The following is a 71,475-nucleotide window of genomic DNA, read 5'->3' as shown; positions in this document are numbered from 1 at the left end:
CTCTTTACAACCGGGCTTGCACAAGGGATGCCTCTCTGGTTTGCCCTTCACTGGCTCCAAGTTCTGCGCAGTGGCCTGCACCTGTACGCCAGCTACCCCGGATCTCTTTGAGTCCAGGAATTCAGAGCCTGTCTGGGTAACATAGCAACAACCCCACTCCCCTACCCCTAACTCCGGACATTTTCCTGGCTTCCGGCAATCTGGTTTCTCCTCTCGGGTTAAATGATTAGTGGGTCTGAGGACTGATGTCAACTGGGTCCACTTTGGGGTGTGGAGAAGGATGGATGACTCAATCTCGTGTCACAGCTAAATAATTTACTCAAGGCTCTCTTGGGGCAGTTTCCTTCCCCTGCACCCTGCCTTTGACTTCCTGCTTTGTGAAATCCAGGGAAGAGAAAGGCAGGGTTTTAATGTAAGTTAATGTTTACAGTGGTGGAGACGCCATGCTTCTCCAACACCCAACCTTGCGCTGTCCGCTCCCCTCCTCACTTACTCTGTTAAACCTCTCTCCTGTGGCAAGACTTTTAAAACGGGAGCCAGGACTTGGACAGCCGGGTGCTTTCTGAAAACCTGGAGGCTAGCGCAAGGACGGTTTTGCCACGTTCTTCCGAAACCACATTCTTTCCTGGTTCCCAGCGGAGCCGAAAGTGGCAAAGGTCGAGATTGCACACAGTAGCTGTCACAGGAGCAGCGCCCCTTTCCGGCTCCCCTCACCCCGACCGGTAGATGGCTGGAGAACACAGATAAGCAGAGGCAGGCTCAGTGGGGGAGAGGCTGCTGCAGGTGGAAGGGACTAGCAAGCAAACCAGCAAAAAGGAGAGACAGATTCCCCGAGGTTCCACACTCAGAAAAGATTTGTAAAGAGTGGGGTGGGGTAGGGTGGGGGGAGGGGGTGGGGAGTCACTGTAAAAAGAACACTGGGGACTTCAAGGACACTTCTAACAGGTGTGCGAAGATTCAAGGCTGCTAGATTTTTCCATACCGGAGCATGGCTGGCTGGTCTCACGTTTCTATTAATGCATACTAAGGACTCCCTCAGACATTTCCTTCCAACACATTTAAACGGTGCAAGGATAAAAAATGGGGAAAAAAAATGTGACTCAGTTCTTTCTTTATTGTGTACATTCCAGCCCGGTTGGGTTATTGATGTTGCTCTGGTTTAAGCAATTCCAACCAAGGTTTATGTGTGTGGGAACTGGAGAGACGGCTCAGCAGTTAAGAGCACTGGCTGCTCTTGCAGACGACCTGGGTTCAGTTCCCAGCACCCACGTGGCAGCTCACAACCGTCTGTAACTCCAGTCCTGGGGATCTGGGGATCTGACTCGCTCACTCATGTGTGGTACACAAACAAACATAGGAAAAAAAAAACACAACCAAAAAAACCAAAAAATACCCAACACACAATAAAAAAATACATAAAAATTTTAAATAAAAAGAATTGTATGTGTGTACTTACACATACATGAAATAACCTCTTTTGTAGTATTTAAAAACATATAAATGGAAACTAAGCCACATTTTACTTCGTAACTTTTTTAAAAAAATCACTTAATGCAATGCCATGGTTATTTCTCAAGTCATTATGCACATGCCCAAAGATATTTTTAAGATTTATTTTATGTGTATGAGTGTTTGCCTGCATGTGTGTATATACACCGTATGTGTGCCTGGTACTCACAGAGGTCAGAAAATGATGTCAGAGCCTCGACAGCTTGAGTTAGATATGGTTGTGATCCACTGTGTGGGTGCTGGGAACCAAACTCTGGCCCTCCAGAAGAGCAGGTGCTCTTACTAGCTTCCCAACAGAGATTTTGGATGTCTACTCCATTATAAAAATTTATGCATTGTGGTTTTTAAATTTGTATTTATATGTATGTGTCTGTGTCTGGATGAGTGTATGTTGGTGCCCTTGGAGGCCAGAAGAGGTCATGGGATCAGCTGGAGCTATAGTTACGGTGGTTGTGAGCCACCTGAGTGGGTGCTGGGAACTGAACTCTGGCCCCCTAGAGAAGCAGCAACTCCCACCCACAGTGTATGTGTATCAACACCAGAATTTTATTTTCTTTTATTCAGTCATTCTTTTGAATGCTTACTATGTGCTGAGTGCTGGGAAACACAAGGCAGCATGACAGATGAAAATTTGTACTTGGGGGGCAGGGGGCACTTAATTCCATCAGAAGACATGTAACCATTTAAGCTTAGGAGTCAATGAGCATTTGGGTTACTGTGTTTTACAATTACAAATGACACAAAGGTAAGCATCTTTCTTTATAAATACATCCTTTTGTACTTTTCTCTTTGTTTTTTGAGACAGGGTCTCACTGTGCAGCCTTAGCTGGTCTGAACTCACTCTGTACCAGGCTGGCCTCAAACTCACAAAGATTCACCTGCCTCTGCCTCTTGAGTTCTGGAACTAACAGCCTGTGCCATCACACCCAGCTGGAGAGATGGCTTAGCAGTTAAGAGTATTGTGCAATCACGAGGACGGGGTGGGGGTGGGGTGGGGGTGGGGTGGGGGGCTGGATCCCTGCATTTAGGTAATGAGGCTGTGGTTGTCCTAGGCAGGCCAGCAATCTGTTCCCATCCGGCTGGAGACAAGGTGGCTGGAGCCCGTCAGTTTCCAGCCAAGTGGAGGAAAACTCAAGCCCCAGGTTCAGGGAGAATCTGGCCTCAAAAGAATAAGTGGGGCCTGACGTCATCTTCTGGATTCCTTGTGAGTGCAGGCATGTGCACCTCTAAACACAGACACAAATAACACTCAAAATAGTAAGCAGACCCACACAGGAGAGATACCAACAGACCGGACATGAAACTTTTGTTTCTGTGTCACCGTGGAAGGCGGCAGCATGACCTCTCAGGAAATATCCATTTCTTTTCTTAAATCTCTTTATTTTATGTGCACTGGTGTTTCGTCTGCATTATGCTTGTGTAGGGGTGTCGGACCCCCTGGAACTGGAATTACAGACAGCTGTGAGCCACCATGTGGGTGCTGGGACTTGAACCCAGGTCCTCTAGTAAGAGCAGCCAGGGCTCTTAATCATTGAGCCATCTCTCCAGCCCCCAAATATCTATTTCTTAATTCTTAGAACCTGTGAAAATTGCCTTGGAGCAAACAAACCATCAAAACTTGTCAGGTGTGGTGGCTCATGCCTTCAATCCTAGGCAGAGGCAGGTGGATTTCTGTAAGTTCAATGCCAGTCTGGTTTACATGTAAGTTCCAGGTCATCCAGGGCTAAGCAGTGAGACCCTATCTTAAAAGACAAACAAAAAACAAAAACAAAAAACAACAAAAACCCCCAAACCCTAAACTAACTGCAAACAAAAACCCTTCCACCAAGGGCCTCCCCAGTAAAAGTGCTTGCCACCAAGCCTGACAAGCTGAGCTTGATCCCCAGGATGGTGGAAAGAGGGGACAGACTCCTGCAAGTTTCCTGTGACATCCATAGACACGCAAGGACACACGAGCACCCATGCACAGACACACACACACACAAATAAATAATAAATGTAATCTAAAAAAAGTTTTTAAACCCTTCAGCTGAAATAAAAACACACACAGGTATAAGTGAATTAATTATCCTGGGCTAAAGGTTGAGCTCAGAGATAATAGTGCTTGCCTGGCATGCTTGAGTTCCTGGATGTGACCTCCTGTAACAACACACACACACACACACACACACACACACACACACACACACACACACAGAGTTAAGTATTTTGAGATGAATAGTTCTTTCTGGGTGACTCATGCCATTCCAATAAGTCAATGAAAGCGTTAGTATAAAGAAGAGGCAAGGAACACCTCCACCCCTGATCTGTGAGACACACACACACACACACACACACACACACACACACACACACACACGAGAGAAAGAAAAGTGAAGGAGCAGGGTAGATCTTGTTGCTATGAGCCACCATGGACATATGAATTCATTAAAGCCTGGAACACACAGAGAAGTGATTTATGACTCTGAGAGTAAACACCCCCAACTTCATGTCCCACAACTGTGTCCCTGTGTTCACCGATTCTTCAGGATAGGACTTCAGACAGAGTACCACAGGGATGGCCAGCCCCACTCCACTGTGCCTGGAGCCTGGAGATAGACCTGAAAGATCAGACTGTAGCCCTCTGGAGGTTTTCCTAAAACTTCCTAATTTTGAGTTCGAGGCCAGCCTGGTCTATATAGCGAGTTCCAGGACAACACAGAAAAACCCTATCTCAGAAAACCAAATCAAAACAAAGCAAAACCAAAAACACCTGACTGATATTTTTAGAGACTAAAATGAGTCAAATGCTGAGCTCATTTGGGTTTATTTATATGTAGTTTTGTTTCTGTTTTTCAAGACAGGGTTTCACTATGTAGTCCTGGCTGTCCTGGAACTCACTACGTAGACCAGACTGTCCTGGAACTCACAGAGATCTGCCTGTGTCTGCCTCCTGCCTCTCAAGTGCTGGAATCAAAGCTCTACTTATATTTTATGTGCATGGGTGTCTGTGTATCACATGTATGCAGTGCCTAAGGAGGCCAGAAGAGGACGTCAGATTCTCTGGAACTGGAGTTAACAGACTGCTGTGAGCCACCATGTGGGTTCTGGGAATTGATCCCAGGTCCTCTGGAAGAGCAGCCCGTGTGTTTAAGCACTGAGCCACCTCTCTACCCCGAATCCAGGCTTCTTACACAGAGGTTTAGAGCTTGTTCCCAGAAAGCAGGGTGTGAGGTGGATGGAGTATCAGGGCCTCGGTTTAGAAACCGGTCATTTCCACACTTCTAGTTGATTGACGCAGGGACAAGTCTGCAGTGAATGAACAAACTGGATACTGCCAAGCTCTCCGCACCTTGGGTAGGGCTCCTCTCTCTCTCTCTCTCTCTCTCTCTCTCTCTCTCTCTCTCTCTCTCTCTGTCCCTGCTCCTTCCCTTCTCTCTCCCTCCCTCTCCTTCCTCCCAACTGCCTCTCAAATAGGCCCTTGCTACATAGCCCAGGCCAGCCTCGAACCCATGATCCTCCTGACTGGGGCTCCTGTGTGTGCCACCATGCTGAATATAGTTCTTTTTTTTTTAATCTAAAAATTTATCAAATAAAGAGATAAACTTTTTTTTTTTTGGTCATTTCTCCCTGGAATAAACCCAACACACAAGGCTATACATACAGAATTATGGTTAGAATATTTATTCTTGTTGTAACACGGGGAAAGTGCTGGGGCATGGCTTAGTGATGGGTGCTTACCTAGCATGTGTGAGGCTCTTAAATCCATCCTTAAGCATTTCTCATTACAAAACAAACAAATAAAAACAGTGGGGCTAGCAAGATGGCAGGGTGGGTAAAGGGGCTTGCAGCTAAGCTGAGTGGCTGAGTTCAACCCTGGAACCCGACATGGTAGATGGAGAAAACCAGTTCCTGTGAAGTTGTCCTCTGACCTCCACACAGGGCACACGTACCTCCCTCAAATGAATAAAGAAAGAAATGTGGTAAAAAATAAATAAACAAATAAAATCAAGGGGCTGGGGAGATGGCTCAGCAGTTAAGAGCAGTGGTTGCTCTTCTAGAGGACCCCGGTTCAAGTCCCAGCAACCACATGGTGGCTCACAACCATCCATAATTCGATCTGGTGCCCTCTTCTGGCCTGCAGGTATACATGCAAGTTCATACCAACAAATAAATAAATAAAATACATATTGAGGAAGATGAGAATACACAGCACTCATCGGTTTGTTAATTCCAAACTCCTCCAAGCACACACTGCCCACCACCATTTATTCTCAGTCCTGCCTGCAGGAGCACCTGTCTGAACCAGTTCCCATCTTGTAGATTTTTAAAGTTTGGAAATCTAAGCTTCTCTGCACTATCTTTATTTATTTATATATACACATATTTGGGCTGGGCACAGTGGGGCTGAGACTCGAACCCATGACTTCTGTAAGTCTAGGCGACCACTCTATGAACCGAGCTACATGCCTAGCTCTGGTTCATGCCCTTACTTTTTAAAAAGATTTTTGTTTTTGTTTTTTGTTTGTTTGCTTTTGTTTTTTCGAAACAGGGTTTCTCTGTGTGACAGCCCTGCCTGTCTTGGACTCCAGCTCACAGAGATCCACCTGCCTCTGCCTCCCAAGTGCTGAGATTAAAGGTGTTCTCCACTACTCTCCATTGAGATTTTTAAATTTTATTTAACGTCTAAGAGTGTTTTTCCTGCATAGAAGTGTGTGCACCATGTGTGTGCCTGGTGCCGGTGGAGATCAGATGAGGCGTCGTGGGATTACCTGGAACAAGTTACAGACAGTTGTGAGACACAATGTAGGTGCTGGGAACTGAACCCAGTCCTCTGCAAGAGCAGCCAGTGCTCTAACCACTGAGCCATCTCTCCAGCTCCAGCTCATATGCTTTTACTTATTTATTGTTATTTATTTATGTATTTATTTAATTGGTTTTTTTTTTTTTTGGAGACAGGGCTTCTCTGTGTAGCCTCGGCTGTCCTGGAACTCACTCTGTAGAGCAGGCTGGCCTCGAACTCACAAAAATCTGCCTGCCTCTGCCACCAGAGTATCTTCGGGCGAGTTCATAGACTTTTATGGAATGAAAATAAATGACCGGAAAGCCCCAGCCAGGGACCGCAGCATGTGAACAGCAATCTTGCCAAGGTCGACTTGCTTGGAAGTACCTCGGCTGGGTGATATCGGTCAGAAAGAGAAGTGATGCTGTCTTTTTTTTCTCCTCTTCCTGCACCCCAGGATGTCCCCCTCCATCCCCCCACTCATGCTGACCCTGAACTGTGAGGTCTCAGGGCATTCTAAGTGAGGCTGCCTTCCCAAGTCCTACTGTCCGGAGCTCAGGCCATCCATTACTTCTGGATGCGGGAGTTCCTCTGGGGGGGCCAGTGATTAATGAGGTGAAGGGAGTCTCAGACTTCCTGGGGCAGACCTAGTGCTAGTTTGATTTAGTCATTATACTTCCTGTGAGAAAAGTGACAATCTAGTCAATATTCTTTGAAATAATGCCGACTTTTCTCAACAGAAGGCAGGAAGGAAAGAAAATTGTAATTCTACTCAGTTAACCACTGACAGCATTTTCAAAGTTTATTTTTAACTGAAACCACCACCACCACCACCACAAGTGACTTATCAGAAATACAGCGTGGGGGCTGGAGGGACGCTCAGAGGTTGAGAACCCTGGCTGCCCCACAGCGGCCACAGTTGAATCCACAGACTCGGAATTTGTTTGAAAAGTACTCTCCCTCCCCCTTGCACTTCCAGACTCTGACTTTTTTTTCTTTTCAAAGAGGACAGAAGCTGTTCTCCAGTACAGGACTGTGCCACCTAGGACACTGACAAAAACCAGACTCTAAAGAGGTAATGCAAATGTTACACTCAGAGCTGGTCTTTCTTTAAAAACAAAGCAAATGAACAAAAGATCTCATTATGGAGCCCTGGCTGTTCTGGCCTGGAATGAGCTGTGTAGAGCAGACTGAGCTTGAACTCATAGACATCCTCCTGCCTCTGCCTTTAGAGTGTTGAGATTAAAAGTACGTATCCCATATCCAGCACCATACAAGTTTCTTGTTTGTTTGTTTTTTGTTTTTCGAGACAGGGTTTCTCTGTGTAGCTTTGGAGCCTGTCCTGGAACTCGCTCTGCAGACCAGCCTGGCCTCGAACTCACAGAGATTCACCTGCCTCTGCCTCCCAAGTGCTGGGATTAAAGGTGTGTGCTGCTACTGTCCGGCACCATACAAGTTTTAAGAACAGCTCTGGTCTGACATGGTGGTGCATGCCTTGAATCTCAGTATTGTAGTGGCAGAGGCAGGCGTATGTCTGAGTTCAAGACCAGCCTGGGATATATAATAAAACTCCGTAGCACTTACACGGCAGTCCAAATAACTCTCACTATATGAAGTGTACTCTGATATTTCTTATTCTATCTTGTTTATTTTTAAGTGTGAGCGTGTGCGTGTACATGAGTGTGTGTGTGTGTGTGTGTGTGTGTGTGTGTGTGTTGCTAGAGATGCAATTCATAGCCTTGGGCATCCTAGGTAAGACCTGTACTGCTCATTGAGCTCCATCTCTGGCTTCTATTTTATTTAAGTAAAAATGTCTTGTAACAAGCCACTAAATTAACTTCATCAACTACTAACTAGTTACGGGTAATTGAAAAATACCAACTCAGAGGAGAGGAGGAACATGGTTAACATGGTCACACAACTACAGGTAACATTTATAAATCCCAGAAAGCATTTTTCAAGTGCATTATATCTTTTTTAAGTTTTTCAAAATCATTTTTGTGTGTATAGGTGTTTTAGCCCCATGTACCCTTGCGCACCGTGTGTGCAGTGCCCGGGGAGGCCAGAAGAGGGCGGCAGATCCCTGGCACTGGAGTTACCGATGGTTGTGAGCCACCATGTGGGTGCTGAGAACCAAACCCCAGTCCTGAGGAGCAGCTGTTGCTCTTACCGGCTGAGCCATCTCTTCAGCCCCCACAGGGGTCATTCCCTCTGACATTCTCAGCAGTTCTGTGGCGTATTCATCTGTCCCAGATGGCTGCTGGGACAAAGACTCAAAGATCTGAGTCTCTGAGTTCCGAAGGGAGGTGGGCTGTAAACACAGAAGCGGAAGTAGATTTTTCCGGCTGAAACATCTCAGCCTTCCTCCGTGTCCTGTGTTAGAATGGATATAGTGCTGAGTTCAGCCCGAACACTAATTTTAGTTCTGAGCTTTCTGATAGCTAAGGCAAACAGTGGGCTCCAGAGTCTCACTGTTTGACAAAAGCAAGCACACACATTTGAATAAACTTCCTTCTGGCACTGAATTCCAGGACATGGGCTCCCTGTACAGGGCTAGTTACAATAAGGAATATTGTTTTCACCAATTGCCTTTTTCATAAAACACCAAATTGTCAGAACAAGTTTCATTTTTTAAAGATTTATTTATTTATTTATTTTTCAAGACAGAGTTTCTTTCTGTAGCCCTGGCTGTTCTGGAAGATACTCTGTAGACCAGGCTGGCCTTGAACGAAGATCTGCCTGCCTGTTTCCTGAGTGGTAGGACTAAAGGTGTGCGCTGCAGGTCTCTAGGGATGCCAGAAGAGGGCATCAGATCCCCTGGAACTAGTTATAGGTGGTTGTAACCACCCAGCCTGGGTGCTGGGAATACAACTCAGGTCCTTCAGGACAAGTTTTTAAAAATTACACATATGTGTTTATGTATTTGTTCATTAGCTTATTTATTTATGTATTATGTACTTATGTATTTGCTCAATTATTTACTTTTTAAAGTTTTAAAAATTACATACATGTATTTATGTATTTGTTCATTTATTTAAGTTTTTAAAAATTACATATATGGCCAGGTGTTGGTAGTGCACGCCTTTAATCCCAGCACTCAGGAGGCAGAGGTGGGTGGATCTCTGTGAGTTCGAGGCCAGCCTGGTCTACAGAGGGAGATCCAGGACAGCCAGGGCTACACAGAGAAACTCTGTCTCAAAAAACAAACAAAAAATTACATATATGTATTTATGTACTCGTTCATCTATCTATCTCTATCTATCATCTATTTTTCTATCTATCTATCTATCTATCTATCTATCTATCTATCTATCTATCTAATGCATATACTACAGTTCTCAGGTGCCTTTATCTCCTGTGTCATTTAGCTGGCCCAGAATTGGTATTTATAATCCCTTACCATCAATATTCTTTTTTTTTATTTCTTTCTTCTTTTGGGGTGTTCCCATGTATGCTGGGCAATCACTCTATTGCTGAGCCATATCCACAGCCCTCACCCTACCCTGAGGTAGGAAAATGCAGGCAAGCTCACTATTAGCTTATACTACACAGAGAGTGTAGCTAGAGTTTTCCTGCCTGGCCCACAGTCAGGACAAATCTCTCTCACCTGCCAGTCCCACAGCCACTCAGACCCGACCAAGTAAACACAGAGACTTATATTGGTTACAAACTGTATGGCTGTGGCAGGCTTCTTGCTAACTGTTCTTATAGCTTAAATTAATCCATTTCTATAAATCTATACCTTGCCACGTGGCTCGTGGCTTACCGGCATCTTCACATGCTGTTTCTCATCATGGCAGCTGGCAGTGTCTCTGACTCAGCCTTCCACTTCCCAGCTTTATTCTTCTCCTTGTCCCGCCTACACTTCCTGCCTAGCCACTGGCCAATCAGTGATTTATTTATTGACCAATCAGAGCAACACATTTGACATACAGACCATCCCACAGCAAGAGAGCCCTTATTTAAAAAACAAATGAACAACAACAACAACAAAATCACAACAGTAAATAAAATAAAAACAAAGCCCCCAAGGCTTAAGTCAAGATGAGGGTGTTCTTTCTGGAGAATACGCTGCTACATTTGCTCAGCTGGTTAGCAGAACCCAAGCCTTTGTGGTTGGATAACTGCTCCCATTCCCCCATTCTCATTGCTGACTGGCTGTTATAATCTCTTTAAAGTCCCTAGCCTCCTTATCATCTTTTGTTTGTTTGTTTGTTTTTGTTTGTTTGTTTTTTTGTTTTTTGAGACAGGGTTTCTCTGTGTAGCTTCGGTGCCTGTCCTAGATCTCGCTCTGTAGACCAGGCTGGTCTCGAACTCACAGAGATCCACCTGGCTCTGCCTCTGGAGTGCTGGGATTAAAGGTGTGCGCCACCGCTGCCTGGTGCCTCAATGTTCTTCTAAAGCTCCTTTGCTCTGTAAGGGCACACATTCACAGATCTGAGGGTTTTCGTCTTTTACAGATTGCAATTCTGCCTACCTCATCCTTGTTTCTGGCATGAAAAGTAGTTATGGTGGCTGAGTGCATCATGGGACTGGACAGACAGCACAGGGTTAGTAGAATGGACAGCCAAGGCAGCCCGAGTTCCAGGCCACTGGAAGCAACATCCCAGCTCTATGTGACTTACCTTCAGATTTCCATGTAGGACAGAAATGAATTGCGTAGTTGTGAGTCACTGCTATTTGTGGTCTCTACTAATCACACCGAAATCTAATTGATATAGTTACAGCCAAGGAAATGATTTATTTATAAGTGAAGTTTGGGAACAATCTCTTAGTCTTGGAGTCCTAAGAATTCTTTTTTTTTTTTTTGGTTTTTCGAGATAGGGTTTCTCTGTGTAGCTTTGCGCCTTTCCTGGAACTCGCTCTGTAGACCAGGCTGGCCTTGAACTCATAGAGATCCTCCTGCCTCTGCCTCCCAAGTGCTGGGATTAAGGGCATGCGCCACCACTGCCTGGCCCTAAGAATTCTTATGAAAATCCCACTTCATCAAAACACGTCTGTCCCCAGTCACCAGACTATCCTAGAACACCTTTAATCCCAGCACTGGGGAGGCAGAGGCAGGCGGATCTCTGTGAGTTCGAGAACAGCCTGGTCTACAAAGTGAGTGCCAGGAAAGACGCAAAGCTACACAGAGAAACCGTGTCTTGAACCCCCCCCCCAAAAAAAAAGAATATGCACGCATGTCCAGTGTGTGAAGCCAGTGCTGTGGGGGTGTGGCTTCAATGCTCTGCCATTTGTAGGCATTTCTTCGCTTGTGTCTGGTCGGTACCAATGTCACAATTTGCAATCCACACACTCTGGCCTGGGTCCTGACTCAGGTGTCCATCAGAGGGGAATATAAGGCCCTTAAAAAGTCTACATGGTGGGGCTGGAGAGATGGCTCAGTGGTTAAGAGCACCGACTGTTCTTCCAGAGGACCTGAGTTCAATTCCCAGCAACCACATGGTGGCTTACAACCATCCGTAGTGAGATCTGGGGCCCTCTTCTGGCCTGCAGGGACACATGTAGGCAGAATACTGTATACATAATAAATAAATCTTAAAAAAAAAAAGTCTACATGGCACTGCTAATGTTGCTTCCCCTGGGGCCTGCTGGACAAAGCTCAGCGGCTACCCAGTAGGAGACACGAGGCCTTAGCTTTTGAAGGGATCGTACGCTCTGAAAAGCTCGACTCTGGTGGAATGTACTCTCCACATAAACTATCTCACAACATTCACAGAAGATGAGAAGAGCCCTGATTCCAGGGGCCGTAGACGGGGTCAAAGGGATTAAGTTATTTGCCCTACTTCAGAAAGGCAATAAATAACGGACACAGCTCAGGAAGCCAAGCCCTGTCCAGGGTTCTGAGGGAAAACTTTACATTTTTACAAGCCACCTGTGGTTTTTCCCTTTCCCTTCCACTGAATCTGAGGACAGGTGGTAGCTTGAAAGATACCCATGCCTCTGTTTGCTAGTGCCCTTATGGAGGGGCCCACTCACAATAGGGGCATCATCGGCTTCACTGACCTCCCCTTTTAGAAACTTACTCTTGCAGCATTAAGTTCAAATGAAGTATGCACCATTTATTATAATGAATCCAATAAATACAGGATTTTCATATTTTCAATTTTTGGTGATACCTTTTGTGTAGTTTTTTTCAGAAGTAGAAACTGTTCCATTGTTGTATGGTAGTGGTGCACCCTTTAATCCCAAAACTTGGGAGGCAGAGGCAGGTGCATCTCTGTGAGTTGGAGACCAGCCTGGTCTACACAGTGAGTTCCAGGACATCTAGGGGTACACTGTTTTAAAAAAACCAAAAAGAAAATGAAAGAAAGAAACCATTCCATGTGATATAGAAAGCATTCCCAGATGTATTTAGCTGTGTGAACCTCCTGAGTGATTTGGAACATGGGCAAATAGTAGATAAAATGTTTTCAAATATCATAGCCTTATATATCTGGTCTGGTGGAGAATTAAGGAAAAAAAAGAATTCATTCAGATAAAAATTTCATCCCTATGAGTTCATTCATAGGGATAGAAAAAAATATCGCCATACACTTGAAGAGTTTAGTGTGTCACAGTGCAGACAAGAACCTTGAACAAATGTGTATGAAATGGACTTAATTGCAGTTCTGGGCATTGAACCCAGGGGCAGGCACAAGCCAGGCAAGTACTGTAGCCCCAGCCCCAAAGAGTATACGTTTTCATTGCCTCTGTGTTTAGGGAAAGACTCTAGACAGCTCAGCTCCTCGAAGTCGAATTGTAGAATACAGCTTAAGGTTGGAATTATCTGTGCTTTCAAAAGTAATGGTGTCTCATCTACAGCCCAAAACATAGATGTATGTTTACACATGGAACCCAGGGCTGTGTGCATGCTAGGCAAGAGCTCTGTTGTTGAGCTACACACGCCCAGCAGAGAAAATAATTTAGTGGAAAAGTCGGAACAAGGTTTTATCATGCTCCTTCCAGCTACTGATGAGCAAATGAAATGGCGTTGACATCTGATATCCCAAGGAAGCCCAAAGACCTGCTCTGGCTGGCCAGTCACCCGGGAACAGTGGCTTCAGCCACTCTTTGGAGAGTTCAGTCTTCCTTCCCTGCTGTGTCTGGCTGCTCTCTTCCACTTTGCAGTCTATCCACAGAGATACATTTCCAGAAGGCTCCAGCTATTGCCAGTCATTGCCAGGACACTTCTCTGTTTCCTGGTATCCTATCTCAGTTTCCCATTAGCTTGCCAGAGGTGGACTTGAGTATAGCTTGATTTAGAATCACCTGAGAACTCTGCTCTTGACCAACCCCCTCAGTCACCGTTTTTTCCAGAGTGCTTGTATGTAAAGCTGGGAAAGTCGGGGTTGGTCTTTGCTGTGAACTCAGATTTTCTTGAAAAGATTGAAAAGTGACTCTGGTGACACAGGGTTGAAACTTAGGTAGAAGATGACAGGATACTATAGACAGCTTCTCCTCCCTTCAATATTGTCCAAAATATAAAGAACGGAGAGAATTTCCATCGGAGCAAGGCACCGTGTGTAAAGAATATGTAAGGGCTGGGGCTGTGTTCAGGGGTGGAGAATTTGCCTGGTGTGAGTACAGCCCTTTTTTATCTCTAGAACACAGAAAGAAGAAGAAGGAAAGGAAGGAAGGGAGGGAGGGAGGGAGGGAAGGAGGAAGCGCCAGGCATGGTGGGGGGTTGGGGGGCAGGCAGGTATCTGTAGTTAGTTCAAGGCCAACATGGTCTACATATGGAGTTTCAGTCCAGCTAGGACCATATAGCAAGATCTTGTCTATAAATAAACAAATAAGAAGAAAGGAAGGAAGGAAGGAAGGCAGGAAGGAAGGAAGGAAGGAAGGAAGGAAGGAAGGAAGGAAGGAAGGAAGAGAAAAGGACAAGGTATATAGAAAAGCAGCCCTGGTGTTTAGTGCCATCTGATCATTGTCACTATGGCAAGCTACCTGACACATAGTAAACACATGAACATAAACACATCGCCTGCGCCATGCAGGTATATCCAGACACACAAAGTTGGACTCCCCCTTAGACATCAATCACACAAACACGGATGTACAAAGAGGCACAGACTCACAGAGAGAGCTTGATAGAGGTGTGGATGGTAGAGGTAGAACAGGCCAGGGCTGGATAGCCGACTCTGTGCTTAAGGACGTACTCTGCTCTTCCAGAGGACCTGGGTTTGATTCTCAGCACCCACATGGTGGCTCACAACCATCTGTGACTCCAGTTCCAGGGGATCGGTCACCCTCTTCTGGCTTCTACAGGCGCCAGGCACACACATGGTACACACACATACATGCAGGCAAAACACCCATACACAGAAAGTAAACTAATATTAATATTTTTAAAAGAAATGTGGTAGGTAGACTTCACTAACTTGAAAGAGCAACACTTAGATTTCATTCAGACTTAGGCACCAGGACCAGGTTAGTTGGAGGAGAGGATGTGGACAGATGGCATTACCAGTTCAAGAGCCCATGGCTAATTTGGGAAGTTGAAGCTACCCTTGTTCTTCAAAAAGAGATATGTGGGGAGCCTGATTAACTCCTATTCACCCTGGGAAATTCACAGACCAGCAAGAGTCTCCTGGACTTCTCGGAATATTAGGGCAAAAACAGTAGGGACTCCAGCTTAGGAGTCTGATGAGTGCTGGCACCTTCAGGTGGGAGCTTCCCAGCGAGCGCAGGTACATGCCTTACAGACACTGTGTTCGAGTACCACCTAACTGAGCTCTCGTTACTGTGCAGTACAAATCTGGCTGAGATGAGCTAACGGAGCAGGTGGGAGCAAAGCCACCAGAAGGGCTGTATGGGAAGAAATGCAGAGGCTGTTGGATTCCTGTGTGTTGTACTATTTTGTCACAATGCCACCTCCATTCTGGTCCTGGACTGGGAACTCACAGGGCTTGGGAAAACCCACAGAAGTCCCTTAGCTCAGGTTCTCTCTGGTTGAAGAGTCTGGTCGCCATTTCCAGAGGCTTCCAGGTGAGGGTGTGCTTTGAGAAAGCAGGTCAGGGCTCCACCACGTTGACCACAGCCGGTATGGTTCCCGACTGATCCACCATCAGTGATCCAGGAATGCCTCTCACTTTACTTGATGAATTCAAGAGGAATGACGGGGCATGGGGATTCTGCCCAGGGCATGGGGGGGGAAGGGGGGCGGTGTGGAGGTGCAGGCCGGCAGCTCAGCACTCACACACACACACACCCCTAACACTTTCCAAAGTCATGCACAGTGGTGTCTGTTCCTTACCGACTGGAGCACACAGGAGGAGGTGAGCAGTCCGGCCTCAGTTCCCCTCACTCTCGCCCTCACTCCGGCCCTCAGGTTATTCTCACATCCGGAAGACCTCATCACTGGAAAACCCAGGCTTCTTCATGGGTTTGAGCTTGGAGCTCCCCGCGGCTCCTGTAGCCCACCCCCACATCCCCAGGGGCCACAATGTGTGTCCCTTCCTGCCCCCACCCCCAAGTCAGCTTTGGGTGGCTGCTCAATTCCTGGTACTTAGGCGCAGCCCTGTGCCAGCGACCTGTAGACTCTGCTCTCCCTTCTGCGGCGAAGTCTCATCCTTCTGCCAAAGGTAGATATACCAACGAAGCCCTCCTCATGCTGGCTGCTGCCTACACACAGCCCAGTGTCCTCTCCCTGAAGAGCTCTGTTCTCTCTCACTTTCTTGGGGATTATCCCAGGAAGGGAGGTCTCTACTGGAAGCTAAGGGACAGCACCCGCCTCCTACACCACACGTACTGAAGAACGTGCGCCCGACCCGCTTCAAAGCCCTTCAGAAGCCGCCATCTCCTTTCATCTTCATGATGGGCTCCAAATACTTGAGGGAAGAGAATTAAGCGACTCTGACGAGGCCATGGGTAGGTAAGGGGATGAGAGATCCAAAGTCAGCGGAACCAGACTGTTTTATGCCTGCCAGACCGTGGCCATCCTGCTCACGGGCGGAAAGGGTGATCTCTCATCTGACGGATTTAGAGACCGCTGGCCTCCATCAGTCAGCCTTGCAACTCCCGGCTCCCCAAACTCCCAGCTCCTGCCAACCCGCGCCTTTCTCCCCGGGGCAGATCCGCAGAACCCAGTGTGGAAGCTGCAGCAGGGTCAATGCCCAGAGTGAGGCTGAGCTCCAAGACTCTCAGAGCAAACTGGTTTACTCTGGAACCCAAACAACTGAATGCAAAAGGACCGGTCTCAACCTCCACCAACCTTACAGAAGCATCCTGGGAAGAAGCACCTGGAGGAGGTTGCTGGGGCAGCAAGGGAGTTTTGGAAAACTAGGAGTGCTCCCCTAAGATCAGTGGGTCTGTGAAAACCACATCAACAGTTGTGGGGGGTTGCCAAAGGGGAGGACCTGTGGGACTGGAGAGGCTAGTGGCCAGGGCTCTAGTTACTCGGGAAAATAGCGACCATCAGTCACAAAACAGTAGCTAATAATTGTGGATGGACAACTCTTTCCTACATATTAAACTAAACCCACTTATATTCTTTAATTTAAACCCTACAGCAATCCTATAAGACAGCACAAAAATTTGCCACTGAGTTAAAGTGTGAGAAGACCTAAAATCATTTTTTTCTTTTCTTGCTTCTTTTCCTTCCTTCTTTCTTTCTTCTTTCTTTTTTTTTTTTTTTTTTTTTTTTTTTTTTTTTTTTTTTAAGAAAAGGTTTCTTTGTGTAGCCCTGGCTGTCCTGGCCTGTAACTCACAGAGATCCACCTGTCTTTGCTTCCCCAGTGCTGGAATTAAAGGCGTGCACCCCACCACCAGGCTTAAATCATTTTTTTCTACATCTCCAATGTAGATTTGTCACACCCCAGACCCACACTGTGTGTAGCATCCACCTGGAGAGGGCACGTTGACACTGAAGGGAAAAATCCACCTTTCTGATTTGGGAGAGTTTTTCTACCAGATTGTGACTCTCTAAGAAAAAGAGCAAATTCTTAAACTAAACAAGTAAAAAATAAAACTGCCTAATGTCTCTCTGTGTGTGAAAGAAATAAAAGTAGCAGCTCTGGAATCTCAGGCTTAGACTGTGGGAATGCTCTAGAGGTGCTTGGCTCAGGGCAAGGCTACAGGGAATATTTTGGAGTTGCCTGCAGAACAGAGAGGGGTAGGAGTTTGGAGATAACTAAATTAACCAGCTTTGCTAGAAGAGGCACTCCTGGCCCTGGGTCTCTGACAGTGGAGACTCACTCACTCACTCAAACAAACAAAACAAAATACTTTAGAAAAGCTGTGGGTTTTTGAGACAGGGTTTCTCTGAGTAGCCCTGGCTGTCCTGGAACTCGCTCTGCAGACCAGGCTGGCCTTGAACTCAGAGAGATCCGCCTGCCTCTGCTTTCCGAGTGCTGGGATTAAGAGCACCACTGTTGCCCCTGCCTCAGCGGTCACCACCACCACTCAGCTCCGGAAGCTGGATAATTCTTAATCGGAAAAATGGTAGTTAAAAATTTTTAAATGAGACAGAAATACCATCCTCTAGGGAGGTTTGAAATAAAGCCAGGCGACTCTGTCTTCATTACCTCTCATGCTGTTCATATTTATTAAGCACGTTCCACAAACAACCCAAACATAAGGTTCAGACCTTGGAGGGAGCAGCTGACTGACTTGGAAACTGCAGACCCGTCGGCAGAGAGCGGGCGAACTTTAAAGCTTTAAATGAAAACAACCAATTCCCCGCCCCTCAAACCTTCAAAATACGACGTGGAAATCACGTCAGGGCTTTGTGGATAGTTTCCTAAGGTGTACCTGGGCACCCGGCTTCCTTCCAGGAAGATTTAAATAGAAACCTCTTTAAATAGAAACCTCAAAGGTCCTTGTCCCTCAGGACCCTGGAGGTCCCAGTAGGGGCACAAGGACCCTAGCTTCCACTTCCCCTCAGGACCAGCCGCGAAGAACTTCTCATCTTCAAAGGAAAGGGTACAGGTGGAAGGGTGGATGCTAGTGAAATACCTGGCTGAAGAGGGGGAAAGAGTCTGGAGGAGAGGAAGGGGGCAGCCAGAAAAAACTCACACTTTGCTGCATCTTTGAAACCGCAAGCAGCTCATTTTCATTATTCCTAACCTTAAAATGGCCGGCCCGGTAAGGGCTGTTGTTTCTGGGCAAAGGCACCCAGCGCAGCTCGCCCGGGGACATCTGGCGAATGTTCAAGTTTGTACCCTTTTCTTCTTCATCCGTCAGTTTGGAGCCCGGTCCTCTAAATGGGTCCCAGGATAGAGTCTTGGAGGCAGGGAGGGGACCGTGCCCAGCAGAGGCAGACCTGGCCATTGGCAACCTCAAAAGTTTTCCGAAGCAAGGTCTCTTTTTCCCAGAAGTCTGCCAGCATCTCTCCGGCTGTACCCAACTGGCATGCGCCCTCAAGAATGCACTTGCCTGGCGTCCAGGCTAAGCCTCACCATTGCCCCCCTCTCCGGCTGCCCACGCGCATGCACGCACGTCCATACTCCGGGTCCTGGACCCGCTCACCCTCGGCCTGCCCTGCTCACCGGGGTTCCTGCGGCCGCAGAGGCGCGATGCTGGAGGGCTGTGGTGACGCGCTAAGGCCCGGAGGCAGGCGGCCCTCCCTGGCCGCAGCGGGGACGCCCGGGGGCACAGCACCCCCCGGAGGTGGCGGCGGCGGCAAGGCCAGCAGCTCCTCTCCCGAGGTCACCGCGCTATCTTGCTCCGGCTCTCCGCCCCCACCGCCCCCGCTCGCGGTCCCGCTCCCTCGCTTCTTATCCTCCTCCTTCTTCCACTTCATGCGACGGTTCTGGAACCAGATTTTGATGTGTCTCTCAGTCAAGTTCAGCATCACGGCCAGCTCCACCCGGCGAGGCCGGGAGATGTATTTGTTAAATAAGAATTCCTTCTCCAGCTCCAGCAGCTGCGCCCGCGTGTAGGCTGTACGGGTCCGCTTGTTCTCCTCCGGCTCCACTGCGTACGCACCGCCTGTGGGCGACACAGTCGGTCAGTGCGGTCCCCCGGGCCCCACGCAGCCCAAATATTTCATCCCTAGCCCAGGAACGGCCCTGATCGGGAGCGGTCAGTCCAACCGCAGCCCCTTGCTCCAGAGCCCACTGTGGCTGCACCACAATCTACCCCAGTCCACCCAGCCCTTTCTCCTAGGCCACAACCGCTCTCCGCCTCTCACTTCCGATACCACGCTTGGGTCTGCCAACCAGTGGTTTCAAAAGTGGTTCATTTCGTGGATGATAAAATGGCTAAAATGCACATAGACACTTTGATTGGTTCCGTTCTACTAAGGCAATAATATGCCTTAAACACAGGATTTTAAACAAACTTTCTGACATTGACCCAGTGCAGTCTGACTGTGTGAAATGGGGTTTAGATTACTATCCCGTCTTTATAGGGGTCTATATAACCGATTAACATTTCTAGACTCAGCTTTCACCACACACAATGCTAATTTTCCACTTTATTCACTGTTTCGTTAAAACAATGCTAAACTCAGCACACTAAATTATTTTAACAAGATCGGCGTCATGGCGCAGCCTTTAATTCCAGCATACAGGAGGCAGAGGCAGGGGCAGGCGAATGCAGGCCAGCCTGGTCTCCCTAGCTAGTTCCAGGCCAGCAACAGCAACGTAATGAGATCCTGTCTCAAAAACACTTTTTTAAATGAATTTATAACTCACGAAGGGATGCAGATCGCAGTTTGAAAGATCGCGCTGCTCATTAAGTTGTGGGCACATTTTGTTACATCTTTGAATATGTGTCATTATTTATTTAAATATTCATTATTTTCATGTGTAGGATACGCAGGTGGGAACGCTGTAGCACACACCGGAGGCAGGAGGACAACTTTTGGGAGCTGGTTCTTTTTTTTTTTTTTTTTTTAATCTACGGTTCCATGGATTGAACTAAGGTCTTCAGGCTGGCAAAGGGAACATTTCTTTACACACTGAGCCATCTCCCTGGGCCCGTGTATTGTTTTTTAAAATATGGCTGTATTGTAATTAGCCCCAACTTGAGAGATAATTGTTACTCTAATTTTAGTGCCCTGCCTCTGAGAAGAAGAAATACTGTTTTGGGGAAGGTCACCCTTAGCAGGAGACAGTTCATTCCCCACTGTGCGTTGTACCACCGATATTGGCAGAGGCCGGGTCCAAGCTGAACTGAGAGCGATTCCGGAGAAGGAATGGATCACCAAAGGGCTGTCAGACCCAGCTCCAACCCTCGTCTAAAGCAAGCAACAAGACCAAGTCGCCAGGAAATCAGCGATACAAACTGAGCGTTCCCAGGTCTGGGTCCTTCCTGGCCACCCAAATGCCTGGACTGTGGACACTGGTTAGGGTTCTCCACCAAAGCTCAACGAAGAAGCTGAATCCAACTTGACTCAGGACAGAGGCGAGGGGCGGGAGCGCGTTGAAGGCAATGAATTAATTTCCTGGATGGAATCTGCTCCCGGGTTTTCCCCAGGCCAAGAGGAGGCACCGGAAGCTGAGGTGAGACCCCTAGGACCACTCTTTGGAAAGCAGTTCTTCTCCCCAGGAACGCCTGAAAACCCCTCAGGCCTTTCCCGGAAGAGGAGAGAGCAGAGACTTACTCTTAATGAAACATTTAAAAAGGCCAACCACGGTTTCATAAACGTAACTCACAGGTTCTTCCGGCCGCTGCCCTCAGCTGCCCGCTTTGCCAAGTCCTAGTGGAAAGCTATGGGGATCTGTGTCCAGCTAACGGAAGCTAAAGTTGGAATCTGCTGGTGAGAAAATGCTCACAGCTCCCCAGGGTGACCTTTTCTGGGACTCAGAGCAGAACGGGCCAGTGATGAAGTTCTGTTAGGTCCAATTATTTTCAGGTAGCTGTCGCCATTAGTACATAGTATTTCTACTATGAACCCTTTGGTCACTGTGCCCCCTCCGAGGGGGGTGAAAACCCACTAAGCATGCGCCGGTGGGCTCGCTAAACTTTGGAGTTCTTCCAAAGTGGAGACGCGGGAGCGCCCGGCAGGCCTCCACCCGGAGAAGAGAGGCGGCCAGAGTCGGGCATACAGAGGGTCAGAAAGGACCCGCGATGGCTCCTGGAGCCCGGATTTTGCAGTCCAAAGGTGTCTCCAAAGTGTTCCCCAAACACAGGAAAAGCTGTCGCCCTTCCCTCAGAACTTACTCCCTGGTTTCTTTCCACCCCAGTCCAGCGCAGGAGCGGATAGCCAGAAAGAGTCGCCAGGGCTCGGAGGGAGGGAGCCCCGAAAGACGGAATCCCTGGCAAGAATCTACGGACTGAGAGCCCCCTGGGTGGAGGGGCCATCTTCAGGCAGTCCCCAGAACCGGGTCTCAGCGACCTTTGGCCTTGGCCTTGAGACACCTCTGCAGCATCCACCTGCTCCATCTGCTTGGAATTGGTCAGAGGTGAGGGACGGCCGCCCCCCAGCAAGAGCGTGAGCCCTTGTCTTAAATCAGGAATTTCGCCTCAGCGAGAAAGTGAATTAGCGAGAGGTGCCCCTGGGACCTTGGTGAGCCTTGCTACTCCAGACCCAAGAGCTTTGCTTGGGTGCTCCTGGGGGGCAGTGTCAGGCTTCTTAAACAGGCCCTGAAGACAGGGCGTTGGGAATTCTCAGGGGATGCCAACGCCAGCTTCCTAACCCCTGGGTTCCTGACAGTCGGAAGGCAGAAGAAAAAGTAGCTGTTCGCAGTACAGGTGTGACCAGAAGTGGCCGCAGCCCGGAAGAGATAACATTGTGCAGCGGTGGCGGGCACAGGCCCCGCGCAAATTCGCTGCCAGCATCCGGCGGGGAAGGGACCTGGGGCTTTGCTCTGCTTCGCCTCTCTCCGCTGCCAGGAGAGACCTAGCACAAAGCAGGCGGCGCCCAGAGCTGAGGAAACCCGGGGGTCTTGCTTCACTGAGCTAGATTGCAAGAAGACCCTCCTCCTGCATGTCTACTTCCTGGGACACAGCGCGAGAAGACCCTTCAAACACTTGGTTGCTCCAAGAACTGGCACCCCAGACGCCTCTCCCGGCTGCCATGCTCGGGAGCCGCCTTTCGGTGAGCCCCTCAGCCTGTCCCTGTTCACTCCCACTCCTTACCCTACTCCAGGGCCTCCCGACCCTGGGCAGGCCCCGAGGGATCAATTTTCCTTTTCCTTCCTGCTTTTCTGTTTCTACTCGGTGCCTCTAGGAGGCCCGTTTTCTTTAATAAAGCCACCAGGACAGGGCCGGTAAGTGAAGGGGCCTGAGGCTTCGAAGATGTTCCAGCCTAGGTCAGAGACATCTTGCTTAACTGGGTGCCCACTCCCTGGGAGTCTTCGGCTTCCAGATCCCCCGGCTGCAGAAGGATCCAGAGAGCTCAGAAGCTCCGAGCCTGGGTAGGCCTCGGCTTTCTGGGCGTGGGAGCCGGCTGCCAGATGAAGAAAGGCTTAGGACACCCGCAAGGAGGGAGGAGGAGAGGAGGATTCCAGATGAATGGACCCGTTGGCCTCCCCGGAGTTTATGCTAAGCCTGCTTTATCCCTGCGGGTTGGAGAGGATCTGGGAAAAGGCCCAGGGGAGCGCTTGAAGATAGTGGCAGCTGGGTCTACACTTGGAGAAGAGAAAGGGAGAAAGCGCCAGACTTACCTGCCCACTGGCCCTTCCAGGAGTGAGCTTTGGTGGATTTCATCCAGGGGAAAGGGAGCTGAGCGCGGCTGGGTTCTTCCAGGCCCGCAGGCTCTGTTCCATTGGGGAAAGGCCCGGAGGGCGGGTGGGCGAGCCCGAGCTGAGCTGGGAGGTGGTGGTGGAGGTGCGCCACGGCGGGGTCTTCGGCGAGCGGGGGCACTTCGTAGGGGGAGATGTCCGGGGGACTTCCCTGCTCCAGCGTTCCCAGCGCGCCTGCGAACTGGGGTGGCGGCGGAGGTGGGGGCTGGCGGCCCATGTACAGGCACGCAGGCGGGTTAGCGCTGAACTCTGGCACCGGGCCCCTCTGGTACGCGCACGGGTCCTTGTAGAGCTGCGTGGCCGCGTAGTACTGCTCCTCACCGTTCATGGTGGCAGCGGGCACTTGGGGGGCAGCAGCCCCGGGTAGGGATCTACAAGCCAGGCCTTGGCGCTGTGCCGCAGCTCGCCGCCGGCTCCCAACGCCACCCCAGATCGCTTTGACAGTTCTCCACTGCTCTCCGGGGGAACCAGGGGCTGGCGGGGGACAGACAAGCCGGCCGCCGTGCCATAGGCTCAGAGGCACCCCACGTGGCTCAGCCTGGAGCCACTATTGGCCCCGCGGACTGCCTTAAGAAGGAGGCCCAGGTGCCCGCGAACACCTGCATTTATTTCAATTCTCTCTCTCTCTCTGTCGGCCGAACCCTCCTCCGTCTACAGCAGGCGGAGGTCTCCAGAGCCCGGCGCGCAAAAATACCGGAACGTTTATTCTTTTACAGAACCGCTTCCATCGCGCTTTCTTTAAATGTTCACATCCCCCACCCCCTCCGGGCTTTTGTTTGTTTTGATTGATTTCGTTTGTTTTGTTTAAGACAGGGTCTAATTTTGTAGCCCTGGCCGGGCTGCAACTCACTATGTAGTCCAGGCTGGCCCCAGACTCCCGCAAGCTGTCACCTCCTCAGTTCTGGGATTGCAGGTGTAAGGCACCACTCCCAACTTTTAATTTTCGTGTATTTTTAATAATATAGGTAAATATCAGCTCAATAATATGATTTGCGAAACGTTAAGATTATACATCTCAACTGTTGAAGAATAGAGGTTTTTGTTTGTTTGTTTTCTTTTTGGTTTTTCGAGACAGGGTTTCTCTGTGTAGCTTTGGAGTCTGTCCTGGAACTCACTCTGTAGACCAGGCTCGAACTCACAGAGATTCGCCTGCATCTGCCTCTCTTAAAGGCGTGGGCCACCACTGCCTGGCGAAGAATAAGAGTTTTTAAGAAATGCTTGCAGAACCCAGCTTTATAAACCAGAAACTGTTGTTTTTGTTTTATTGCTGAAACTAGTTCCTTATTTGTTTTGTTTTCATCTGTATTTATGTTCCCGATACTTCTAGCCTGCAGACTCTTAACTTTGAAAAAAAATCGCAGTGGCTTAATTTTATTTTAAGTTGAAGGCTATTGCTATTAAATTTAATTTTAGGAATTGGAATCTATTTGAGTAACTCAGAGCATAGCTTCCCAAATGTGCCAAAGGCAAAGGAAAGTGTCGACTTTGTGGTTGAGAGGTTGGACAAGGGTTTGAAACAAGGTTTTCAGATCCCTGGCAGATACCTGGAGACCCTGGTAGAATCAATCTACCTGCAGAGAAAACCCACTCTGTTGTTGAAACAGGGCAGCCTGGCAAGGAGATGATTGGGTTCCTAGAAAACGAAATTAAAACACTGCGTGTTCAAGGATGCCTGTGCCTGGTTTCCACCTGTCAGATACTCCAGGGACCTGCTTTAACATGGTCACTTATGTGTGTGTGTGTGTGTGTGTGTGTGTGTGTGTGTGTGTGTCCCTGCTGGCAAGGACCCAGTGGCCATGGTGTTCATTCTCTGGATATATGTGACAGAGGTTGCTGACTCACTGAGTCCTGGCCCTCCAAGGACACTGGAAGATTTTGGAATCTCTTTGCATCTTTGCCGAGAGCCCTGTAAAAGAAGCAAGAGGCATGCGCAATCAAGAGGAAATAAATCACTGCGGCCCGACTCAACCAAACCATACACTCATGTTTAGACCTTTGCAGCGTTTTAATATTTTTTTTCCTACAGGCATTCAGATGGAGTGCGCTATTCTGAACAACAATTATTAAAGGCAAAAAAAAATTTATGAGAGTTTTGAACTCTGAAATTTCTTTCCCTCCTAGGATTTTATTTGCTGGCGGGCTGCCCAGTGGTGATGTGTGAGCCTGGACCCTCCATAGTCCAGGTTCCTGCCCGGGTTCTCACTGAGGGAAGCCGGGCCAGAGAGGAGAGTGTCTCTGATTTCTTCAGGGAAAAGGGCCACCTGTGGCCATCGGGGGCCTGGGAGTGAAAGGCCCGGGCGCCGCACCTAATCTCTACAGGCCCGCCTCAATGAGTCCATTGTTCAGGGTGGCGGCCTGGGACTCGACGCTATCTCCTTGACCGCGAGTGGTCACATCGATCGGAAGGACAGGGCTGGAGGGGGCGGCGCGGCCACGGGGTGTTGACCCTCGAAGATAATCTGCCGCAGCCGTGCGGGTTGACTTGGTGATGCGGTTATGTGCGGGTCTCGAGCTTGGGACCAAGATAGGCACCTTCCCTCACGGTTACCCCACCTCACCTGGGCAACCCCCCAGAGCTAGATCCTCGCTGTTCTCTCCTGCCCTTCCACCCTCGGCCTCACCCGTCACCCCCGGAGTGTTTACTTAGCACTTCTGGTCCTAATTGCGTGCATTTCGGTAAATTGGCTTCCATCTCGATGCTTCGTTTGTTCCCATTTAATATTTTTGCTGGGGCCTTGCAAAAAGGAAAAGTGTCTCCTGGCAGAAAACAAGGTCAAACAAATAGTTCCCCCAGGCTGAGCAAAAACGTGAGGGATGGACCCTCCCTCCCCCGCCTGCTTGTGTTTGTGGCACATTCTTGATTTCACAACTAATGTTTTCTCATCCCCTTCCTTAAAAAGGGACTCAAGAAACAAAGATCCAATAGCCATTAGGTATGACTCTTAGGTAGGCCGAAGTCTCCCGGGTGTTTTTGACGGGTTAATGGTTGCTTGCAAACATCCAGCGAGCAGGATCACTCAGCGTTCTCTGCCTCTCTGGCTCCCAGTCCATTACAGGTGAAACGCGTTTCCGCTCGGCATCCCGGCCCGCTGTGCCTTCTCCGCCTCCAGCAGGCCTCAGAGATACCCAGCCATTAGGCAAGAGCCTTCCCGAGCCATTTAACAGCAGCTCTTATGGATAAATCAACAAAAAAGGCTGTAAACCAATTATAGTGTGGACAGTGAAAAAGTCTTTTATTAGCAGGACGTCCTGATAATCCTTGCTGACACTGGGATCCCTACCTGCTCTTTTTACCCTCTGCTTGTGCCAAGACTCTGGTTCCGCCCTGGCTAGCTTCTTCAGTGGTTTTGCAGGCACACCAAAGACTGATTTGGGCTAGTTTGGGCTAGATGACAGGAATTAAGCCATTGGATCCCAGTTTGTGTGTGTGTGTGTGTGTCCGTGTGTCAGCAAACATAGGTTTATATGAAATTTAATTTTTTTTTTTAATTTTTTTAAAAGATTTATTTATTTATTATGTATACAGAAGAGGGTGCCAGATCTCATTACAGATGGTTGTGAGCCACCATGTGGGTGCTGGGAATTGAACTCAGGACCTCTGGAAGAGCAGTCGGTGCTCTTAACCTCTGAGCCATCTCTCCAGGCCCCATGAAATTTAATTTTTAAGACCATATTCATTTCAAAATCAATTACTGTTAAAAAGTAAAATGAAGCCGGGCGGTGGTGGCGCACGCCTTTAATCCCAGCACTCGGGAGGCAGAGCCAGGCGGATCTCTGTGAGTTCAAGGCCAGCCTGGTCTCCAAAGCGAGTTCCAGGAAAGGCGCAAAGCTACACAGAGAAACCCTGTCTCGAAAAACCACAAAAAAAAAAAAAAAAAAAAAAAAAAAAAAAAAAAAAAGTAAAATGAGCCGGGCAGTGGTGGCGCACACCTTTAATCCCAGCAGCGGCAGGTGAATCTCTGTGAGTTTGAGGCCAGGGCAGCCAGGACTATTACACAGAGAAACCCTGTCTTGAGAAAAGAAAAAGAAAAAAGTTAAGACGAAATTATGCCCTGAGTTGAGAAAACCCAGCAAAGCAAACAGTGTATATTTAATGGGAGTGCTACTTCATGATTGATTTTTGACTTGCCCGAGATAGCATGGACGTCAGTGGCCCAGGAGATTTTGCTCAGGGACCCAATCCAGACTCAGCATCCCGAGCACAGGCAGGGAGGGACCTGGAAGCAAGGAGGGGATCCAAGATGTGATCAGCTGATTTCTGGGGCAAAACAGTTCTAGTGGCAAAAAGTGGAAACTTGGAGTTATTTTCCAGATAATTCAACACGATGACCAAAGGCAACTTGGGAAGAAAGGGTTTACCCTTTCCTTCGCATGCCTCTCAGATCACAGGCACAGAGGAACGCTGCTTACTGGCTTGCTCCTCGTGGCTTGCTCAGCCTGCTTTCTTACAGAACCCAGGACCACCAGCCCAGGGATGGTACTGCCCACAACAATCATCAGTCAAGAAAAGCGCCACAGGGCCGGGCAGTGGTGGCGCACGCCTTTAATCCCAGCACTCGGGAGGCAGAGCCAGGCGGATCTCTGTGAGTTCGAGGCCAGCCTGGGCTACCAAGTGAGTCCCAGGAAAGGCGCAAAGCTACACAGAGAAACCCTGTCTCGAAAAACCAAAAAAAAAAAAAAAAAGAAAAGCGCCACAGGCCCGCCCTTAGGCCAGTCTGGTGGGGGCATTTTCTCAGCTGAAGTTCCCTCTTCCCAAATGACTCTAACTTGTGTCTCATCGACATAACAGCAGCCAGCACAGAAATGCAGCTTAAAAGTGGATGGGCACTGCACAGCTGTCTTACAATGCATCCCTCTAGCTCTAGTGTTCGAGAAGAAGCAGTAAGGGCGGAGGAGGGGGGACGGGGTATGACAAGGACTCTGGAGGTCCCAGTACTGTGGCTGGCTACATGTGTCCTCTTCAGGAGTGAACCACCACCGGCCAGTTCCATCCTTTTAGGTTTCATTCTTCTGTGACCTTCAGTTCACTAGGAAGCAGAAAGAAAAGCCACAGGAGTAAATCAGACTCCCAAGCCTTCACCACCAGCTGTGGCCCTGTCCCTGCCCCCAACTCCGTGGCTTCCCCTAGAAGCTGTACACTGACCACTCTAGCTTGCTTCCCTGCAAGCAAGCTCCTCGCCTGATCTAAGTCCTCCAGAGCAGGCTTCCATTAACGTGATCCCCTCTGCCTTCTTCCCCTCCCCCCACCTACTCCGGGCAGGCGACCTCTCTTTTCTTCCAAGTTTCTGTTGTGCTCCACACTGCCCGGTCCCTCCTGCAACCTCCCATATTTTGAATGGTTTTTATTGGTTTCAGTGCTATTTATTGATTGTCTATAGAATCCTTGCTGTGTGCTTGCTTTTGAGGAGTGAAAACTCAGTAGTAGAAATGTATTCTGGGGGCTGAAAGATGGCTTAGAAGTGAGAGTCCATGCTACGATGTTTGCAGAAGACCTGGGTTTGGTTTCTGGCTCCCTGTATGAAGCTCACAACTGCCTATAACTCCTGCTTCAGGGGCCCATGCCTTTTTCTGGCCTCTACAAGCACCTGCACTCACATGCACATACCCACACACAAATACACACACACACACACACACACACACACACACACACACACGATTTACTTATTTTGATGTGCATGAGTGATTTGCCTGCATGTATGTATGTGTGTGTGTACTACGTGCATGCCAGGTGCTGGAGGTCAGAAGCGGGGTATGGGGAGGACAGATCCTTTGGAACTGGAGTTATGGACGGTTGTGAGCTGCCATGTAGGTGCTGAGAACTGAACCTGAGTCCTTTGCAAGAGCAGCAAGTGCTCTTAACCACGGATCCCCCTCTCAAGACCATGATGAGCCTTTAGAATCCAATCTGGCTGCCTTGACAATATCCTAGCTTATTATAGAGTAGGTACTCAAATATATATTTTTAGACGAGCTCTCAATCAGCAAAGACTGATCTTGAACTCACTAGGCAGCTGACATTGGTTTTGAACTCCTGATCTTCTTGCCTCCCTCTCCAGAGAGCTGGAGTCAGTACCCTAGCTTTTGGTTTAACTTTTTCTTTTTCTTTTTCTTTTCTTTTGTGTGTGTGTGTGTGTGTGTGTGTGTGTGTGTGTGTGTGTGTGTGTGTGTGAGGGAGGGAGGGAGGTCAAAACCAGGGTCTTGTATATGCAAAGTAAGTGTTCTGCCACTGAGATGCATCCCTAGCCCTGGGAATCTGCATTTTAAACCCTTACAAGCTCATTCACAGGCACACTATGCTTCAAGAACAAGAACAGGGGCTGGAGAGATGGCTTGGTGGTTAAGAGCACAGACTGCTCTCCCTGAGGACCTGGGTTCAATTCTCGGCATCCACATGGAAGCTCACAACTGTCTGTAATTCCAGTTCCAGGAGACACCCATGACCAAACACCAATGCACGCGCATGCGCAACACACACACACACACACACACACACACACACACACAGAACAAGAACAACAGTCACTTAGACTAAATTTTACTTCATTTAAATGATGAGAAATACTCTCCACCATGAGGTTGTTATGAAGTTGGAAAATGCCTAATTCAGGAGAAGCAGAGGGGTCCAGGAGCTGTCGTTTGAATCTGCATGGACGGCACACCTATAAACCCTGACACATCAGTGGGTCAAGACTGACATAATTCCCTCTCTCCCCTTTGTATCTGTTATTTCTGCAGGTAGCTAAGGATTTGGGAAGGGTTAGTGGGCCTCCCGTTTTAGAAACAGCGAGACTCTCCTTGGGATGCTAATGTCCTCTCAGGTGGGCTCAGGGAAGTTGAGCAGAGCACCATAGCAGCTCAACCTAAGTACAATTAAAGCCGGGCAATAAAACCAAGTCATATTGATCCATCTCCAGGCAGGACCATTAACTTGTGTCTTAATGCAACACTCTCTCTCTTCTAACCGTGACCACACAGCTTCCTTTAAAGGTAAATGAATTTTATATAATTTGTTGGCTAATTCCACTTAATTCTGCCCACATGAGCATGTGATAAGGGAATGTTAAACTGGTTAACATCAGGCTAACAGGGGAGTCCAGGAGGAGCTGCCATTTGCTTTCCAAGTGCTGGGGCCCAACGCTGAGAAATCCAGATTAGGAGGCGTGCTCTGGGTTCTGGCTTATTTACTTTGTGTTCTCCCTACTCCTGAGTAAAGGGCAGTGAGGAAACTCTGGGCTCCCATCTGTCACAGGCCAGGTAACAACACAACAAGGAGTCCTCCTCCTTCTCCTCCTCCTCCTCCTTCTTTTTTTTAAACAAAAATCATTCTTAGTCTGACAAACTCCCCTGGGACTTCAGGAAGAGTTAAAAAAAAAAAAAAAGAATCAATAATAACTTTGTTATCTAGTAACTTAAACAGCCCTTGCCTGCTGGGATGGCGGAACAGGATTTCTTATCTGCAAACAGGAGAGCTCTCTGGATAGTAAGTTATTTTTCACAAAATGTTTCTAACCGGTTAGGTTTGAGAAAAAGTGTCTAAGGTGAGAACAGCCCCAAATCTAGTCCCACGGAGCCATTCATTTAAACAGTGGGAAATAATCTGGTTCTTTACACCTAAATAGATATTATCTTTTGTTTGTTTTTTTTCTTCTTTTTCTTTCTTTTTTTTTTTTCTTTTGGTTTTTCGAGACAGAGTTTCTCTGTGTAGTTTTGGTGCCTGTCCTGGATCTTGCTCTGTAGACCAGGATGGCCTCGAACTCACAGAGATCCACCTGGCTCTGCCTCCCGAGTGCTGGGATAAAGGTGTGCACCACCACTGCCTGGCTTATTATGTATTATTTTTATTTAAAAAATATATAATAGCATGTCACTTGTTGCATAGTCATTTAAATACTGAAGACAAAAAATGAGAAATTCTCAGTAAGTGTCTGATTTAGCCAGATATTTCACCTACAGGTGGATCATCCCGTCTGTGGTACGGGTCAGCACTTGCCCTGTGCTGTGTGCTCCTGAGTTTTGACAGCTGGCATTGGAGCCTCCAGATTCAGGACATTTATTACTCAATAAAGATGTACCCAAAAGCAGCAGAGGCCTATGTGTAGTACAATGTAAGATAGTGTACTGAAGAAACTGGAACCCATCCTTAATAACAAAAAAAAGAAGAAGAAAAAAAAAAGAAAGAAAGGAAGGAAGGAAGGAAGGAAGGAAGGAAGGAAGAAAAGCATTAGATGGCTCCAGCTTGACTGGAACAGTCCATATTTATCTATTTCTTTTACAGATTATCTATCTGTCTGTCTGTCTTTCTATCATCTATCATCTATCTATCTATCTATCTATCTATCTACCTACCTACCTATCATCCATTGTGTGTGTGTGTGTGTGTGTGTGTGTGTGTGTGTGTGTGTGTACAGGTGCACATGTGCCTACCACATGCATGCAGGAAAACCCAGAGGACTAAAGAGGGTGTTAGGTCCCCTAGAAATGGAGTTACAGAGCAGTTGTGTGCTGTTCTGTGGGTGGTAGGACCTGAACCCAGATCCTCTATAAGAGCAGCCAGTGCTCTTCACTGTGGAGCCATCTCTCCAGCCCTCTGTATTTCTTTGCATGCAAATATTGATGCTTTTAGTTCAAGACCCAGGGATGTTTCAAAGTGCCCCTCTCTTCCACAGGACAGGTGTGTAACTCACTAGGTAGTTCACACCCACCGAAGAGATTATTGTGTCACTCACTGAAGGGGAGATGGAAGCTGAGGGGCTGCAGACCAAGCCTGGCTCCCCTGCTAAGTTCACAGCCCACTCGATCGCTTGTACACTGCGCTTTCAGAACCACTCCATCCCTTCACACTTATGGTCCTTGTAGAATCCCACACAGGGTGTCCAACTACACACAGCAAGAGAGCACACACTTCCCGACTTACTCCAGCTTGTCCGTGAACACGGGCCTGGCTTTTCCTCTGTCCACCCTACACAGAGCAAGAGAGCACACACTTCCCGACTTACTCCAGCTTGTCCGTGAACACGGGCCTGGCTTTTCCTCTGTCCACCCTACACAGAGCAAGAGAGCACACACTTCCCGAGTTACTCCAGCTTGTCCGTGAACACGGGCCTGGCTTTTCCTCTGTCCACCCTACACACAGCAAGAGAGCACACACTTCCCGAGTTACTCCAGCTTGTCCGTGAACACAGGCCTGGCTTTTCCTCTGGTTTCCTTGGGGAAGAGACACTGTGGACCTACGATTCAATTGAGGGGAAGAAAATACTTTCTCTTTACTCATGCTTCATTGTAAACCGCCATCAATCAACGCTGTCTGCTCCGTTTACAGAGTCATTTGTTAGCTCCTGCCAACACCATCTCATTCAAGCCTGAGGTCTCTGAAAGCTGGAGTTAGAGATTGCCACGAATCCGGATAATCAGCCATGCTTTTCTACCTTCCCAGCAGATTGTGACAGGTGTTAACAAAAGGTAAACAAAAGCCTCTAACCCACTTGCCCCGAGTAATCTGCCTCTGGCCTGTAGTTACACAGAATTTATATTTTTCTCAAGAAAATGGAATGACTCTATTTGCCTTTCTGTGTTTATACAGCCAGTAGCCAAATTTAAATATTTTACCTAGAGAAATTCAGCTAGAAAAGTATTGGAAAGCACGTGATGTTCCCCCTTTCTCTTTCTGTGATTCCTTATGAGCCTCACTCTACAGTGCAAGATCTTTTTAAAAGAAAAACCACAGACAGCTAGGCTCAGCGGTTAAGAGCACTGGCTGCTCCCGTAGAGGACCCTGGCTCGGCTTCCAGCACCCACATGGCAGCTCACAACCGTCTGTAACTCCAGTTCCTGGGAATCTGACACCCTTCTCTGTTTCCACAGGTACCAGGCACATGTGTGGTGTACAGACATGCACTCTACAAATAAAATAGAATAAATAAACCTAAAAAGAAAGAAAGAAAGACAATATCAACCTGTTGCCCGATATTCACATTATTCGAAGACTCTTTTTCCTCGTCCTTCTGCTGGATACGGTGGCACTCAGAGGCAGGCTCGCACGTTCATCAGATGCTCTATAAAACACTTTGACGCGAGGAGGGAATGCTGAACTAGAGATCGTTTAGGTCTATTTCAATGGAAGAAGACAATCTTTTTCTTGTGTCTATGGTGTTGGAAATTGAACCCCAGGGCTCTTGTGCCCAAGGCAAACCCCTCCCCTCAGACCTGAGGACCCCGTTGAGCAAAGCTGATGCCTTCCCACCCTTTTCCAGTCCCAGGGCAGTGGGAGAGTCTTAAATAGAAACCCCAGGCACATGGACAGTCTGCTGTAGCCTTTCTTCCTCGTCTTCCCTAAACTCTTTTTCTTTGTTTTGGCCACAGGGTCTCTTTCCATAACCCTAGCTGGCCTGAGACTCCCTAGGCAGACCAGGCTGGCCTTGAACGCACAGATATCTTCCTGCCTCTGCCCCTGGAGTGCTGGGGATCAAAGGCGTGTGCTACCACCACCCAATTGTTGCTGCTTTTCTATAAAAAATATCGCAGAAGAGCTGCTTTTGTTCAATTTATTAAAAAAAACAGTAGTTGGAACAAGGGATTAGCAGGACTGCAACTGACTTTGCCCCAGCAGATAGAGGTTCACAACTCTTTCCTTCTCTCTCTCACCCCATCCCCAGGAGCGGTTCTCTCAGGGTTCTCTGTCTCTCTCTGTCTCTGTCTCTGTCTCTCTCTCTCTGTCTCTCTCTGTCTCTCTCTGTCTCTGTCTCTCTGTCTCTGTCTCTCTCTGTCTCTCTCTCTCAGTGTCTGGCAGGAAGCCATTCTCTCCAACAGGCAAGCAAAGACTCCAGCAGGGTGGCTCTGGCTGCAGAGCTCTTGAGACTGTCCCAACTGCTATAAATCATCTTTTCAGAAATCTTTTCAGAAAGACATACGTGTGTGTGTGTGTGTGTGTGTGTGTGTGTGTGTGTGTGTGTGGTGTCACCACATTCTTCAGGAGCTTCTAGAAAGTGTCCTGTTCCAAGGCAAGGCTTCTCAGGGCCCACCTGCGTCCACTGTTTGTTGGTGTTTTCCTTTACTTCCAAGCTTTAGAGATGTTAATCCCTTGCCGATATCCTATTGGTCATTGTTTGTTTGATTGGATGTGCGTGCTGTGTCGGAGGGCTTACACACCGGGTCTCCACTGCTCAAGATTTTTTGCTGTGGCATTACCCTTGTCTGTGAGGACAATAAATATACCAAAGGTCAAATGGTGCATTCGGAAGATATGAAATTGTAAATCTAAGATTAATTAGAAATTCATGAGCTTAAAGGGCATCGGGCTGTGACGCGGATCTGGTGCATGAATGGATGTTTGGATTAACATCACTCTTCCCTTCCTTCTCTTGCCTGGCTATCTGCTTCGTGCCAGGCACTGTGACAGGCTCTGGGGACACAGCAGCATCGGATACGATGCTTATCTTGGAGGCTTTGGTCCAGCAGTGGCTGAAAAGCACATGTGCACACACAGAGAAATCCAGATGCCTTCAGACTGTGGTCTCCCACCTCGGATTGAAACGAGTCGACATACCACACACATAGACACAGTCCAGCTTCCTTGGCTCCATTCTCAGTCCTGTCCTGGAAGCTTGTCGGGGGTGGGGGGAGGATGAGGGGACTGGGGAAGCTGGCCTCACCACTTACTAGAAGTTTGACTTTGGACTTTGGCTGACTCATGTTTCCAGTATCTTTTTTTTTTTTTTTTTTTTCTTGAGACACTGTTTCACCCCGTAGCTGGCCTAGAACTAGCTATGTAGACCAGGCTGCCCTAGAACTCATAGAGATCTGCCTGCCTCTGCCTCCGCCTGAGTGCTGTTTCTGGTTTCTCTTCTACTCAACGGCAGCTTGCAGGTGGTTGAAGTATGGCCTTTAGCTCTGGACGGTCAGGGTTGAACCTCAGCAATACTACTTATTTCGCTGTGTGGCTTTGAGCAAGTTTCTTTTCTTTTCTTTTTTTTTTTTTTTTTTTTTGGTTTTTCGAGACAGGGTTTCTCTGTGTAGCTTTGTGCCTTTCCTGGAACTCACTTGGTAGCCCAGGCTGGCCTCGAACTCACAGAGATCCGCCTGTCTCTGCCTCCCGAGTGCTGGGATTAAAGGCGTGCACCACCACCGCCCGGCTTTGAGCAAGTTTCTTTTTTTTTTTTTTTTTTTTTTTTTTTGGTTTTTTCGAGACAGGGTTTCTCTGTGTAGCTTTGCGCCTTTCCTGGAACTCACTTGGTAGCCCAGGCTGGCCTCGAACTCACAGAGATCCGCCTGTCTCTGCCTCCCGAGTGCTGGGATTAAAGGCGTGCGCCACCACCGCCCGGCTTTGAGCAAGTTTCTTAACCTCTCTGTGCTTCACTGCCTTCTCTGTAAAAGCAGAGGGAAGGTAAGTTTTACTACGCACAGGCACAAATAGTATTCTGAACGATCAACGCTAATCTGAAGCGGGGGCTGAGTGACAAGCTGGGCAGTTCCGAGGCTGCTGAAGTAGATGGGGTTTGAGAACAGGTATGTAGTCGAACTTTTCCTGTGCCTCCAGCCAGCTTCCCAATAACCAACACGGAGCCTTCTTATGAATTATGAAAGCTCGGCTGATAGCTTAGGCTTGCTCCTAACTAACTCCTATAACTTAAATGAACCCGTTTATATCAGTTTACTTTCTGCCGCGTGGCTTTATTACCTTTACTCTCTGTTTCCCACACTGCTTCCTGAGTCCTGGCGGCTCCTTGTGACCCCGCCACCCCTTCTTCCCAGAGTTCTCCCCGCCGACCTAATGGCGTCTTGGCAAAGACACATCTTCTCAGTGTACAAACAGATTATTCCACAGCACAAGTAAGTAGTTATGAACCAGGATGGAGATGAAGCAAAAGGGGGAAACGCAGAAGGTAGCAGATGGAGATTTCAGGATCCAGAGGCCTGTCGGAGTGGGAGACGGACCAGTCCGGGCTGGCGCTTGCTGAGTCAGGATGGTGCCGCGTTATTTGCCCCTGGCATCCGTTTTACTTCTGGTGACAACAGGTATAACTATGCCCGTTTCACCGTTGAAGAAACAGAGGGGCTTTGGTGGAAATTCACAGTCCCAAGTTAGAGACTGTACAGCTGACCGGGTCATACTTCACTCAGAATCTGGTTCTTAAGCCTGTGATCTTTGGTACCAACCTGCCCTGGAGGTTGCTGGTCTGGAGAGCAGATTTTATTTATTTATTTTCAATGAGCCGAGAAAGCAGAACTCAGAGGATCCATCTAAATGGGCAACACAACTGTCAGCCCTGTTTGGGTGTGCTGAGTGTGAGTTTGAGGCAGGGGGCATAATTCATGGGCATTTGGAGAACAGACCTGGGCATGTAGACAGCTAAAGGCCCAAGTGTTGTTAGCACATGGAAAGATGGAGTCTAAAAAGGGAAGGTCTTGGGCATGTTCTACTTAGGTGGCAGGAAAGAGAAAGTGTGCAGCCAGTGAGTGAGCTGACAGAGGACTGCAATTCAGCAGAAAAAGAGCCTGTGTGGTCTGATGGCCCAGTGAGACTCTGGGACAGTGAGATGACTCTGGTCCCCCAGTTCTGAGTGGAGTGGTATCATCTCATCTCCGTGTAGATACCCAACATCCTTACCTTCTGCCTCATCCTAGAAATCACTGGGTGCCCAGCATCCTTGCCTCCTGCCTCAGCCCAGAAATCACCAGATTCCTGACTCCTGTCCCTCTGTCCCCTTCCGTGGCTCTGGAATCATCCTTTCTTTCTTTCTTTCTTTCTTTCTTTCTTTCTTTCTTTTTTTTTTTTTTTTTTTGGTTTTTCAAGACATGGTTTCTCTGTGTAGCTTTGCTCCTTTCCTGGCACTCACTCTGTAGCCCAGGCTGGCCTCGAATTCATAGAGATCCGCCTGTCTCTGCCTCCCGAGTGCTGGGATTAAAGGTGTGCGCCACCACCACCCAGCAAATCATCCTTTCCTTAATGCTGAGTCATCTGGGCAGTTGTGACAGGGGTCCATTGGGCTCCCTCTGCTTCATCACATTTATTTATTTATTTATTTATTTATTTATTTATTTATTTATTTATTTTTTGGTTTTTTGAGACAGGGTTTCTCTGTGTAGCTTTGCGCCTTTCCTGGAACTCGCTTTGGAGACCAGGCTGGCCTCGAACTCACAGAGATCCGCCTGCCTCTGCCTCCCGAGTACTGGGATTAAAGGTGTGCGCCACCACTGCCCGGCTGCTTCATCACATTTTGACATGTATATTTTCTATCCTTCTTGCAATATAGATTTCACTGCTATATCATTCCAGAGGTTAATTTTCTTCCAGTGCCTAGAGAGTGAGCCAAACTCTCCAGCAAACCCATGAAGTCCTTTGTGCATGGCCAATGACCTCTCAGATGGCGTTCATGAAAGGCTCTACTCCCATTAGTGAAAGTTGTCAATCAGATGTCCTTTCCTTTTATTCCACTACAGCTTGTCTTACAGAATCTTCACCCACTGTTTGGATGGGTTTCATAAATTTAAAGGCCATACCTCCCCAGATCGATGCTTCAGTGCTTAATATGTAAACAGAATACTCAATATTGAGCAAGTACTCAACAAATGTTTATGAACTTCTTACTCTCTTTCATTAAACTTTTTTATGTATATGAGTATCTGCCTATATGAATGTGTTGTACCCTTAGAGGCCAGAAGAGGGCATTAGACCCCTCGAAATTGGAGTTACAGACAGTTGTGAGCCACCACGTCCATGCTGGGAACGGAACCAGGGTCCTCTGCAAGAGTGGCCAGTGCTCTTAACCACTGGGCCACCTCTCCAGCCCCTTCCTTCCTATGTGGGTACCTTCAGTGTTTTCTCAGAGGGTTTTTTTTCTCATTAAAAAAAAAAGAGATTTACTTATGCTTGTTATTTCTCCTATATGTTTTTGCCCCAAAGAGTGCTAGACTCTGAGGCTGGAAAGGTTTGATGGTCAGGGTTTACAGTAGGGGGAGATGAGGAAGGGGGAGCAGGGGACCTGTTTCTAGGGACTGATTTTCCCACTTTCCAAGCCATCAATAGTCTGCTCACAGAGATGGTTAATAATGAATTTTTGTGAGAAAGGAAAGCTTTCCCAGTCTCTTGAAAGCGTTCTGAGCACAAAGCAGGCTAAACTCAGTAGGCTTTTGGAGTACAGGAAGCGCATCTCACTGAGTCCTGTGGTTTGCCTGAGTCTGCGAATGCTCTACCACCTTAGAACTCCGCCAGCAGCAACAACTTTCTTCCTCCTCCTCCTCCTCCTTTCTTTTGTTTTTTGGGGGGAGCTTTTTCAAGACAGGGCTTCTTCTCTGTGTAGTCCTGGCTGTCCTGGAACTTCCTTTGTTGCAGGCTGGCCTCAAACTCACAGAGCTCTGCCTGCCTCTGCTTCCCGAGTGCTGGGATTAAAGGCGTGCACCACTTTGCCTGGCTCATTGTTTTTCTAAGGAACCTCCTTTGGGCATCCTCTTCCTTAGATCTTTATTTATTTGTTTATTTTGGTGTGTGTGTGTGTGCCATGTAGATGCAGGTGTCCCCAGAGGCCTGAAAGGACACCGGATCCCCTGGAGCTGGAGTTGCAGCTGAGCCATGGGATGCAGGTGCTGGGAACAAAACTCGGGTCTTTCGAAAGAACAACAAATGCTCTTAACCACTGAGCCATGCCTGCAGCCCCTAGAATTAAGGATTTTAAAACAACACAGTAAAAATATTTGACAAGGAGCTACAGATTTTTTTTAAATAAATGTGTCTCAGCAAAGAAGCAATAAAAAGGGACAAATTAATATTATAAAGCTAAAAAAATAACTGAAATAAAAACCTTACTGACTTAGCTCTGGAATACAGTGGGGATGCTCAAGGATGACATTGGAGAACTTGAGGACAGGTGGATACACAGCAAACACCAGCCTGGACCACAGTGGACTACCTCCAGCCTGGACCACAGTGGACTCCACATCACTACAGCAAACTCCAGCCTGGACCACAGTGGACTCCACATCACTACAGCAAACTCCAGCCTGGACCACAGTGGACTCCACATCACTACAGTGAACTCCACATCACCACAGCAAACACCAGGCTGGACCACAGTGGACTTCACATCACCACAGCAAACTCCAGGCTGGACCTCAGTGGACTCCATATCACCACAGCAAACACCAGCCTGGACCACAATGGACTCCACATCACCACAGTGGACTTCACATCACCACAGCAAACACCAGGCTGGACCTCAGTGGACTCCTTTGAGACATCCTGGCCAGGCCCAGGGAATTGTAGACCTGTCTGATGATGTTATTTTTCAGGAATGTGTAGGAACCTTCAGGTGAAGGAACACTACAGTAGTTAGCTGTCATAGGTTAAAAGGATGCCTGAAGGGGGCACCTCAGAAAGAAAACATTGAAAAAAGAACCCTGGAGAATTAGGGACAGATGAAAAATTGACGAAGAGAAGCAATATTTTTACAGTTATTTGGTTTTTTTTTTGTTTTGTTTTTTGATTCTGTGTTCATGTGCATGTGCTACATCACTTGTGTGGAGGTCAGAAGAAAACCCACAGAACTGAGTTATCTCCTTTCACGATGTGGATTCCAGGGATTGAACTCAGGTTATCAGGCCTGGCAGCAAGCTCCCCCACCCACTGAACCTTCTTGCTTGCCCCAAAGTGATATTATTTGAAAGTGGATAAGGTAAAGGGTTTCAATGGATGAGTGTTTCCCACACCTGGGTCAGATTGACCAAATACTGATAAGACATAGAGTGGAAAAATGAACTCCTTCACACAGAGGCCATTTTCCCACACTACACTACACAAAGAAACACGCTAAAAATATTTTAAGCGTTCCGAACCTCCTGTGAGCTAACAGGCTTCTGAATGTGTCTCTGTGCTCCACAGAGAAGGCTGGAGAAGCAGCAAAGGCAGTATCAGCTACTGCAGCCTTAAAACAGAGTCGGTGTCTCTTTGGGCTTTAAAATTGTTCCTATGCGGCTTATTTTATTTTTGTTTAATCAAATAGACAGAGGGTCTTACTGTGAAAAAATATTTTAAATAAGACAAAATGGAAACCTAAAAACATCAAGTATTTTCCCAAAAAGGAGAAAGAGAGAGAAAAAAAATGAGAAACACTCATTTTTAAACTCGGGTTTGTTTATTCATGTTAGTATTAAAAATGAATAAATCTTTAAAAAAAATGAGAAACATAATAGGGAAGAGTAAGTGAATGGCAAACATATCAAAAAAAAAAAAAAAGGGGCTGGAGAGATGGCTCAGAGGTTAAGAGCACTGACTGCTCTTCCAGAGGTCCTGAGTTCAATTCCCAGCACCCACATGGTGGCTCACAACCATCTGTAACGAGATCTGGTGCCCTCTTCTGTATACATAATAAATAAATAAATCTTTAAAAAATAAATAAATAAAAATGATATGTTTGCCATTCACTTACTCTTCCCTATTATGTTTCTCATTTTTTTTTTTTTTTTTTTTTTTTTTTTTTGGTTTTCCGAGACAGGGTTTCTCTGTGTAGCTTTGCGCCTTTCCTGGAACTCACTTGGTAGCCCAGGCTGGCCTTGAACTCACAGAGATCCGCCTGGCTCTGCCTCCCGAGTGCTGGGATTAAAGGCGTGTGCCGCCACTGCCTGGCCAGGTTTTGTACTCTAATTAACCCCCTTAAGTGTTAATGAAGGTAGCGGTAGAAGAACCACTCAGGGACTCGGGTTGGCAGACATCTGAGGTCTTCTTACTTCCTTTCCCCCTTGCCTGGCTTGCTGCCCTCCCATCTGTCTCTCTGTCTTCACGCTGGGATCCAGTTCACAGTTTTGCATCTTAAACACTTAAGTTTAAAAATCACCTAACTCTGGAGGTGGTGGCACAGGCCTTTAATCCCAGCACTCGGAAGGAGGAGGCAGGCAGATCTCTATGAATTCCAGGCCAGCCTGGTCTACAGAGCAAGTTCAGAGCTTATACAGTGAGACCCTGTCTCAAAAACAAAAACAAAGCAAACAAACAAAAAACTCAAAATAGCAAAAACCTAAAAAACAACAAAAAACCAAAAACAATGAAGCAAGCAAAAATCATCTGAAACTAGGTGAGAAACTTTAGAGGTACAAACAGTACTTGAAGAAAAGCAGAGAAATGGTGTGTGTAGCCAGATGGATGAGCTCATGGCTCACAAATCTTTACCTTACTTTTGCATCTTCAAAGGACATCTACAAAGCCAGGCTTCCATCTGACCCACAAATGAATAAGGGCTTGCTTCTGCTAGATGGCTCCCAAGATTCTTTTTTATACTATACTATATTATACTGTACTATACTATACTATACTATACTATACTAATCTATTTATTTATTTATTTGTTTGGTGTGTGTGTGTGTGTGTGTGTGTGTGTGTGTGTGTGTTTGCTCTAGTGCATGGGTGTGCATGCTCCATGGCACATGTTCTTCCCCCACATGGGAGTGAGGGATCAAACTCAGGTTGCCAGGTTGGTGGAAAGTAACTTTACCCTCTCACCAGCCAGTTCCCCAAGATTCTTAAACTACCCTTATCTTTTCCTATGCTCCTCTACAGAGGAGTGCTGGCGAGCTTTTGACCTGTAGTAATAACAGAACTGAGTTCAAATCTTGGCTGTCCCACTAATTCTGGGGCTTGAACTTGTCTGCAAGTCTGGTTTCCTGAAACTGAAAAATGGGATAAAAGCTAACATCTGCCTCATAGGCATTTCTTTTAGTATTAACATTTTAAAAGCCTACACAATACATTGTATTTTTTGTTTCTTTGAGACAGAGTCTCTCTATTATGTAGCTCTAGCTGCTCTAGAATTCACTATGTAAACCAATATGGCCACGAACTCCCAGAGATCCACCTGCCTCTGCCTCTTCAGTGTGGGGATTAAAGGCGTGCACCACAACCAGCTCAATATATTGTATTTTAGTATAATGCCTAATATAAATAAGTATTCCATACGTATGCACTGCCCTTGTTCTGAGCTTTTAATTGCCTCATGGTTTGAACTATAATTTTTGTTTGTTTGTTTGCTTCAAAGACAGGGTTTCTCTGTGTCAGGGTTGCCCTGGCTATCCTGGAACTCGCTCTGTAACCAGGCTGGCCTCAAACTCACAGAGATCTGCCTGCCTCTGCCTCCCTCTTAAACTACAGTTTTTAATAGGTGACTCCTAGCCTGTCATCAGCCTGAAGGACTTCCCCGAGATTCCGTCTGCAGCTTGCTCTATGTGAGCTCTTAGACTTCTTAGCCTGTATACATTCCTGCCACATGGATGTCTTGGTAGCAGCTCCTTGCTCCCCAACTGGGAATTCTCTCTTGCCTTTTGAGCGCATCAAGTTTTAGTTTAGATTTTCTTTTTTGGAAGATTTATTTATTTTTATTTTTATGTGTGTGAGTATTTGCCTATAAAAATGCATGTGCACCATATGCATGCAGTGCTCATGGAGGCCAGAAGAGGGCACCAGATTCCCCTGGAACTAGAGTTACAGACGGTTATGACCTGCCACGTGGGTGCTGGGAACTAAACCCGGGTCCTCTGCAAGAGCGGCAGTGCTGTAACCACGGAACCATCTCTCCAGTTCCTTTAGTTCAATCTTTTAAAAATAGCTCAGATGCCATTTTCCCCTGACCTTCCCTCATGGAGAAAGCTCTTTGTTTCTGTAGACTCTTAAGTTCATTCTCAGCACTCATGGTGTCTCTCATATTGCTAGTTCTGTTGGCAAGGCAGGGCTCTCCCAAGGCGGAGCAAAGCAGAGAGGGGATTTTCAGACTTAACTAATCTGAGCTGTGGAGGAAACAGAGGCACACCAGAACCCAAGTGTCAGACATGATCAGCAGGCCCCCAGCCTTCCCACCTCACTGCTGATGCTTCGCCTGCGTGGACTCAGTTCCTTCCTGATGCTATGGAGGGGAAAGGGACCTGAGTGGGTGTAGAAAGTGAGGGCATGACCACTCCAAGGTACAGTTGAGAAGGTTTTTACTGTAGATGTGCGAGAGAGTCATCTGAAGAGTCCAGAACAGGGAGAGAAAGTAGTAGACTAATCAGGGCAGGCAGAGTGCACTTGGCCATGAGAGGAGGAGGGCAGGGGGGTGGGGAAGGGTGGGGAGCTGGGGGGTTGGGGGGGCAGGAGAGGAGGACCAAGAGGGAGCCAGGCTGAAATGGCAGTTATATAGGAATGTGAAGTTTAGGGTAGGGGTGGGGTGAGAAGAGCGGGATGCTGGCAGGACTGTAACAGGTATTTGTGATCCTGAGGCCAGCATGTGCTTTGGTGTGCCAATAGGCACCACAGAGAACCACTGGTCCTGAGTTTCTTAAGGATCTGAAAATTTGCCCAGTCCCATCTTGGCAACTGTGATCCAAATGTAAGATAAATTTCCTACCTGAGGAGAATTCCAGATGGCCTGGCTTTCCCAGTCTTCTCATCCTGTGCCTCATAGGATCCAGAGGGATCAGAGGGTCTTATTGTCCACATACACAGCGTATAGCATATTAATCCGTTTTCCATGAGCCTAACAAAATACTCGAGACAATCCACTTACAAAGAGAAAAGGCTTATTTTGTGTATATTTTTGTCTCTTTGTTTGTTTGTTTTTGTTTGTTTTTCAAGACAGGGTTTCTCTGTGTAACAGCCCTGATTGTCCTTGAACTCACTTTGTAGACCAGGCTGGCCTCAAACTCACAGAGATCCGCTTGCCTCTGCCTCCTGAGAAAAGGTTTATTTTGGCTCATGGGTTTAAAGATTCTAGTTCTGATCAGGTGACCCACTGCTCTGGACCTTTAGTTGGAGTTTAGTGTGGTAATGGCGGTGAGTATGTGTGATAGAGCACACAGGTCATGTCATGGCCAGGAGTCAAACATGGCATAGGCTTATTCATGATGGAGATTCCCTTCAGGGTCCCACCCTAATACCTAAGGACGCTGACAAGGCCCTTCCTTCTAAACATCCACAGCACCTTCTTGAAGCTCCATCCTGGGAACCTAGCCTTTAATACGCTGGCCTTCGGTGAATCTTCAACATGCAAATATCTATGATGGTTAATCCTCAGGTTGTCTGGAATTAGACTCACCGCAGAAACGCACATCTGGGTGTGCCTATGAGGGTGTTTCCAGAAAGGTTTGAGTGGACAGAGAAGAACCAGTCTGAATGTGAGAAGAGCCGTCCCAACGGTTGGGGTCCTGGGACTAAAGAAAAGGAGAAAGCGAGCTGGGCACTGGCCTTCATCTTGCTCTGCTTCCTGGCTGAGGATGCAATGTGGGCTCTGCTTCACCCTCCTGCTGCGTCCCACCGTGATGAACCGCCACAATAAACCCCTCCTTGTAGGGCCTGGGCCCCTGTTTGGGTAGCTGTTGCCTTGCTTGCCGACCTTGACCTTGACCTTGATATCCTCCCTATGCTAATTCCCTGCCAGTTTCCACCCTCCTGAATGCTTAAGGGAAGTTCCTTGTCTGTGTAGCCTGCATATTGGGCGTTAACAGCTTAGATGCAAGAATGTAGAATATTGGGTAGTGAACTTCTGCCCTCCGGGGATCCTCCATTGTGCTGTAAGCCTGTATTTAAGTTTTCCTCCCTCTTTCAATAAACAGCATTCGGCATTCTGCTGAGGCGAATGACCCACTATCTTTTGTCTCTGTTTTTCGATCCACAGCCCCTCGCTTGGACATGGTGAACCGGTGGTAGTAGTGTGGGCGTTATCGCTACACCTCCTTCCTTAGGCTGTTTCTGTCAGGGATTTTATCACAGTCATGGGACAAAACTGACCAGTTGATCCATCCTCAGGTGAAAGGGTAAAGGAGTTCGCTCATCGCCATGCCCTGCTCAGAAGACTTCTGCCAACTTTGTCGGCAGGTGACTCAGGCAGAGGATGGCGCTTCTTTGCCCTTCCTACGGCTCTGGGCTCCTGGAGCACGCCACGATGCCAACCCACGGTCCACATGCACCGCTGGCTATGACCGGTACATCGCCTGTGATTATACAATACCGCTCACCCACGGAAGAAAGCCATCGTGAAAATATTCAGATGCTGTTTCTCCTGGGTGCTATGGAAGAGTAGATCCACGTTCTGGCCTGGCTGTAAAGCTCTTCACAGATGTAGGAACCGGTGTCATAGATGAAGATTATAAAGGAAATGCTGGTGTTGTGCTGTTTAATTTTGGAAAAGAGAAGTCTGAAGTAAACAAACAAACAAACAAACAAACAAACAAAAAACCCAAAACATGTGATGGAATTGCACGGCTCATCTGTCAACGGATATTTTATCCGGACTAAGGGGTTAAAACATTGGATGACATTGGCTCAGGAGGTTTCGGCTCCACAGGAAAAAATTAAGAATTTGCTTACAGCACTGTGATGTATCTGCACACAGGAGTGCTAATTCTCGTAGTGTTTGGTGTTCTGGGATGTGGGAAAGGAGACGATTCCATTGCAACCACTCTGTTCCCTGTGGCTGATGGTTGCCGTAAATCTGCACTGTGAGGTGACACTTGCGTGCTGACTGTCCAGTGTTTAGATGCTTTTATTGACAAAATGAACAACTCCGTTGCCAAGTGCCAAATCTGGGTTCAACTGGCTTGTTTTTGGGAGGGGGAGTGTTCAACAGGGTTTCTCTGTGTAACAGATATGATCTACCTGCCTCTGCTTTCCGAGTGCCGAGATTAAAGGCATGTGCCACCACCAGGTTTTCAACTGGCTATTTTTAAGTAGAGTAGTGAGGTTTTGCCAATAAAGTTCTTAACAGATGTGGTACACTGCATGTGTGCATAAAAGCTAAAGTAAGCACTTCTAAAAACAGTAATTGAAGATTTTTATCTTAAGATATTTGTAAATAGAGATTTTAATTTGTTTTCCACTTTTGGGTAAAATTACCTTGATTTTATTTTTTTAATTTTATGTGTATTTGTGTTTGCCTGCATGCATGTAATGTATGTAATGTACATAGAAACCAGAAGAGAGGGCATCAGATCTTCCTGGAACTGAATTTATAGATAGAGCTGCCATAGGGGGTGATGGGAACTGAACCTGGGTTCTCTGAGACAGCAGCCAGTCCTATTAACCACTGAGCCATCTTTCCAGCCCCATAACTACATTTTCCTAAAACAAGTTTTTTTTTTCCCCCCCATGGTGAGGATTGGGCTCAGTGTCTTGTGCATACTAAACACAGGCTTGACCATTAGGCTACACCCAGCTCTCTGAAAGTTTGTGTACCAGCAGAAACTTAGTCCTAGGGACCTGAATGACCTGACCCCACTGTCTTGCTGTTCAGTGGGTTAAAGGGTGTTGAGCAGAAGACTGAGAAAAAGAGAAGGAAGTTGTAACAAGTCTTTCTTTGTCCCACCAGCCAACTCCCAAATAATGACATGGAGACGTATATTAATTATGAAAGTTCAGCCTTTATCTTAGGCTTGTCTTAACTAACTCAATTATAATTTAAATTAACCCATTTATATTAATCTAAATTCTACCACATGGCATTACTTCTCTTACATCTTGTACCTCTTGGTTACTCTGAGTATGGTTGGCGACTCCGCTTTTCTTCTTCCCAGAGTCCTCTCTGTCCTCAGAAGTCCTGCCTAACCTCTTCCTGCCTAGCTACTGGCCATTCAGCTCTTTATTAAATCAATCAAAAGGTGCCTTGGCAAAGACACATCTTCACAGTGTAAACAAATATCCTGCAACATTTCTCCCTTTTTGCCTAATAAAAAGGAAAGGATTTAACTCCAATACAGTAAAACTATATATAATAAGAATAATTATTAGGTAAGAATTACATTCACAATGCCCAGTCCATTTGTATTTGGAAAATTCAGAAAAAATACTCTATTATCTATCCTCTCTTGATGAGTCCAAAGGTTTGTACCTAACTTACTTTCTATCATAACTAAGGAAAACTATAACTATCTAGTCTTCAACCCCATCACAGACCTGACAAGGATAAATATTACCTGAGTAAACAGCAAGCACAGAGCAAACAATTTCCAAAACTAGGAAAAACGACAGAGACATCTGGCTGCCTGGACAGTCACTCAAAGTTCCTCTGCAACATTGGGGCAGCCATCTTCAGCCTACAGGCCTAGAATATCTGACAGACATTTCTGTGAAACAGGAAATTTTGAAGGACTGTCCTACCTTGTCTTGGCAAAGTCTGGCAGTCACCTTCTTTTGTGTCCTGCTTGTCCAGTTTGGACAGCACGCTGTCAGCAGTCAAGGCAAGGGAAGTTTCTTGCTCAGTGGCTAACTTTGCCACAATAAAAGCAAACTCCATATGGAGAATCTTTGATGCCCATCATCATTTTTTGAAGTAAATTGGTACTGCCAGGAGCAGACGGTCTCCCTGTTATGAAACAGTGAGGTTAATAGAACATTTTAAATGCCATATTCTATAGATCTTTGAAGTGTTTGAAAACCATCTATCTATCTAAAATATATTTGTTTGACCTTAAAAACATACCTAACATGGCCACAAATTTGGTTGTTAGATGACTAACTACTAACTTGTATTTCTTAATCATCCTAAATAGTTTGTAATAATAACTTTCAAGGACTAGAAATTTACGTTACATTGTTAAATGAGCTGTATAGGTACAATACTTTAAACAAGCATAGAAACATATATATTATATTATAACATATATAACAAAAATAACCTTAAATTTGTATCAATATAAAAAATCCATACCAATGTAAAATATTGAGATTAATAGTTTCTTTTTAGTTTAAAGTAGATTCAATAGTCTACCCTTTTATCCTATTATTTCTGTACCCCCTTTTTCTTTTCAAAAGAGATCCTTGAATCTAACCTCCCTTACTCAGTTCCACCCTTACCATGACAGTAACAATTTGCAGCCAACTGCTCTAAATGATGACAAACATCCATAATCCACCAAACAACCAAAAACCACTCACCCAACCTCTTAGGAATGTGGGCATTGTATCCTTACAGTTACATCCTGCTGTCTGGGGCAACAGCATCTTTAGGGGACCCTGAGAAGATCGGGATAACAGTCAAGTGGGGGGTGGGACTAGCTGTAGCATTTGTTGTCCAGTCTCTGTGTAATAGGGAGTACAGGGCTTTTCTGAAGTCCTGGCTAAATACTCTATGAGGCTGGACCATCTCAGCTCGCCATGTTGAAGTTGTTCTGGATGCAGAATTTTGAGGAAACTGAAACAGGCATTCTGAGAGGCTGGACCACCTGGGATACTTGTCTGGTCTTTTTTTTTTTTTTTTTCTGAAAACACACAAACTTTTATAGGTAGCATATATATATATATCTGTATTAGCATAAGTATGGAATGTACAGTATGCACAAGTCAGTTAAAGATGACTTTTTGCTCTGTGTTTGAGTAGGTAAAAGGCATGTGTAAACTTTATAAGTCCATTTGGACTGTATAACCAAACCTCTGTCCATGCCATATGAAAGGATGGCATGTAATAATAAGTCATGGGGACTCTGTAGCCAACAAGATTTATCATGTCTCATCTAGTCTCAGAGCTGTTTCTATGTCAAGGGACCTATCTTATACATCTCCTGTCTTGTAGTCTTTCTTGGCTTTTCCCCTCAGGTCTATAGGCAAGATTTTCAGGAGGTCTCCCCCATCAAATCTGATCTTTATTAATTTTGAAGGAATCCATAGCTTTTCACTTCCTATGGAAACAAAGGCATATCCTTTCCCCCAACGCAATGCATTTTTTGACTTCCATATTTAAGTTAAGACATCTTTAGAATATATAGGCTGGTTTAATTTAGTAGTTTTTTTTACACAATCCAATATCTCTTATTTTTTGTTCATTAGCATTTAAAAAATTCAAGGTCAACATAGCACCATACGGGATCCAGATGCCCTGTGTATTTCCCATCCTTATGTGGCTTATACTTATAGAAAGTATAAGTAAAAACATTACCTTATTTTTTAAGACTTTATTATTTTTAAGCTATTTTTTGATGACCGTCTATACTCATTTTCTTTTTTTTTTTCTTCAGCATCTAAGCATATTCAAACATATTGTATCTATTAAGAGGTTTTCTCAGTCTCGACCTGACCTTTTGCATGTCTGCAGCCTCCTCTGACTGTGTGAGCCAAACCTTAAACTGCTACACTGTGGCTAGGCCCTTTGTAGCGAGGCTCTGCTTAGCACATGGTGCACAGGCAGCTGACTCTGCCCCTCTAAGATTGCTGAGAGCCTAGCCTCATAGGTCCACACTGCAGTAGGCGTTTCTATCTAGTCTCCTGCAACCAAGTAGCGTGCTGCCTGCTGCTCATAAATCCCATTCAGGTGCTCAGTAGCAGCACCTCTTAAAAGAGGCGTACCTCTGTAAGCCTCTAGCACTGAGCCAACCAGGGAGACCATGTTGCCAGAAAGCTTTCTTGGACCTTATGTGGATTTATATGCCGGATGCAGCTCAGCCTTTAGCTGAAGCTTGTCTCAACTAGCTCATATCACCTAAATTAACTCATTTATGTTAGCCTACGTTCCACCAATCTGTAGTCCTTCTAGATACTCCAAAGTGCTGGGTATATTTTAAACGGAGAAATAGCAAAGCAACACGTTTTGTAAATATCTTTCTGTTAAAATTCATCTGCAATGTTTTGGGAGGAGTATCCAAGTGCCTCTTGATGTGCCCATTTTTGTGTCTGTGCCCCGGTGGCCAGAGGAGGGAGATGCAGAGTGCCCAGCCAGTGTGCTCACCATCAGGGACGGGGTCTCCTTTTGTTAATTTTGTGTTGCTGGAGAATTTCTCTCCAGCTCCCGCCACCAAGTCCCGCCAGTCTCAGAGCCTACTTATAAAATAAACACACAGACTCTTACATTATTTAAACTGCTTGGCCATTAGCTCAGGCCTGTTATTGTCTAGCTCTTACGCTTATATTTAGCCCATTTCTATTAATCTTTACTTTGCCACGTGGCTTGTGGCTTACCGGTACTTTACATCTTCCTTGTCCTGATGGCGGCTGGCAGTGTCCCCTCTCCGCCTTCCACTTCCCAGAATTCTTTTTCTTGTCCCGCCTATACTTCCTGCCTAGCCAATGGCCAATCAGTGATTTATTTACTGACCAATCAGCAACACACTTGACATACAGACCATCCCACAGCACTTCCCCTTTTCTTTTCTTAAAAAGGAAGGTTTTAACTTTAACATAGTAAAATTACATATAACAAAACAATTATCAAGCAAGAATTACAGTTACAATATTAAAGAAGAGATCCTATCTATCTTATATTTGTAAGTTTAAGGTTTTATATCTAACTTATCTTTTATTATAACTAAGGAAAATTGTAAGTATCTAGTCTTTAACCACATCAAAGACCTCAGAAGGATATATTACTACCTGAGAAATGGAGAAGGATATAAGCAACTTTTAGGAGTCTTGTAGGGTAGACAGAGACAGCTGGCAGCCTGGACAGTCATTCAAAGTTCTCTTGTAAAGTTGGGGCATCTGTCTTCAGCCCACAGGCCTAGAGTTTCTTATTCATTTTTCTCTGTGTCCTGTAGAATGTCTGGCAGTTTTCTCTGCAAAGCAGGAACCTGAAGGACCATTTTGTCAAGCAAAGTTCAGTGGTCACCTTTGTATGGGCCCTGCATGTCCAGTTGATCAGACAGTCCAGGCAAGAACAGTTTCTTGCCCAAATGGCTATTTTTGTCAAGGTGAAGATAAATTCCGTATGGAGTGTCTTCGATGCCCATCCTCCTCTCTGAAGTAAATCGGTGCTGTCAGGAGCAGACATGTCTCATTGTCCAGAAAGTCTAAATTTTTAAAACATTTTAAATGCCATATTCTGTAGGTCTTTGAAGTGTTTGAAGACTACCTATCTATCTGAAATATAACTATGTATACCTAGAAGACTTAACTAACATGGCTACAAATATGATTATCATAGATGACTAATTATTAATCTATTTTTTAATTATCCATTATAATTTTAAATGAGTTACATAAACATAATACCTCAAACAAGAATAGAAATATATATACAGTATAACAAAATTAAGTTTAAATTTGTATCAATAAACTAAAATCTATAGCAATGTAAAACATTTTAAACAAGTTGTTACTCTTTAAAAGTAGGTTCATTAATCTACCCTTTCATCCTATCATATCTAAACTATCCCCTTTTTTTCTTTAGAAAGAGATTGTATTTATAATCAACCTGATTTAAATAAAAATATTGTTTTTTCTCTGTCCCACACCAGAGGGCTCTTCTGATTTGGGACATAAGAATCTCTTAACCATTTTTTTTTTTTTTTGAGCAATATGTCTGGGTTTAGAGGGGGAGTGAGCCAATTCCATCTCTAAAGCCAGCTTGGTATATTTGGGAATTGGGGCGTAGCTTCTCTTACTACTTCCTGCTGGAGGGGGGCGCTGTATCTTATGGGGACACGAAGAAAATTTTAGGATCATGGAGTAGTCCATGAGGCTGTATCGTCTGAGCCAGTTGCCTTGAAACCATTCTGGATGTTGAATCATCTGGGCCATGGTGTCACTGGAGACCTTTCAGGGGGTCTTGGCTGGTCAAACCTGATGTATCTTAATCTGGAACAAATCCATAGTCTCTGGCTTTCTGTGGAAACAAGAGCAGAGACTCTTTTCCAAAGCAACATATCCTTATATCCAAATTTTGAAGTCAAGGTACCTTTAAAATATACATTTTGGCATAACTCAACAGCTTTTACAATCAAATGTTTTTTTGCAGTTACGAATATCAAAGAGAACATAATCCAGATTCTTTGTGTGGTAGCCATCTTTACGTGGCTTATTTTTTTATATTAGCATGAGCCTATTGCTTTTAAACTGCAGCCTTTTAAGCCTGAAATGGCGCAGTGGCTGCTGGCTCCGCCCATTTCAGCTTCCAAACATGGCGGCGGTCCGCTTTCCGCCAGCTCTGGGAGCCATGACTCTCAGAAATAGTGGGTCTACACTTTTACCAAAGTAGCGTGTAGCCCAGAAACCTTTTTTTTTGTTTTGTACTAGCAAAGGCTAAATTCACCACACAGTGGTACAAAACAAAAAAAGAGGTTTTTGGGCTACACGCTGCTTGGATAAAAGCATAGACCCACGATAGCTCCCAGAGCTGGCGGTAAACGTAGCCATGTTGGGAAGCTGAGGTGGGCGGAGCCAGCAGCCACAGCTGCTGCAGTTTAAGACAAGAGATTCACAATAAGACAGATTCAGATGTAATAGTTTACAATGTGTGTAAAATATACGTAGGCTTGAAAGAGACAAAAAAGGTGATATATAGAGTTATAAAAACAAATACATAGTTTTAAAAAATAAAGTCTTTAAAGAGACAGTAAAGGTAATATAAAAAATAAGCCACGTAAAAATGGATATTACACAGAGAATCTGGATTGTGTTGTCTTTGGGATTTTTAACTGCAGAAAAACATTTGATTGTAAAAGCTGTTGAGTTATGTCAAAATGTATATTCTAAAGATACTTTGACTTCAAAATTTGGATGTAAGGATGTGTTACTTTGGAAAGGAGACTCTGCTTTTGTTCCCACAGAAAGCCAAAGGCTATGGATTTGTTCAAGATTAAGATACATCAGGTTTGACCAGCCAAGACCTCCTGAAAGGTCTCCAATGACACCATGGCCCAGATAATCCAACGTTCAGATTGGATTCAAGGCAACTGGCTCAGACGACATACACTCATGGACTATTCCATAATTCTAAAATTTTCTTTGTATCCCCATAAGATACAGCGCCCCCCTCCAGCAGGAAGTAGTAAGAGAAACTACGCCCAAATTCCCAAATATACCAAGCTGACTTTGGAGATATGTAAAGGTTAAAACCTTCCTTTTTAAGAAAAGAAAAGGGGAAGTGCTGTGGGATGGTCCGTATGTCAAGTGTGTTGCTGATTGGTCAGTAAATAAATCACTGATTGGCCATTGGCTAGGCAGGAAGTATAGGCGGGACAAGGAGAAGAATTCTGGGAAGTGGAAGGCTGGGGGGGGGACACTGCCAGCCGCCATCATGACAAGCCGCATGGGAAGATCCCGGTAAGCCACCAGCCATGTGGCAAAGTAAAGATTAATAGAAATGGGCTAAATATAAGAGTAAGAGCTAGACAATGACAGGCCTGAGCTAATGGCCAAGCAGTTTAAATAATGTAAGAGTTTGTGTGTTTATTTTATAAGTGGGCTCTGGGACTGGCTGGACTTGGTGGCGGGAGCTGGAGAAAAGTTCTCCAGCTACAATTTTGCTGTTTTCGTAGTGAATTAGCACTTTTCTGTTGCTGTGATGATATACCGTGGCCAGAAGCCACTTATAGATGGAAGGGTTTGTTTGGGTGTATGGTTCCAGGGAGAGTCCATACGGTAGGGGAGGCATGGTGGCAGGCAGCTGAGAGAGCAAGTCTCTAACTGAAGGCCTGAAGGAAGCAGAGAGAGGGAATTGGGAGTGGGTGGGGCTACAAACTCTCAAAGCCTGCCCACAGTGATGTACTTCCTCCAGCAAGGCTGTGCCTACTAAAGGTTCCATAACTTCCTCAGTTGTTGTTGGTTTTTGCTCTTTTTTGGGGGGCAGGTGCGCTACCCAGCTCCCAAGTAAATCACACACAGAGGCTTATTCTTAATTATAAATGCCCCACCTTAGCATGGCTTGTTTCTTGCCAGCTTTCCTTAATTTATATTATCCCCTCTGCCTTTTGCCTCTGGGCTTTTCCCATTCTCTTACTTCTGTAAATCTTACTCTTACTCCGTGGCTGCCTGAGTAGCTGGGTGGCTGTTCCCTGGAGTCCTCCTCCTTCTCTGGCTATTTCTTCTCTCCCCAGATTTCTCCTTCTATATATTCTCTCTGCCTGCCAGCCCCGCCCATCCTTTCTCCTGCCTTGCTATTGGCTGTTCAGTTCTTTATTAGACCATCAGCTGTTTTAGACAGGCAAAGTAACACAGCTTCACAGAGTTAAACAAATGCAACATAAACAAAAGTAACACACCTTAAAAGAATATTCTGCAACACCCCCAAAAAAGTGCCACTTATTGGAGACCAAGTGTTCAAATAAATACGTGAGCCTATGGGGGTGTTATTTCTCATTTAAAGTACTACACGTCTTCTGCTTTTTGTTTGTTTGTTTGTTTGTTTTGTTTTGTTTTTGTGTTTTGTTTTTTGTTACTTTTTGTTTTGAAACAGGGTCTCACTATGTAGTCCTAGATGGCCTGGAACTCTTTTTATATATCAATAAAATTTATATACTTATATAAATCAGGCTGGCCTCACAGAGATCTACTTGCCTCTGACTTCCGAGTGCTGTGATTACAGGGGTGTGCCAACACGCCTGACCAAGTTTTGTTTAGTTTTGTTGCCCTGTAAATATTATGCATGTACTGAACAACTAAGTCCTAACTGTATAATATCTAGCCTACAGATATTAAAGATATGGTCAGTGTTAGGACTCAAGTGGGGTTAGAAGACTAACGTTTTGTACATAAAAAACTAAGATAGGGCCAGGTGTGGTGGCACACGCCTTTAATCCCAGCACTCAGGAGGCAGAGGCAAATAGATCTCTGTGAGTTTGTGGCCAGCCTGGTCCACATAGTTAGTTCCAGGACAGCCAGAGCTACACAGTGAGACACTGTTTCAAACAAGCAAGCAAACAAACAAAAACAAAACAAAAAAGAACACAAACTGAAACAATCTCACAGTTCTTGTTCCATGTAGATGAGAATTTTTTAAAAAGATTTATTTGGGGGCTGGAGAGATGGCTCAGAGGTTAAGAGCACTGACTGCTCTTCCAGAGGTCCTGAGTTCAATTCCCAGCAACCACATGGTGGCTCACAACCATCTGTAATGAGATCTGGTGCCCTCTTCTGGCCTGCAGTCATACATGCTGTATACATAATAAATAAATCTTTAAAAAAAAAAAAAAAAGATTTATTTATTTATTATGTATACAAAAGAGGGCACCAGATCTGATTACAGATGGTTGTGAGCCACCATGTGGTTGCTGGGAACTGAACTCAGGACCTCTGGAAGAGCAGTCGGTGCTCTTAACCTCTGAGCCATCTTTCCAGCCCTAGATGAGAAATTTTAAAGGATGTAATTTGATTCATTTGTACTGGAGATTGAATTCAGGGCCTTGTGTGTATTAGACAAGTGAAGACAGAATTTGAAACTAGGGAAAACACAGTAAAAACCATAAAAAAAAATGCTCCGGGGGCTGTAGAGATGGCTAAGTGGTTAAGAACACTGGCTGCTCTTGTAAAGGACCCAGGTTCAATTCCCAGCACCCACATGATGCCTCACAACCATCTGTAACAGCAGCCCAAGGGGCTCTGACGTCCTCTTCTGGCCTCTGAGGGCACCAGACAGACATGGTGTACGGACATTCGAGCAGAACATCCATACACATAAAAATAAACAAATAAATAAAAATAAAGCCTGGGTGGTGGTGGGGCACGTCTTTGATTCCAGCACTCAGGAAGCAGAGGCAGATGGATCTCTGTGAGTTTCAGGCCAGCCTAGTCTACAGAAGAGCTAGATTCAGAGCAGCCAAAGGCTACACAGAGAAACCCTGTCTCAAAAAACCAAAATAGTAATAATAATAATAATAATAATAATAATAGTAATGAAAGAAAATGCTCAGGTAAAGATTCCATTTTCAGGGAACATTTCTAGAGCTTGTTACTAAAGAAAATTCTCGATAGTTCTAATATGTTGAATACCTCAAAAATTTCAGCACGTAAGACGGGCAAATAATTGATGCCATTAAAAATCCAGAGTTGTCTGACGGTGATAGTGCATGCCTTTAGTCCCAGCACTCAGGAGGCAGAGGCAGGCAGATCTCTGAGTTTGAGGCCAGCCTGGTCTACACAGAGAGATCCAGGACAGCCAGGACTACATAGAGAAATCCTGTCTCAAAAAAACCAAAAGCTAAAAAACAAACAAAAACTTAGAATTTTAAAAATGTTAGGGGAGAAATTGAGATAGAAATAATTCCACAGTGTTAACAGAATTAGTTTTTCGTTTCTCATTCTCCTCTCTAAGTTTTTCAATGCTGTTCTAGATGTTATCTTTGGAACTAAAAACATCACAGTTCGTCATGTTTTAATAGACAAGGTTGAATGTCTAACCCAGATATTGAATGTCAATTGGCGTTGCTCCCTGGCTACTGTGATTTCTTAAATATCCAGAATTCTGTCTTCCTGGAAGTGATTTAGAAACCGGTTCATGTAACACTTAATCCCTGTGTACACAGCAGTGAGTGATTCATTAATTATGCAGGCTTTGGACTTTCCAGGAACACATAGGGAATTTAGATGCCTGGGCAGCCATGACGCTTTCTTTGCACTAAAGTCAAATTTAAACACCTTTAGGGGCTGGAGAGATGGCTCAGTGGTTAAGTGTACTGACTAACCTTCACAGGACCTGGGTTCAATACCCAGCTCCCACATGGTGGCTCACAACCATCTATAACACCAATTCTAGGGGATCTGGCAACTTCCTCTGTGGACACTACATATACATGGTGCACAGTCATACAGGCAGGCAAAACATCTCTACACATAAAAATTTAAACACTGTCATGTATATACAAATGTTTCTAAATTGACCACTCAGATTTCGCAGTTTTGAAAACTGTAGTTTTCTTACTTATGAGGCTAAGAGTTTTCCATATTTAGGTTGCTAGAGTGTTGTGTGGTTTTATGGTAATTTGGCCATAAAGGACAGATTTTGGGTTATAACTATGGAAAGAATTCCTGACATACCAGGGTGGTGTTGTACACCTGCAATCTGAGTGCTTAGGAGGCTGAGGCAGGAGGATCACAAATTTGAGGCCAGCATGGGCTTCACAGCAAGACCTTGTCTTAAAGCAAAACAAAAATCACTGATCCCACATAACTGCATAAATTATACTCTGGATCTAAGAAGAAAAAAAATAACCTAGAGACTTCTGAGGGGCTGGGGGAGCTTTTGTTGTGGTGTTGCTTTGTGTTTTGATTGTTTTGTTTTGTGGTTGGTTTTTGAGACAGGTTTGACCTTAACCCATTAACTTGATCATTTGATCTGATTCTCATACCTCCACCTCCCCAGTGCTGATGTCACAGTCATGAGCCCCCAAGTCCTGCTGGAGAGCTGCTTTTAGCTGTGTAAAAGTTAACTGTTTGGGTAACTGGCTGTGTAAGTTAACTGTTCTCAGATACCCGGGGGAACAGACAGAGTGCCTGGGGAGGGGCTGTGCGCCTAAGCTTGCTTGCTTCTTTCTTCTTTCTTCTTTCTTCTTTCTTCTTTCTTTCTTTCTTTCTTTCTTTCTTTCTTTCTTTCTTTCTTTCTTTCTTTCTTTCTTTCTTTTTTTCTGTTTGTTTATTTGTTTGTTTTGTTTTGAGACAGGGTTTCTCAGTGTAGCTTTGGAGCCTGTCCTAGAACTCACTCTGTAGACCAGGCTGGCCTCGAACTCACAGAGATCTGCCTGCCTCTGCCTCCCGAGTGCTGGGATTAAAGGCATGTGCCACCATTGTCTGCTTTCTTTCTTCCTTCCTTCCTTCCTTCCTTCCTTCCTTCCTTCCTTCCTTCCTTCCTTTCTTTCCTTCCTTCCTTCCTTCCTTCCTTCCTTCCTTCCTTCCTTCTTTTGTTTCTTTGTTTCTGCTTTTAGTGGTTGTTTGAGACAGGGTCTCACTGTGTAGCCCTGGCTCTCTGGGAACTCAACAGAGCTTTCCTGTTTCTGTCTCCCAAGTACGGGGATTAATGGTGTTGCGCCACCACACCTGGCTGGGTTTCTGCTTATCTTGTTCTTAACCATCCTAAGAGGCAGGAAAATGCATCTCAACCACGCACCGCATGTCAACTAGTCACGGTGAGACCCAAGAGATTGCAGCCGAAGGGCGGAGAATCGGGGAGTTGTTTTGAATATCCATGCTGCGGTCATTTGGTCCCATCCTTCCCACAAGTTGGTAACGACATGTTGAAGTTGATTGAGATTGTCAGGCACCTTGAAACATCTTCCATCCGGACCACACTCATTAGACCCCTCCCTCCCTCATTCAGACTTGTTGAGAAGATCTAATGTCCAAGGGGAGACTGTGGGGAAGACCCTCCCTCCTGCTCAGTGCCTCACTCATTCTTCCCACTCTTGATTGAAGGCTCTAGGAATCTACGCACACCCTTCTACATGGCAGTACACAGTATTCTGAGGCATGTCCCTGCTGATGGGCGTTGGTTCGACTCATTTTAATCACATGTAGGATTCTGTTATGTGACAGAGTTTATTCATTTTCTCGATGTTAAGTATTTGGCTTGGCTGTTGTTATTGAACCTTACATTGCTCTAGGTTGTTCCTTTTTATTCTGTGCATTCTCTCTAAATTCCCCTAAGAGCTAGGCTGAGGAGAGTGCTGAGATGGGGCCAGCTTCCATGACATCATGTCTTGAGTTCCTGGAATTGGGAGAGTTGCTTAACTTCTCTCCGTATCTTAGTTTATTCATCTTGGATCCCAACAGAACCTCAGCCATTCCTTTCAGCCCTTTGGAAGGGAAATGGCGCTTTCCTTCCAGCATTTACAGTTCCGGTAAGAGGTTTGTGGAGATTCTTGGTAGATAATGGATCTTTTTTTCTTCCTCCTACCCAGCTTCTAGAATTGTGTCTTCAGTGTTTTCAGGTGCCTCTGGGTATGGAATGTCTTAGGAATTTTTTGTGCTTAGTACTCTATGTGCATGAGACTGTTTCTTCTTCTTCTTCTTCTTCTTCTTCTTCTTCTTCTTCTTCTTTGTTTTTGATTTTTGGTTTTTCGAGACAGGAGTTTCTCTGTGTAACAGTCCTGGTTGTCCTGGAACTCACTCTGTATACCAGGCTGGCCTCGAACTCACAGAGACCCGTCTGCCTCTGCTTCAGGAGTGCTGGGATCAAAGGCGTGCGTCACCACCGCCCAGGGAGGCTGTTTCTTCAATTATGAAAAATCATGTCATTTTTTTTTGTCTGTTTTGGGTTTTTGTTGTTTTGGTTTTTGAGACAGAATCTCCCATAGCCCAGGCTGTCCTTGAACACCTGATCCTTGTGCCTCTACCTCCGAAGTTCTGGGATTACAGGCTGTGCCACCATAGCTGGCTGTATCGTTGTTTCTTTAAACATTTTTTTCTCTGTCATGCCCCCCCTTTGTTTGAAACTTTTGTTAGACATTTCTTGAAACTCTCAAAAATATTTCCAAGTGTCTATTTATTTTTCCTTCCCTCTTTCCCTCCCTGGCTCTATCCCTCTCTTATTTCCTTCATTATGTAACCCAGGTTAGCCTTTAATTCTTGATCCTCCTGATTCTGTTTCCCAAGTATTGGGATCACAGGCAGGGTCCTCCATAATTAAATATATCTGTTTCTTCTACCGATTCTTCCATTTCTTCTGTCATATTTAAAATATGACAGTTTCTAAGGGCCCTGCATGAAGTGACTGTCAGTCTAGCACGGCATGAAGATTTGGGTAGGGCCAGAGAGCATGACCCTCTGCCCTAGCTATGGGGCCACACCCAGGCAGAAACTACCCAGTGGCGTCATAAGTCCATCCAAGCTGGGTGTCTTGCTTGGTTGGCGATGTGGACTAATGACTCAGCTGATTCTACACATTTCCTGTGTAGTAGACTTTGGTCACCACAGGACCAAGAGGGGGAGCGCCTGTCTTCACTGCACTGTGGAGAACTCAGAGCCTCAGATGAACGAGCCAGCCTGTCCAAAACCACATAGTTAGAAGACGTAGACTCTTAGTCCGTAGAGAATTAGAGGCCCAGGGCTGGAGAGATGGCTCTTGAGAGCATTGGCTGCTCTTGCAGAGGACCCAGGTTCAAGTCCCAGCACCCACACGGCACCTCAACCACCAGTAACTCTAGTTCCAGTAGATCTAACATCTTCTTCTGGCCTCCACAGGCACACATACATACTTGGAAACGAAACACCCATACATATAAAATGTTATAAAAATCTAAAAATATTGTAATTAAAAAGAAAGAATTAGAGGCCCACGTGGTTGACTTCCTACTGGAAGTCTCTTCCCCAGGCGGAATGACACCGTGGCTGGTGCCTTTTGTCAGAGTTCCATGACTCTTGAGTGACAGCCTTTCAGAGGCGTGCACTCTGGGAGTGTCAGAGGTGCTGCCTAAGCTTCAGGAGGCTGAGCAGCGGCCCTAGTCAGACCCGTGAGGGAGGTCATGCTCAGCAGGTAGAGAGAAGCAGGGCGGAGCAGTGGGACCCCACAAGAAGGGCAGAGGGGAGCAGAGCTACACGGAGGTGGGAGAGCTTCCGGGGCGCTAGACAGGACTCCTTGGAGAAAGACCATGACCGCCAAGCAGGGCAAGAGAAGATGGTTTCGGGAAAGAGGGGCTGGACTCTGGAGATTTGCCTCCTCCATGGAAAGATCTAGAAAGTCCGCAGAGCAGATTCAGAATCCCAAAGCTGTGCACCAGTCGAAGACGCCCTTCGGCAACCTTTGGAGGAAGTAGCCCATCTGGAGGCATTGACCAGATGGAACACCCGACCGGAAGCAGGTCAGCCCCAGCAGCGTCCGCGCTCACACCTGGGTCAACACAAAGAACCCGGCTATCTTAGAAGGTCCGGCTTCCCCATCCAAGCCTGTCAGCTGAGTGGTGGAAACCTGAGATGCTGCTGCTGCCTCGTGCCTGGAAGAAGCCTTCCAGCCCTGAGATGCTCCATGTTGACTTTGGCCTCCCAGCTCCTCCTCAGCAACACCCAAGGCTGGGAGCTCCGGTGTCCCTCAGGCCCTAGTCCTTTCTCTGTTGTTAGGCTCCCAGGCACGGGCACCTCCTTGGATACTGCAACCCCATGGAAGACACTGTCCTGTCATCAGGAGCCGGGACCATACCTTTGTGTCCCTGATCCCTATTGTCCTCCATGGTGGAGGGAAGACTTCTTCAGGTGTGCGTCGGAATCAAGCTGACCCGGAAGCTGGGGGACATGACAAGATTCGCCTTGGCCCTGAGAGCTGGAGGCAGAGATCGTCCTAGAATGATTGGAGTGTGTCCTGAGGGGAGGAAGTTCCTTCAGCAAATAGCACAGTTCCTGGCAAAGATTGGTTTTTCTCTTCCATCTACCCCCACCCCCCATGACTAGTGCAGCCTGGAGACATTGTGGCAACATGTTCAGGCAGGTCAGTGTTGGGGAACCAAAACCAACTGGATGGCCTTGTCTTCTGAGGAAAAAAAAAAATCATGTTCAGGGAGTGTCTATCAGCAGCACTCAGGAGGGCCGTAGTTATGATGGCTCCTTCCTATGGTAAAAGCTCGTATGATCCCTGTGACTTTCTACTAAGACACTGAGAAACCCATCTATTTCCTTGACCTGGCTTCCAAAAGCTGTGTTTTTATTAGCTCACACTAGTCTCAGGACACATTTCATTCTGTTTATGCACCTAAGTCATGATGTTTTGACCTCTTCTGGTAAGTGATTTAATATCAAAGTTGTGCAGCCTTCTCCTTTGGTGTTTGGATTTGCTTGACATGGGGACAGATTGACTGACCTTGTTGATTCCAGAGTGACGTCATAACCTTCTTTTAAACATTTTAAAAAATTACATATTTTTTAAAAATTAAAATTTTGTCTGGATGTGGTGGTACACGCCTTTAATCCTAGCAGTAAAAATCAGAGGCAGGCAGCTCTCTATGAGTTCAAGGCTGATTTGGTCTACATATAGAAGTTCTAGGACAGCCAGAGCTACACAGAGAGCTTCTGTCTCAACACACCCCTACCAAAAAACCAACCAAACAAACAAACAATAAATAAATAAAATTTAAAAAATTAGCCAGGTGGGGCTGGAGAGATGGCTCAGAGGTTAAAAGCACTGACAGTTCTTCCAGAGGTCCTGAGTTCAATTCCCAGCAACCACATGGTGGCTCACAACCATCTGTAATGAGATCTGGCTCCCTCTTCTGGCCTGCAGGGATACATGCAAACAGAACACTGTATACATAATAAATAAATAAAAATCTTAAACAAACAAACAAAAACCCAAAAAACAAAAAAAATTAGCCAGGCAGTGGTGGCACACACCTTTAATCCTAGCACTTGGGAGGCAGAGGCAGACAGATCTCTGAGTTTAAGGCCAACCTGGGCTACAGAGCAAGATCCAGGACAGCCAGGGCTACACAGAGAAACCCTGTCTTGAAAAACCAAACAAACCACCAAACAAAACTTTAAAAATTACATTTATTTGCTCTGTGTGTGTGTGTGTGTGTGTGTGTGTGTGTGTGTGTGTGTGTGTACACGTACCACTATGCACATGTGGCAGTCAGATGCTGTGTGTGTGTGTGTGTGTGTATGTGTGTATGTACCACTGTGCACATGTGGAAGTCAGATGTTCTGTGTGTGTGTGTATACATGTACCACTGTGTACATGTGGAGGTCAGATGTTTTGTGTATGTGTGTGTGTGTGCACATGTACCACTGTGTGCATGTGGAGGGCAGATGCTGTGTGTGGGTATGCATGTACCACTGTGTGGAGGGTAGAGGACAGCTTGCAGAAGTCAGTTCTCTCTACCACGAAGCTTCTGGAGATTGAATCCAGATCATCAACAGCCTAGTCCCAAGCACCTTTGTCCAGGGAGCTGTCCCACCGGCCCCATCACAGTCTTTCTTGACCTGTTGCTGGCACACTTCTCCTCCATTCCTCCTCCACTTGACAGGAACCTCTGGGAAGGCACACACACTGTCCCAGGGTTATTGTTGTCTGAAGGTGACTAGAACTCTTTTGGATCCAGAGATGAGTTCCTCCTCAACCCCTCAGGCCCTTCACATCAGCAAGCTCTGAATGACCCCAAAGCTCACTGGGCTTCTCCTGCAGTCTATAGGAACACGGAAAAGTTAAAGGTAAATAGGTCAAGTCTTTGGGCTCTGCTTGGCTCTCAGCAGGGACCTGGATGTGTGCCTACAACCTGAGCTGTCCTCTGGCTTTGTCCCTGGTGATGTCCTGGATCCCGTGAGAGAGTTGGCTGGGTAATCTTTATGTTCCTTCTACTTCTGATATATATTCAGATTTTAAAATATTAAATTAATAAATTCGGTTAATGTGCTTTGTTGGAAACAAAACCTTCTGGGAATTTGTTTTTGGTTTCTTTCCCATTTTCTTTCTTTTTCTTTGAGACAAGGTTTCCTTGTGTAGCCCTGACTTCCTGGAACTTCCTCTACAGACCAGGCTGGCCTTGAACTCAGAGATCTGTCTGCCTCTGCCTCCTGAGGTGCTGGGATTAAAGGCATAAACCACCACCGCCCAGCATCTTTCCTATTTTCTAAATGCTTTGCATGCTGTTTGTTTAGTTTTATTTACTTTATGTGTGTGGGTGTTTCTGCGCGTATGTCTGCACACCATGTGCCTGCAGTGCTCTCAAAGGCCAGAAGAGGGCGTCCGATCCCCTGGGTTACAGATGGTTGTGAACCGCCATGTGGAGGCTGAGAACTGAATCCGGGTCCTTTCTGAGAGCAGCCAGTCTAACCACACGCAGAACTGGGCTAAATATCACAACTTAAAATCAGGTGGGATAGACCTCCTTCGGCTTCAGAAAAGAAGGCTACACTTCCAGCCTGGTGGACAGTAGCTGATCCCAGCCGCTCATTTTTGCAGGCTTCCCCAGATGTGTGGGTGGGGTGGGGTAGGGTGGGGGACAATCCCAAACAACTGTAGGCACTCAGCATTCCTAGGCAGGTGCAAAAGTGTCATAAATTCAAGGCCAGTTTGTTCTAGGTAGTGAGTTCCAGACCAGGCAGGGCAAGACTCTGTCTCAAAAAAAAAAAATTACAGTTTCTAAAATTTTTTAATTAAATTTTAAATTTTAATATAGGCAGCCATTATTGAGTAATATTCTTTCTGAGCCACAGCAGGCTTAAAGCAATAGTCACAGATATGTTTTATTCAGAAGTCTGCAATTGAGCTGGGTTTGGTGGGGATGTTTGGTAATGTCAGAGGGCTCCCTTGCAAAGCAGCTTATTCACAAGACTAGAAAGTTCTCTTCAAAAGCAGTTCCTTATGATCAGTGGCTGGGTTCTGAAAACAGCTGCCATAGAACTCAGGGTAGCCGGGCGGTGGTAGCGCAGGCCTTTAATCCCAGCACTCGGGAGGCAGAGCCAGGCGGATGTCTGTGAGTTCGAGGCCAGCCTGGTCTACAGAGCGAGATCCAGGACAGGCACAAAAACTGCACAGAGAAACCCTGTCTCGAAAAAAAAAAAGAACTCAGGGTAACCAAAGACAAAACACCTTCAGTTCTGCATGTGGTTAGACTCCGTGTTAAAAAAAAAAAAACGATCCTGAGGAGCCCGGGGGTGTTTTACAGACAGGGCCTGCCAGACAGGACCTTAAGTTGTTTTAAGGACCTGTGAAATCTAACTTCCGGGGGTTTTAACAAAGCATTCTTTTTATGGACATGCATTTGGTTTTATTTCTTTTCTTGGGACATTTACCCGTCAACAAGTTGGGTTTGATATTTGTCTGTGACGTCTGATGAGAAGGAGGGTGAGAAAACAGGGAGTGAGTGGCAGTTCCTTGGACGTACAGTGTCTGATTGGAAAGGGCACGCTCCCCTTAGCTCCTCTCTCTCTTACGAAGACTTGCCCTAAGGACGCTGCCTGGACCCCTCCCGTGAGGACGCCTGGATCCCTCCTGAGCAAACTCGATACATTATTGCTGTCTTCTGCTTTTAATGGGCAAAAATTTTGTTAACCTTTCTGCAATGTTATGAATTCTTCCTCTTTCTAATACCTACCACCACTTTTCAAAGTCCCCAGGAAGCCTTTTACAAGCCAATATCCTCTCAGCTTCAGTAGGCCATTAGTGCCCGAACCAATGTCACATATATACATAGATATACGTATGCATGTATACGTCTCATATGTCGATGCCACACACACATATGACAGGTTCAGACACCCCACTTCCAGAATCTGTTTGCTTCTCTTGCTACACTACAAATTGCGCCCAATATTTAGCAGCTTGACACAGCCATTTTATCTCTACTCAGGACATCGAGGAAGAAGAACCCGGGAAGGGATAGGTGGGCTGACTCGATCCCGTGATCTCAGGTAGTTGTTGGTGCGTCTGTTCAAACTTCAGTCGCCTGAAGGCTCAAGGCTAGGTTGTGAATTCCAGACCAGCCTGGGCCCCAAAGTAAGACCTTATCTCAACCAGTGAACAACAAACAGCTTGGCGTCTGGCTCCTTTTCCTGGCTTGTGACCCCGAGGAACAGTATCTTTTTCTTCCTCTTGGCTTGTTTGCGGTCAGGGTACGCACTGGGGATGGGACCCAGGGCCTCGTACCAGTTGCTGCTCAGCCTGGACCACACTGGAGAGATTCCATCAGAGTCAGGAAGGGTCTATGTGTGGGGGAGAAAAAGTGGGGAGAAAGGCTGGATGGTGCTGGGGCCAGACATGGCTGTGGCCATCGGAGGGAGTCACCTGGAGGCCAGTGGTTCTGTGTGCTGCAGGTGTCGAGAGACCTGGGGGCTGATGCAGAAGGATCTGCACCCCACTTGTTTCAGTGGCTTTTTGAGGAGGGGGAGCTACAGATATGTGTGGTTGGCTTTGCCTCTTAGACTTTACAGAAGTAAGGATGAGCGCACACCTTTAATCCCAGCACTCGGGAGGCAGAAGCAGGCGGATCTCTGTGAGTTCGAGGTTAGCCCTGTTTACAGAGCGAGTTCCAGGACAGACTCCAAAGCTACACAGAGAAACCCTGTCTCAAAAACTAACAAACAAAAAGGGAGGATGTACAGGACTCAAGGCACTGAGTGTGGCTCCTCCCTCCCCCAAAGGGATATCCAGTAGCTTCTTTCCTTAAAGGAGCCATTACTCCACCAACACAGGACGTAAACCCAGGGAGGGCAGAGAAGAGGCGAGGAAGGAGTCGCCGTCTTCAGAGTTCCAATCCAGGACACAGTTGGGTGGTTCCAGGCTAAAGATGCAGAGCGACATGGGCTTTCTCTGTCCGGGCCGTCTTGGAAAATCTGTGACATGTTTAAATGAAAGCATGAGGTAAGAGGAGGGCGTGACCACTCCTGAAGTATGGAGAAGATTTTTATGGTAGAGTAAGGGAGGAAGCAGCCAGAGGGAGGAGTCCTGGCCGAACATGGCTGGCAGATGAAACCAGGCCATAAGAGGAGGGGAGGGAGAGCAAGAGAGGAGCCCTCGACCAGGAGACCTGGCCTGGGCCCAGAGACCAGGTAAACGGCTGAGTTATACGGACATCAGGCTGCGGGAGGGAAGCAGAAGCCCCGCTGTTATTCATTAAGAGGCACTGTTTACCGTTCGAGAAAAGCCATGAGATACAACAAAACCCACTGTAAGAGTTTATTAAGGGAAGAAAACAGAAGGGGTGTGCATAGGCCTATGGAATGACCGTGCAGGCAGAGAGGGAAGGAATAAGTGGAACCCCACCCCACCCCCACTCCACACATGGGCATATGAGCTACATAGCTATGCCACGCATGCGTGTAGATAACGTGACCACGCTGCTCTCGGATTATGTGATCATGCAGTGCACTGATTATGTAGGATGTAAGGCCCCAGGATGACTAAGCATCTTGCCTGGCTACTGGACAGCACACTGGCGGTCATGTAGCTGGGGGAGTGGCTAGGAGTTCTAACACCCGCCCCTGGAAGGGAGGAGTTTAGGGTAGGGGTGGGGTAAGGAGTGCTGAGAGGAGTCACGGATTTGTCGTGGGTTTAAACCTAACAATGCTGAGGTCACAGCACACCCCTGGAAACTCCAGTCCGGCAGAGGGAGACACGAAAACAGGCTCATGCTTGGGGGATGGTGTCCCATGCACAGCCAGATGTCATCTTGGACAATCTCTTGTGTGGATTTAATCTTGTGGGTGGCAGGGACAGGGAGGTGGGACCCGACAGACGCAGACACAGCAGCTCAGAGGTGAGACACCTGAAGTTAAGTCCTGACCCAGGGCCCACACCTTTAACCCCAGGACTCAGGGGGCAGAGGCAGGTGGATCTCTGAGTTCAAAGCCAACCTGGTCTATAGAGTGAGTTCCAGGACAGCCAGGGCCACACAGAGAAACCCTGTCTCAAAAAACAAAAACAAAACAAAACAACAAAAGAAAGGAAGAAATTAGGAAAACACCCTGAACAAGAGAAGATATTCAAATCATCATTAAACTTATATATATATACTGGATGCTCAAAATAATCACCAGAGAACACAGTTTGGAAGTAGGATGCCATTCCCCTGCCCACCAATCAGAAATGCTCAATGAGGATGCCAGAGTGCACCAGGTTGATGAACTGCATATAATCAATAGAACCACTTGGCCAAACACTGAGGCGGCACCAACAAAAGCCGGACATGTATACCCTGTGACCCACTCTCATCAAGAGGCACACACTGTGCATCCACACTGTCCTGGGCTGGACACTGTCCAAGGGTCTATCCACAGCAGAAGAGACAAGTCCATCCTCGTGTTCAGACAGAGACGGCAAACAGACTCAGCTGTGTGTAAAACATGGATGAGCCTCCTAAAGGCAGTGAAGAGCGGTGGGGAGCAGAGACGAAGGTACCAGCTGGGACTCGTTCACGTGAAGTTCCACACAGCTTCACCTGGTTCTAAGAGCAAATGCCGCTGCAAAGAATGCATGGCAGACCTACCCAGAGCCCGGGGCCTCCAGGAGCTCAGATTCCCGGGATTGACCTTGAGAGACGTCCTTCTTCACCGCATCTGTGACAGGACACTGTGATTCCCAGTGAACCCTGTAGGACAGAAGGGAAGAGAAGGCAGGAAAGGAGGGAGGGATGAAAAGAAAGTGTGTCTGCCCCACAGAGGCACAGTCTAGCCTGAGCAAAGGAACTTGGGCCTTGTATTAGTCAGGGTTCTCTAGAGCACTGGTTCTCAACCTTCTTTCCACTGCGACCCTTTAATACAGTTCCTCATGTTGTGGTGACCCTCCCAACCATAAAATTATTTCACTGCTACTTTATAACTGTAATTTGGCTACTGTTATGAATCGTAATGTCAATATCTGATATGCAGGACATCTGATATGTGACCCCGTGAAAGGGTCGTTTGATCCTCATCCAAAGGGGTCGCAACCCACATGTTGAGAACCACTGTTCTAGAGGATAAGAACTTCTAGAATGAATATATATATATATGCAGAATGGGTACTTATTGGAGTGGCTTACAGGCTGTGGTCCAGCTAGCTCAACAATTGACTGTCTGCCAACGGAAGGTCCACAAGGCGCATGTCTCGGCTGGTCTTCAGTATACGCCAGAATCCCGAGGAAGTCGGCTCTAAGGCCAGTGAAGGGATGGACTTGTCAGCAAGAGCAAACAGGTAAAGAGAGCAAGCTTCCTTCTTCCATGTCCTTTGTACGGGCTGTCAGCAGAAGGTGTGGCCCAGATTGAAGGTGAATCTTCCCACCTCAGAAGATTTGGATGAAAAGTGGATCTTCCTACTTCAAATGATTAAATTAAAAAAAAAAAAAAAAAAAAGCCCTCACAGGTATACCCAGCCACTTGGGTTTTAGTTCATTCCAGATGGAGCCAAGCTGACAACTAAAACTAGCCACCACAGGCCTGTAGATGATGGACGCCACCCCGGGAGGTTCACTGTGCCGGGGGCTATCATGGAGGCAGATGTGTAGTACGTCTGCTTGTCCTGTATCCGTTTACTCACACACAAGGCTTCAGACCAGTCCAGTCTGTGCACAAGGGCTATAAGCATTAGCCTGGAGTCTCTGTAGGGTAGTGAGGAGATTCATGGCCCCAAGTGTGTGTGGGGTGGTGAGGGGTTTCATGCCCTGCAGGGTCTGCAGGGTGCTGACCGTGTTTCATGCCCTGGGCGGGTGCCCCTGCAGAGTGGTGGGGGCACTTTGCATATTTGTGTCCTTGAATGCGTGGACAGCTGCCAGCGCATGCCCTGACCCTCCCACTGGTTGACAAAGAGATCAGGGAAGAGGAAAACTTGCTTGGAGGACAAAGTGTGACGACTGTGGGGGTAGATAAAGGAGGATGAAGACAGAGAGAGGCCCAGGCCCCTTCCCAAAGCCAGACTGTGGGAGACTGTGCCAGACTCAGGTGGAAGGAGAAGTCAAGGGCAAACAGTTGAGGAGGGAAGTCGGCCTTTGAGTCTGTATTTCTTGTGGAAAGCCGCAGCCCCTGCCCACCAGACTCTCGCCTTCATGGCCCTCTTTGCGTGTACACACCTGTTGCATATTCTTCTTAAAGCCACACGCATCTGGGGAGACAGTGCTTCAATTGCCGCAGACACCAAGGACATTGAGCTTGTCGGATATGAAAACAGAAGAAACAGTGACCCCACAGAGGGTGACGGAGCGAGGTGGGAAAGTGTACGCCACCTAACGACTCCCAACACTGGTGCTTGGAAAGCCACTGTTCCCAGCTCACTGGGACAGGAGTGTCCTTCCCTCATGCGTCCTGTCTCACTGCCCCCTCAGAAAGAGTGATGGGTAAAAGTGACCATCAGCTCTCCTCTGGCAGAGACCGGGGTAGTAAGGACAGTCCGCAGGCAGCCTTGGATCAAGGAGACAGTGTGGATAAATTGGGGTGGGAAGGCCAGGTCTGCTCGGGGGTTAATCTGAACTGTGCCATTAAATTTTAGGTATCACAGACTAAGCAGGGTCTGTCCAAATGTGGCCCCTGGGTCAGCATGAGCGTCACCTGGGAGCTTCTAGAAAATGCACAGTCTCAGGCAACAACCCAGACCCACTGAATCGGAAAGCGGTGATTGAGCGAGGCCTCCAGGGCAGTGTGTAGCTCAGCGGTAGACCAGGCCCAGCACACACGAGGCCTTGGGTTTTCTTCTCAACGCTGCAAAAATAATACAGTAACAATATTAGTAAGGACTGCAGGTGATTTCTATGCATCGGAAGCTTGAGAACCTGCAAAGGAAGGAGTTCGTGAACCACTTGTCTTTATTTTCTCCTGCTGTTCCTTAGAAGAGAGATCAAGGCAGTACTGTTGTTAGCTTGAAGCTTATAAATTGAAGATTTTGAATCTTGGCCAGTGGCCACGATGATAGGTCAACCTATGGCTATGAAAGCCCAGGTTCTGAAAACACACTATGAAGTTTGTAGCCTGGGGGCCTGGCCACAGAGGCCTGAGGAGATTGAGTCTCCGACTTTCACTTTCCATCAATAATATGTGCTGTGGGATGGTCTGTATGTCAAATGTGTTGCTGATTGGTCAGTAAATAAATCACTGATTGGCCATTGGCTAGGCAGGAAGTATAGGCGGGACAAGGAGAAGAATTCTGGGAAGTAGAAGGCTGAGAGAGAGACACTGCCAGCCGCCACCATGACAAGCCACATGGGAAGATCCCGGTAAGCCACGAGCCATGTGGCAAGGTATAGATTAATGGAAATGGATTAATTTAAGATATAAGAACAGTTAGCAAGAAGCCTGCCACGGCCATACAGTTTGTAACTAATATAAGTCTCTGTGTTTACTTGGTTGGGTCTGAGCGGCTGTGGGACTGGCGGGTGACAGAGATTTGTCCTGAGGTGGGCCAGGCAGGAAAACACTAGCTACAAATGGCGCCCAACGTGGGGCAAGAGTTTCCACCTAAAAAACAGAAAAAAAAGATTCTAAAACGGAGCTAAAAACAGCTCCTAGTTGTCTCTTTCAAGCTAATGGCAGCCTGCCTGTTTGAGCTACTATGGCGGGTTCCTGGCGTGCATGCTCGACCTGCAATATGGCGGGAATGAGGCCTCTGCAAATGGCACATTAAGCTATGTGGTGGATTTAGCCTTTGCTAGTACAAAAAAAAAAAAAAAAAGAAAAAGAAAAAAAAAGAGGTTTCTGGGCTACACGCTACTTTGATAGAAGCATAGACCCACTATTTCTGAGAATTAATGGCTCCCAGAGCTGGCGAAAAACGTACTACCGCCATGTTGGGAAGCTAAAGTGGGCAGAACCAGCAGCCACAGCGCCAGCGCATTTCAGGCTTAGAAGGCTGCAGTTTAAAGCAATAGGCTCAAGATAATATAAAAAAAATAAGCCACGTAAAGATGGCTACCACACAGAGAATCTGGATTATGTTCTCTTTGATATTCGTAACTGAAAAAAAACATTTGATTACAAAAGCTGTTGAGTTATGCCAAAATGTATATTTTAAAGGTACCTTGACTTCAAAATTTGGATGTAAGGATATGTTGCTTTGGAAAGGAGACTCTGCTTTTGTTTCCACAGAAAGCCAAAGGCTATGGATTTGTTCAAGATTAAGATACATCAGGTTTGACCAGCCAAGACCCCCTGAAAGGTCTCCGATGACCCCATGGCTGAGATGATCCAACATCCAGAATGGTTTCAAGGCAACTGGCTCAGACGACATACCCTCATGGACTATTCCATAATTCTAAAATTTTCTTTGTATCCCCATAAGATACATCGCCCCCCTCCAGCAGGAAGTAGTAAGAGAAACTACGCCCAAATTCCCAAATATACCAAGCTGACTTTAGAGATATGTAAAGGTTAAAACCTTCCTTTTTAAGAAAAGAAAAGGGGAAGTGCTGTGGGATGGTCTGTATGTCAAGTGTGTTGCTGATTGGTCAGTAAATAAATCACTGATTGGCCATTGGCTAGGCAGGAAGTATAGGCGGGACAAGGAGAAGAATTCTGGGAAGTGGAAGGCTGAGGAGAGACACTGCCAGCCGCCACCATGACAAGCCGTA

At 46.5% G+C, this 71,475-nt stretch overlaps 1 protein-coding gene and 1 pseudogene across 1 annotated transcript; one reads left to right on the top strand and one right to left on the bottom strand.

Moving 5' to 3' along the window:
- Positions 1-18,737: 18,737 nt before the first annotated feature.
- Positions 18,738-23,212, bottom strand: Pdx1 (pancreatic and duodenal homeobox 1). Its single transcript, XM_059248756.1, has 2 exons — positions 22,807-23,212; positions 18,738-19,183 (listed from the first exon to the last, which is right to left on the bottom strand). Exons 1-2 carry the CDS (start codon positions 23,210-23,212, stop codon positions 18,738-18,740), a joined length of 852 nt encoding a protein of 283 aa, XP_059104739.1.
- A 21,459-nt stretch (positions 23,213-44,671) lies between these two features.
- LOC131897830 (deoxyuridine 5'-triphosphate nucleotidohydrolase-like) lies at positions 44,672-45,190 on the top strand (annotated as a pseudogene).
- Positions 45,191-71,475: the final 26,285 nt, after the last annotated feature.

The sequence above is a fragment of the Peromyscus eremicus genome, chromosome 23, assembly GCF_949786415.1.
Source record: "Peromyscus eremicus chromosome 23, PerEre_H2_v1, whole genome shotgun sequence".
Classification (NCBI taxonomy): Eukaryota; Metazoa; Chordata; class Mammalia; order Rodentia; family Cricetidae; genus Peromyscus; species Peromyscus eremicus.
Note: the sequence above shows the minus strand (reverse complement) of the source record. Positions and strands in the feature narration are given on the sequence as shown.

Excerpts from the sequence above, each read along its gene's own strand:
- Pdx1 (XM_059248756.1), bottom strand. The coding sequence starts at position 23,212 with ATGAACGGTGAGGAGCAGTACTACGCGGCCACGCAGCTCTACAAGGAC. Across the intron at positions 19,184-22,806 it reads CTGGAAGGGCCAGTGGGCAG|GCGGTGCGTACGCAGTGGAG; the intron begins GTAAGTCTGGCG and ends TGTCGCCCACAG.